This window comes from Lactuca saligna, chromosome 6 (genome assembly GCF_052625555.1).
Source record: "Lactuca saligna cultivar CGN05327 chromosome 6, ASM5262555v1, whole genome shotgun sequence".
Taxonomy (NCBI): Eukaryota; Viridiplantae; Streptophyta; class Magnoliopsida; order Asterales; family Asteraceae; genus Lactuca; species Lactuca saligna.
In genome coordinates this window covers 178,023,386-178,095,474 of record NC_136422.1, presented here as the reverse complement: position 1 = coordinate 178,095,474, position 72,089 = coordinate 178,023,386, and the positions used below count along the sequence as shown (strand labels likewise).

The 72,089-nt window shown below is 35.5% G+C and overlaps 3 protein-coding genes across 5 annotated transcripts; 1 reads left to right on the top strand and 2 right to left on the bottom strand.

Moving 5' to 3' along the window:
- Positions 1-35,469: 35,469 nt before the first annotated feature.
- On the bottom strand, positions 35,470-38,508 carry LOC145001425 (putative protein phosphatase 2C 12). 2 transcript variants are annotated; one of them, XM_078960800.1, is made up of 10 exons: positions 38,377-38,508; positions 37,858-38,135; positions 37,511-37,682; positions 37,200-37,353; positions 37,045-37,108; positions 36,783-36,890; positions 36,599-36,724; positions 36,270-36,508; positions 35,966-36,171; positions 35,470-35,898 (listed from the first exon to the last, which is right to left on the bottom strand). In XM_078960800.1, the coding sequence occupies exons 2-10, from the start codon at positions 38,050-38,052 to the stop codon at positions 35,891-35,893; spliced, it is 1,272 nt and encodes a 423-aa protein (XP_078816926.1). In that variant the 5' UTR covers positions 38,053-38,135; positions 38,377-38,508; the 3' UTR covers positions 35,470-35,890. The 2 variants fall into 2 exon arrangements, with proteins under 2 accessions (XP_078816926.1, XP_078816927.1); XM_078960801.1 differs by having other exon boundaries at positions 38,263-38,475.
- Positions 38,509-46,935: 8,427 nt separating this feature from the next.
- Positions 46,936-49,419, top strand: LOC145003223 (uncharacterized). Of its 2 annotated transcripts, none has more exons than XM_078962350.1 (7): positions 46,936-47,265; positions 47,607-47,695; positions 47,796-47,931; positions 48,356-48,448; positions 48,529-48,651; positions 48,736-48,998; positions 49,108-49,419. In XM_078962350.1, the coding sequence occupies exons 1-7, from the start codon at positions 47,088-47,090 to the stop codon at positions 49,216-49,218; spliced, it is 993 nt and encodes a 330-aa protein (XP_078818476.1). In that variant the 5' UTR covers positions 46,936-47,087; the 3' UTR covers positions 49,219-49,419. The 2 variants fall into 2 exon arrangements, with proteins under 2 accessions (XP_078818476.1, XP_078818475.1); XM_078962349.1 differs by having other exon boundaries at positions 48,353-48,448.
- A 9,590-nt stretch (positions 49,420-59,009) lies between these two features.
- On the bottom strand, positions 59,010-62,404 carry LOC145003147 (patatin-like protein 2). The gene is made up of 7 exons (XM_078962285.1): positions 62,276-62,404; positions 61,938-62,119; positions 61,642-61,828; positions 61,320-61,484; positions 60,923-61,225; positions 60,634-60,809; positions 59,010-59,121 (listed from the first exon to the last, which is right to left on the bottom strand). Exons 1-7 carry the CDS (start codon positions 62,402-62,404, stop codon positions 59,010-59,012), a joined length of 1,254 nt encoding a protein of 417 aa, XP_078818411.1.
- Between the last annotated feature and the right edge of the window lie 9,685 nt (positions 62,405-72,089).

Below are 72,089 nucleotides of genomic sequence, written 5' to 3'. Positions count from 1 at the left end.
ACTAAGTCCAATTAGTCTCTTACTTCTTTCTCTTACTATCCTTATTCCCAAAATGTAAGAAGCCTCTCCGAGGTCCTTCATAGCGAAGCACTTCCCGAGCCAGGACTTAACCTCCTGCAGAGTCGGGATGTCATTTCCTATGAGTAATATGTCATCGACATATAGAACGAGAAAGCTTACTATACTACCACTGGCTTTGACATATACACAAGATTCGTCTTCGCTTCGTACAAATCCAAACTCTTTGACTTTCTCATCGAAGCAAAGATTCCATCTGCGAGACGCTTGCTTAAGTCCATAAATGGACTTCTCAAGCTTACACACTCTATTCGGATGCTTCGGATCCACAAACCCCTCTGGCTGAGCCATATAAACATCCTCAGCCAACTTTCCGTTAAGGAAAGCAGTCTTGACATCCATTTGCCAAATCTCATAATCATGAAATGCGGCAATTGCTAGCATCACTCTAATAGATTTTATCTTCGCAACTGGTGAGAAGGTCTCATCATAGTCAACTCCGGGAGTTTGAGTAAAGCCCTTCGCGACCAATCGCGCTTTATATGTGTGTACGTTCCCATCCACGTCGGTCTTCTTTTTGAAGATCCATTTGCACCCAACGGTCTTACGTTCGGGCACATAATCAACCAAATTCCAAACTTGGTTATCGTACATGGATTGGATCTCGCTATCCATTGCCTCTTTCCATTTCGCACACTCCGGGCCTGCCATGGCTTCCTTATAGCTATTAGGTTCATCAAGATTTACTAGTGTACCATCACTAATATACGTGTCCCCTTTGGTAGTAATATGAAAACCATAAAACTGGGGTTGAACTCTAACTCTATCGGAACATCTAAGAGGTAAGGATTCGTCAATCGGTTCAACCGGAGTTTCCTCCTCGGGTTGAATGCCAGCGGTAGAGGTTCCTTCATCTATCGACTCTTGAATCTCTTCAAGTTCGATTTGCCTCCCACTGTCTCCTTGGCTTATGAGTTCTCGCTCTTGGAAAACTCCTCTCCTCGCAACAAAGACAACATTGTCTTTCGGTCTATAGAAGAGATATCCAAAGGATGTCTGCGGGTAGCCGATGAAAATACATCGCTCACTTCGAGGTTCAAGCTTGTTGTGAGTATCTCGTCTTACGAAAGCCTCGCAACCCCAAACCTTGATATGTGCCAACGAGGGAGCTTTCCCCGTCCACATCTCGTGAGGTGTTTTGGCAACCTTCTTAGTAGGGACTCGGTTAAGGATATGGGCGGCAGTCTTTAAGGCATACCCCCAAAAGAAGATAGGTAGTGAAGCACGACTCATCATAGAGCGAACCATATCCAATAAGGTTCGATTACGCCTTTCTACCACACCATTCAACTGCGGTGTCCTAGGAGGCGTCAATTGCGAAACTATTCCACACTCCTTGAGATAATCGTGGAATTCAAGACTTAGGTACTCTCCTCCTCGATCGGATCGAAGCATCTTGATTTTCCTGCCCAATTGATTCTCCACTTCATTCTTTAACTCTTTGAACTTTTTAAAGGTTTCTGACTTTTGCTTGATTAAATAGATATACCCATATCTACTATAATCATCGGTAAAAGTCACATAGAAGCGGTTCCCATCCTTCGTGGTTGATCTAAAGGGTCCACATACATCGGTATGTATTAGGTCCAATAGCCCCTCACCCCTTTCACAAGTACTCGTGAAGGGTGACTTAGTCATCTTTCCAAATAAACAAGACTCGCATATGTCATCTTCCCTAAGGTCGAATGACTCCAACACTCCATCCTTTTGGAGTTGGGCTATGCGTTTCTTGTTGACATGTCCAAGACGACAATGCCACAAGGATGCTTTATCCATACTAGTGGAAGAATCAATATTCAAAACATCATTTCCTAAGTTATCAACAATCATAACAGTTTCATATATTCCATTACATGGTATAGCTTCAAAGTAAAAGACACCATTTAGATAAGCCAAAATAGAACCATTCTCCTTATTAAAAGAAAATCTAAATCCTTGTCTATATAAACCATGAAATGAAATGATGTTTCTAGCAAATTCTGGCGAATAGCAACAATTGTTCAAATCTAAACACAAATTATTCCTAAGCACTAAAGAATACACTCCAATCTTGGTCACAGGCGACGATCTTCTATTCCCCATGATTAGATTGATCCTTCCTTGCTCCACGTCCCTACTTCTTCTTAGTCCCTGCAAATTAGAACAAATGTGATAACCACAACCGGTATCAAGGAACCAAGAAATAGCATGATTAGAATCGTTAGATTTGATTGTGTATATACCTGCGAAAGATGGCTTGATCTTTCCTTCCTTGATGGCTTGCAGGTAATCCGGGCAGCTTCTCTTCCAATGTCCTATCTTGTGGCAGTGGTGGCACTCTGGCTCCTTCGGGTTAGAGCAGGGCTTAGAGGGATCAAATTTGGTCCCACTAGAAGAGGAACCATCTCGGGCTTTCACCTTGCGATAGTTGTTCGAAGAAGCTTTCCTCTTCTTTCCCGTCCCTTGACCAATAGCCAAGACAGGAGCAGCGGATGGATTGGGAGTTGGTGCAACAGACTTGTCCTTGAAGTTGCTCTCAGCAACCCTCAAGAGACCTTGGAGTTTGCTTAGGGTGACCTCCTCTTTGTTCATGTGGTAGGTCATCCTAAATTGATTGTACATCAGAGGCAAAGAGTGAAGCACCATGTCGATCGCCAAGTCTTCACCAAAGTCAACATTTAACTTGCGAAGGCGGTCGACATACCTTTGCATCTTTTGCAGGTGCACGGTAAGAGATTCTCCATGACCCATTTTAGCGGAGATCATGTTAGTGAAAATCTCGTAACGCTCTTGTCTCGCGTTTTGGTGGTACCTCTCCAACAAGTCTTGATGCATCTCGTATGGATACATGTCCTCGTAGAACTTTTGGAATTCGTAGTTCATGGTGGTGATCATGATGCAATGTACCTTCGTTGCATCTCGCTCATGAGTTTCAAAGGCGGTGATTTCGGCGGGAGTAGCAACTTCGGGGTTGATTTTCTCGAGCTTCTCATCGAGGACATACTCTTTATCCTCATAGCGAGCAATGGTGCGAATGTATCTTATCCATTCGCTAAAGTTTGTTCCATCGAAGGTGTCCTTTTGGCAAAGGCTCATCAACGTGAAAGAACTAGTAGCAGCGTTGTTTGCTTTTGACATCTATAGAAAGGACAAAGATAGATTAGAACAAGAATCCCTAATTATCACCCAATAAGAAAAATTAGGGCTAGGATCCAACAATAACATTTACATACTAGAAAAGGGATGCCGTAATCTAACATGCAAATAAATTGAAGGTAAGTGAATGACGATTCACTAATTCTCCATTACAAAAACTTAAAATATTAGTCCTAAGTGTTTTTTTGAGAATTCCTAGGTTCGGATGAGATTCATTGAACTATTCAATGGCATGTTTAAATCTCGATATGCCCCTCTTGTTTGTGACTGGGATGCTGAGGATCACAAAGCGGGTGTGAATTACCATGCAAATTCACATGGTGCCTTCATTGTAATGATCACTTATTTGATGTGCCGGTAAACCACACACGCTCCATCAAACTATGATAAACAATGAATCACCCTTTGCCACCTTCGCTTAGAACCAATTAGTGTGCCGGTAAACCACACACGCTCCACTAACATCTTAGCAAGGTGCAAAGTGTAATTTCATGGGATTGCATCAATTCACTTTTCCTAAAGTAACTAAGATTGGGAAATTTTTAAAAACATTTAGTTACTTCGTATTTCTTATTATACTTTTAATGAGAAGATGAGGTTGCCCTATCCTACCCGTTCGGCTAACGACCCTCCACCAATCAAGCAAGCGGTGGGTGTGAGTGTACACCCATTAAGCACCATTTTATAGGCCGCAACCTTATACCCACCTTATAGATCGGCTTCGTGAATGAGGCCTACTAACGGTAAGACTAGCATTTAGTTATACATATATATATATATATATATATATATATATATATATATATATATATTATACTAGTAATATCATATTAGTATAGGGGTGTATTTTAAACTTTTCAAAATCTAGGGTTTGAAATTTAAGTTGTCTAAATTAAAACTTTTGATCACAAATATAAATTTCAAAACTTTAGGGTAGGTTTTAAACATTTAAAACATGAAGGATCAAATAACAAATAATTCCAATTAACAATTAATATCCTAATTATCTTTATTTGATTTATCTAAGATTTCTTTCAAGATAATTACCAAAATAATTAATCATTATCATATAAGGAAATTAAATATTTTATTAGATGATAAATATCTTTAATTAGATCAAGATAATAGTCATATTTATCAAAAAATCGGATTTAGATTGATCTAATATGATTAAGGTAAGTTTCCATAAGATAATTATGAAAAAATCCCGAATCTGGCCATTCCTGACGCCTGGACTCGCCGAGTGCACAAGGGGACTCGCCGAGTCAGGCCTACTCGCCGAGTCCACCTTGGAACTCGCCGAGTCAGTGACTCAAAAACCCAAAAAATCGAATTTTGCAGGTTTGTTTCAGTTAATCAAGCAACAATTTAAAGAAAACCAAGCTAGGCTCTAATACCACTGATGAGTTTTAGCCATAAGAACTTTCCTATGTGCGCATGCAAAACCCTAATGCTTGGATCTAGGCTTTCTAATTAAACATGCTTTGAATCCAAGACTTCTAATGGCTAATTAGGTTAAATAACAATATTGAAACAGATCTAGAATCATACCTTTGAGTTCCTTGTTGATCTTGTTGTCTTGGAGCTTCTAGAGTCACAAATGTCACTCCTCTAATGGTTTACAAACACCAATAGCAAGCAAGATGATTTAGGAGAGAGGAGAGGGGAGGAATTCGGCCAGAGGTTCCTTGCTTAAGGTTGTGTGTCGAATTCCCTCACCCCTAGGTTCTATTTATATTTGTAGACTCCTTAAGGGTTACAACCTAAACCCTAATTCGATAATCTTCTCTTAAGGCTATCCAAATCCATTCCATAGATAACCCTATGGACGATTTTAGCTATCCTAAAGCTCTTAGAATCCGTCCAAAGTATATCCAATTGGATTTACAGTCTAAAGTCTAACTATCAAACAATTGACAGTTTATACCCTCTTATTTAATTAATCTCTTTAAGTCACCAAATTAATACCAATTAATTTATGACTTGTATTAATCAAATAGCCATATATTATTCCTTATAATATTTAGTCTCTCTTAACAAATCATCCTTCAAGTTGCTATGGTGAAGGCAACCCAAAAGGACCATGCACAACCGAATATAGTTACAGCCTTAGACACTATTCCAACACTCCCAGTTACCAGTTGAAAGATACCGAAGGGGAGGTTGATTCCTAGTTACCGGTTGCAAGATACCAAAGATTATGCATTATTTGGTATGGGTATGATGGGGGAACTCACTAAGCTTTGTGCTTACAGTTTCCGTTTTGGTTTCAGGTACCTCTTCGTATAAGGGGAATGGGCCGGCGGTGTAGCAGCGCATAGCACACATACACATATGGATTCCGCGTGGAGATTTCTGGGATTGTACTTTGATTTTTATTACTTTTGATGATATGGTTTTTCAGACACATCGTTATGATTTTTATAAATTGGTATGACAATGGAAATGTTTGGAAAACTATGTTATGAATCTCGTAATTAAAAATGAAAATTTTGGTCTTGAAGATTGGGATGTTACAGAAATGGGCCCTCTTGTTCAATCGATCCATGGTGACCCAAACCGAATCGACTCCCTTGTGGTCTTGGGAAGCTTCTTGATAAAATCCATAGTAATATTGTCCCACTTCCACACAGGGATATCCAATGGTTGCATCTTTCCTTGAGGTCTTTGATGCTAGGCCTTGACCTTCTTGTACGTCAAGCACCGCTCCATGTACCAAGCTATGTTCTGCTTCATGCAGGGCCACCAATCATCAGGGCAAAGATCCTGATGCATCTTCGTCACTCCAGGATGGATGGAGAACCTCAACTTGTGGGCCTGATCCATCATAGCCTAGCACACCCCTCCCCAATATGAAACCCACACCCTCCTATGTAGGGTCAGCAGCCCATGATTGTCATGATCAAATGAGGCCATCTGGCGTATGATCCTCTCACACTTCCGACGCTCCTCCTTCATACCCTTGATCTGCGCCTCACCGACCCGCGCTAAAAGCGGAGTCAGTACTGTCATCCGCAAGCAGATGTCTCTGATTGAGCTGCCTTACTGCTAAGTGCATCGGCCACATCATTGGCCTTCCCTAGGTGTTAAAGGATCTCACGGTCATAATCCTTCACCACATCTAACCACCGACGCTGCCTCATGTTCATATTCGTCTGATCCATGAGGTACTTCAAGCTCTTATGGTCCGTGTAAATGGTACAATGAACCCTATAGAGGTAATTCCACCAAGTCTTGAGGGCAAAAAGAACCGCCCCCAACTCCAAATCATGCGTTGGCTAGTTCACCTCGTGAGGCTTCAGCTGCCTCAAGGTGTAGGTAATGACGTTCCCTCTTTGCATCAACACTACGCCAAAACCCGAGATGGAAGCATCACCATATACTATATAATCCTCAATGCCCTCTGGCAGGGATAATATCGGTGCCTCGTATAACCTCTGTCTCAAAGTCTCGAATGTTTCCTTCTTCTCAGGCCCCCATCGAAAGACAACAACCTTCTTTGTTAGCTAGGTTAGGGGTATCACTATCTTGGAGAAATCCTGAATGAATATCCGATAATAGCCTGCTAGCCTGAGGAAACTCTAAATCTCAGATGGAGACTTCAAAACTTCCGATCTCATCATGACCTCCACCTTGGTTGAATCGACTAGAATGCCGTTCAGGTTGACAAGGTGCCCAAAGAGATGCAACTCACGTAACCAGAACTCACACTTGGAGAACTTGACGTACAAGCTCTCCCTCCTCAGGGTATCTAACACCTCTCGTAGGTGCTCCTCGTGCTGGTCCTTCATCTTGGAGTAAACCAAGATGTCATCAATGAAGACTATCACAGACCAATACAATATTAGTCTGCATACATAGTTCATGAGGTCCATAAACGCGGCAGGAGCATTGGTGAGCCCAAACATAATCACCATGAACTCGTAATGGCCATAGCAAGTTCGAAAAGTAGTCTTCTGTACATTGCCCTCTCTGACTCTCATCTAGTGGTAGTCTAAACATAAAGCAATCTTGGAAAACCAAGATGCACCATATAGCTGGTCGAAGAGGTTATCAAACCTTGGGAGTGGGTATCAAAATGCACCATATAGCTGACCGTTACCTTATTCAACTCTCGGTAGTCTATACACATCTGGTGTGATCCGTCCTTCTTCTTCACAAATAGAACCGGGGCTCCCCAGGGTGAATTGCTCAGTCTAATGAATCCCTTATCTAATAGCTCCTTAGATGTATAAGTAACTCCTGCATCTCGGGATGAGCCAACTGATATGGGGCCTTGGCTATAGGAGTTGCACCCGAAGTCAGGTCAATCTTGAACTCCACTTGTCTCTCTAGAGGTATCCCAAGCAAATCCTCCAGGAAAACATCCGGATACTCCTGCACTACTGGAACATCATCAAAATTCGCCTTACCATTCTCTTGGGTATCCATAACGTAGGCGACATAACCTACACATCCCTACTGTAGGTAGCGCCTCGCCCTCGCTGTTGAGCACACAGTTGGCCGACGTTGCGGTCTCTCTCCCTGAATCACCAGCTCTCCCCCACTTGGGGTCCTAACACGAACCAACTGCTGCTCACACTCAATCACTACCCCATTCGAGCTCAGCCAATCCATGCATATAATGACCCTGTTTCCGCACAAAGGAATGGGAACCAAATCCTTGAGATAATGCTCATCATGCATCCTCAAGAAAAAATCTATGTAAACCTCTGATGCTCGGAAGGACCGGTCGTTAGTAATCTTGACCTCTAAAGAACAGTCTAACATGCCCGAAGAATCAGCAAACCTCTTGCTAAGTGCAAGAGATATGAATGATCGGGTAGCCCACGAATCAAATAATACCTCAACTGGGATACCGTTCACATAGAACAATCCTAAACAAAACACATAAACATAAATATCATAACTGAAATGTAATAAGAGTTAGGGAGAAGAAAACATACCCGTCATCACATCCACTGCGACACACACCTCCTCAGCGGTCAGCTAGAAGGCTCGACTCCTCACCACTGGAGCATCTGTCTTGTCCTATCGGCCATCCATGATCAGCATGGTCATTGGTGTTGGTGCCACCACTTGCAATGCTTGTACCAATCTCAGGGAGATGGCCTTTTTATGGCCCTGATGATTGCAATAAAAGAAAATCAGGTCTAATGTCTGAAAGGTAGGGGTAAGGACAGTACAATCCCTTCTAAAGTGCCCAAGATTGCCGCACTTATAGTAACCCGATCCCCCTAATCTACAAGAAGTTCATAGTTTCTTGTGTATCACAGGGTATTACCAGAGATTCATTAAATATTTTTCACATATAGTGTACCTATCGCAAGTCTTACATGAAAGGAAGCAAAGCTCGAATTGGGTGAAGCCCAAGAAAAAGTTTTCTCAACTTTAAAAGATCTTTTGACTCATGCTCTGATCTTATCACTACCAAATGGTGATAATGGATTTTTCGTGTACAGCGATGCTTCAAGGTTGAGACTCAGTTGCGTATTGATGCAATGTGGTAGAGTAATAGCCTATTCCTCAAGACAACTAAAAGATTATGAAAAGAATTATCCCACTCATGACCTCGAACACGTTGCAGTAGTACTTACCCTAAAACTTTAGAGGCATTATCTTTTTGATACAAAATGCCAATTGTTTACCGACCACAAAAGTCTCAAGTATATATTCGGTGAGAAAACTTTAAATATGAGACAACAACGAGCCATGGAGCTGAGCAAAGACTATGACTATGAAATCTTGTATCATCCTGGAAAGGCTAGATGAACTTAGTAGAAAGGTTTATCATAATAGTGTGTGTTATGTTATTACTCAAACTACAATAAAGTTCACTATTCTTAATGAGCTAGAAAAATAGCAAGTAGAGGCCTTAAAGCCAGAAAATGTGAAGAAGGAAGGGATGATACATTATGTTAATATTTTACTTAATGATCCATTTGGATTGAAGTATTTAAGAATCGGCTATAGATTCCAAATATTGGTGGATTAAGACAGAATAATTTAGATGAAGCCCATAAGTCTAAACTATCAATACATCCAGGTACTAGTAAAATATACTATGATGTACGTGCTAATTATTAGTGGCCAAGATTAAAGAGAGACATTGGAAGATATGTACAGGAATGTTTGGTATGCTTACAAGTCAAACCGGAACACCAAAATCCAGATTAGTGGCCAAGATTAGTATCCCCATGTGGAAATGAGAAGAGCTATCCATGGATTTTATTACCAAATTGCCAAAGATTGCAAGACAGAATGTTATCATTTTGGTAATTGTTGACTGACTGACTAAGAGTGCAAATTTTCTTGCCATGCATGAAATAGCTCCAATGGAGAAACATGCACAAGTATACTTGGACGAAATTGTTGCAAGATATGGTGTGCCACTAAAGATTATTTCCGATCATAATACTCGCTTCACTTCTCATTTCTGATCATAATACTCGCTTCACTTCTCATTTTTTGGACGAGTATGCCATGGTGTGGCACTAAAGATTATTTCTTAGGCCTAAAGGTGTTCAGTCCATAAATCATGAGACTTTTAGATCACACAAGGTGATTCTTTTAGCCTTGCATTATTCTAATGTTTTAAACTAGCTTTAAATAAAATATCATTGTATTCATTAGAATATCGTTTCACCTATTATATAATCAGATATACATTTAAATTATCCAAGACTTCCTAGAAGTCACGAATAACTATTCCTAGTTTGATGTTAGAAACATATCAAGCATTACGATGATGCATTTACTAGGTATCATGGTCAGGCTTAATTTCTCAAAGCAAATAGTTTAGGACTAGGACCCTTAAGTGTATACAATTTCATATCTCCTACGAGATTGTCTCTTAAGATATGAGCCCATTCATTGAAGTTGTATCTATTTAATGTTATTGTTTCATTGAGTTATTAAAGAAAACGACAATTCATGATAATGAGAATGGATTATTTAACTATAAAATTTTAACAAAATTCATTTAGTATTTTCAATATTTAATCTGTAATAATTAATACCCTTTTAGTTTCCAAAAACATTAATTATCAAAGTCTAGGATCCAAGTTGAAAAACAAATAAATGGTTAAGTATCATTTATCCCATCCATTTGAATTCAACTCGGTAGATATCGATTATCAATTATATATTGCTATATAATTCATAGATCTAAGGGATCGTTAATAACAAATTTAATTAGACATGTTTGATCTCATCTATGCCTCAGAACTTTCTTGCTTAAGTATCCTTTATCACAAAAGATTTTCGATCAAATCGTCCAATTTGAAAATTTTGGGTAATCGGCCTATAACTTGGTTATATAAATCGCAAATACACCTCAGCCATCAAAAAATAACAATAAGCGGTTAGGAATCCTTTATCCCACTAGTGCATACAAGAGACGTGCGGGTGTTTTTCAAAAGGATTGCATGGATTTGAGGTATGTAAAAAGGGTCTTTATATGTTTTATAAATCTAGTTTAAAAAACACATGATATCATGGTTATTACATGCATATAATAAACCATGGTATCAAATTTCAAAAGAAAATCACTTTTAAAGGTTTTATATAAAAAGCTAGTCTTTTTTTATATATAATTAGACGCAATTCTATTTTAATAACCGATATTAAGTATGAATGCATTTGAACCTTTTATATCTTTAGTAAAACTTCCTTTTATTACTTATATATTTGGAGTTTGCATAAGTTATAAATATAACCATTTTAAAATTTATAATGGAGTATTTCAAAATTTGTCGTTATTAACGATTTTATAAAACTGACTTTTATTTTAAAATAATAACTTGTTACAATTTGTGTACAATTTTGAAAACCCAAAATCCATGTTATATTTATTTTGTCCAAAATTATTTTTTAGCATGTAAAAAACTAATTTATCAACTATACAAAATAATTGCATAAAATAAACACAAAATATGCATAAAAAGATATATGCATAAACATAATCATCTAATGATATTTTTGTGAGCCAACAGAAAACACCAAGTCCATTCCTAAAGGGACATTTAAGGGGGCCAAAAACTTCTTGTAATGTTGTTGTAGAAGCTCCCACTTGAGTAAACACCTATTGCTTATAAAATATTGGAAAATCTTCTTGAAGACTAAAATTCAACAACTGTCGCTAAAAGGCAACATCCCTTTATGAACATCATTAGTGACAGTTTTCAGAAAATGTCAGAAAATCATACACACATTTTAGACTTGAAAATTGCTCTTTTGTCTTCAAAAAAATGGTTCCAACTTTCTTGTTACATTTTTGTACAAATACATTAATTCTAAAAACTAATCTATTACTTTACAAAGTAACCAAGAAAAGCTAATATATTTGATTATTACATACCATGTGAATAAATAAATTATTACAACCATTTTATAACAAAACATAACCAACACAACAACATAATAACACATTGGTCATTGGCTAGTTTATGCACATCATGTACATCAATATATACATCAAACAACATTTGTTTTTCAAAGACAATTTAAATGACAAAAGGTGCATGAAGCTTTTGACGCATAACAAAAAACAAGTTGCCATAAAAAATATGTATGAACTTATTTTTATACAAAAACAAGTTATCCATAATCTCCAAAAACTAAGATTTCCAAAAATCAAAAATCTAACCAACTTGCAAGATGTCTTTGATACTAATTGTTGGGTTTTAGCTCAAAAAATAGTTTCATAAACATGAAAATATGGCAACGGAAGACTTTAATTTTTGAAATAACATAAAGATTTTATACCCATAAAGGATCTTCTTGCAATTTATAGAAATATTAAACACACCAACCATAGAAAGGATGAAGAATTAACAACATTTGTAGTTCTTTGGGTCCTCATGGGAGCCTTGGAAGTTGATGAAGAATTTTAACCTTTGAGACACCAACAATGACTCAACTTGATGTAGATGCTAATCCAAAACTCTTAAACCTTTAAGCTCTAAGTTAATAACCTATATGAACTTAAAGAGGGCATGTGAAAGCAAGTAATCTCCAAGTCTTCAAAGAAAAACTAGAGAGAATAAGAGGGAAGAAACTAGTTTCTGCCAATAGTAGGGAAGAAAGAATGGTGCCCTAATTCAAGAGTACAAGCCTCTTATTTATATGCAAAAAGTGATGGTATAAACCATTAGTCCTTAGCACTTTAAGAAAACTTGTCCCCATTGTCATAAACATGTCTCCCATGCCTTTAAAGCATGATTAAACAAGTCATACAATTCTTATTTTTATGCAAATCTCGAAAATTGCATAAAGAAGAAGAGTTTGTTTATATTTTATAAACTCAAAGTTTATAAGGTATAAACTTTGTCTTTTCCTAAAAGACAAAACGCTTAACTAGTCCAAAATGTTGTACATGACTTAATAAATCATATCATATGATATATTATGTTACTTGCTAATGAAAATTATTATTTCCACGAAATAAATAATTTCCAATTTTATTATAAGAGTTTTATTAAATATTTATTAAAATCAATTTCTAATAAATAATCAATTGTATCAGGTTGTTGTTAGTGTGACCCATTAGTATCATTAATTATTTAGTAATATCACTTTAGTATGACTCTTGAGAATACTAGATATTTAACAAATAAGTAAGATGATATCCGAGGTAGGTCTTTTTGGAATGAGTATATTATTTGGAAATCTCACTTTAAACATCTCACTAAATCCAGCCTACAGATCATCCCTATACGTAGATCAATAAGTATAAAGACTATGAATCACTTATAAATCTTATTTATTGATTCATAATAATGACTATGAATATAAATATAAATTATACTGAAAAACAATGTGAGTGTAGCTTAACTTACAAAGATTTTCCTGAAAAAAGTCTAGAAATTTCACTAGCAAAACTCTGACCTGATAGCTACTAGATGTCGGGCACTTATGGACTTCAGGGCTTCACCAAAATCTTAAAAACTAAGGGAAAGTTTGGCTAGAATAGGAAAGAACTCGAAAGAGTGGTTGGGATTTGATTTTGTGAGGAGCATATACGGAGGACAACTCGTATATATATATATATATATATATATATATATATATATATATATATATATATATATATATATATATATATATATATATATAATTTGGAAAAAGTGTGTCGCGCCTGGTGACATGGCCCATTCTACTTGCGACACGTGGCGGAAATTGGTTGGACCTAAATGGTCCCTTCTAGAAGACCATGTGTGGTGTGCACTTTGCGCGTGCGTACTTTTTCAAATTTCCAAATTTCGTATTTCGTTAATACGAAATCAATTTTTGACGTTCTTTATATCACGTGTAGTAATTGACGAGATCTACGAATTTCATTTAGACTATATTGGCTAATTCTCAATTTATATATTTTTTTAGTATACTACCAGTCTTAGACTACTAATCTTTGTTTAAAATCCATATCTTTGTAATACGATATCCGTTCTCGACTTTCATTATGTCGTTGAGCTCCTATTAATGAGATCTTCAACTCTCATTTAGATTGTTTAGGAAAATAACCAACCACTCTACAATTCGATTTCTATGGTTGCACTGTTGCACTTAAACTTTGAAAATCATAACTTCCTCTTATGAAGTCAAATTTAGACGTTGTATACATGCATGCTCTAAGTTTTAATATTTCTACCAATTTCATTTAGATCAATTAGGCTAAAATTCACTTAAACTTTAAGAGTCTTTTCTTTCTCAACTACAGAGGTCTTCAGATGACGCTGAGTTGTGAGCACTTGGGAAATGGCATCTTCATGAATTTTTTTTGGCAAGGGTGCATCAAAGATAAGTTGTTTCAACCTCCTTATCTCAATCAACAACAAAACTTATGTAGGTGTCACTTCAAATCTGATGAAAATTTTCCATTATCTTTGATTCATGCTTTGGGAGACATAGGGGTGTTCGGAGTTTGTTTAAAAGGTGGAGTACTAATAAAAAGTGGAAGGTAGAGTGATCTTTGGTTCTGGGCGGGTCAAAATCTTAGACATAATGAACAATTCATCGTCCTAAAATAGAAATGTATTGTAAATGAGATGAAGTGAATATGGATGGAATATATTCTCAACTTTTGTATCCGAGTTGTCAACACACGTGTCAATAGTTTCTTCTCATTTGTAAAAGAAGGTTCAACTTCTACAAAAACTAAGTCATGTACCCATGTTGTATATTTGAACTCATTTAGGAGCTCGAACACCATCATAAAGATTGTGGTTACTTGTTTATTGAGCTGTTTGTGTGTGGCTTTGGGATGGAGTCTACGTACTCAGGTGGGTGTTGGACAGTGACAAGTATGCCATCAAGTTTCTCACTAGGAAGGTGGATCTGAGCAACTATGATTACCTTCGTAAGAAGAACATATAAAATGATATTCATATTTCTATTTGTGTATGATTTGACAGGTTGATATATATAAATAGTAATATAGTTAAAATACTTGTTTCTTACATAAAAATCCAACAACCCATTGGATGGAAAAATAAACTGAAAGGATAAGTGACAAACGTACGAGATAGATGGTATACCATATCTTAGAGTATATATTTAAAGTTTATGGAAATTCTAAGAACCTTACAATATATTTATAAGAACAAATTTGTGCATGTAGACAAGGTAAATGCTTTGTTTTGCTTTATGACAACATGATAATGACACATAAATACTTATGGTTGTCGAACTACCATGATTTGGTTGTGTCTTAGTTCTCTATATAATGTTACCAAGTTACGTATTAAGACATGTTGCATCATATACCTGTTGGATTAGTGTCTAAGTCCATTACTATATTTGGTATGTAGTTGACCCGGTTCTAGCATGGTCCTTTTGGGTTGCCTTCACCAAAGCAACTTTGTAGGATAATTTATGGAGAGAGAGGATATTATGGTTATTAATATATTATATGAATAATATACTAAAAGAGAAATCATATTTGTTAATTAATATTGATCAATAATTAATTAAGAAATTGATTTTGTGATCAAAAGAGATTAATTAAACTAAGGGGATTGGTATTGACAATTATAAGATAATTAGATTTGGGCTACAGATCCTTGTGGATATGAGGGGTGACAAAATTAGAGTGGAAGCCCACTTAGATTTCATCTATATCCTTATTCCAGAAGGTTCTTTGGACTGCTTAAGGCCTAAGTAATCCAATTAGGGTTTTGGCTGAAACCCTAAAAGCACCACTATATAAGGATCCCCTAGGGCTTTAGAAATTGGCCACTTGAAACCTTGACACTCCTCAGAGCCGATTTTATACCTCCATTCCCTCTCTTTAAAGTTCATCTTCTTGCCTTTTTGTTTGTAAGCCATTAGAGGTATTACACTTTTGATACTAAGCTCTTGAAGTTGATGACTCTTGCTACTATCAAACGATATTCATCTAAACTTTTTGTAGTTGTAGATTTTGATTTTTTTAGTATGCTAGATTAGGGTTTACAAGCTTTGGATTAATTTGCATGTACAATAGAGAAACCTAGATCTAAAGCTTTAGGGTTTTGCATGTGCACATAGGAATGTTCTTTTGCTCAAAACTCATCAGCGGTATCAGAGCCTTGCTTGGTTCATTGTATTTGATGCATTACGTGTTAATTCATTGCTTGAAATTGTTTTTTTTGCCTTCTTCCTGATAGACTCGTCGAGTCCCAAGTTGAACTTGACAAGTCAGATGAACTCGGCGAGTTCTTCAAGGGACTCGGGGAGTCTAGGTGTCAGACAGATGGATTTTCGGGATTTTGGCTTATTTTGACTTGGGATAATTACCAAAAATGTATTTAATTAATAAAATCTGATTTTTATTGATTCCATGTGATTATCCTTGTCAAAATAAAAGATAGTTATCAACTAATTAGATAATTATCACCTTATATGATAAACCTTAATTATTTAAATTATTTGATCAATTTTCTTGCATGAAATTGGATTAGGTCAAAATTAGATAATCATCAATTAATTGTTTAATTATATTATTTGAATTTTGATCTAGATAGTTTTGAAATGTTTCAAAACTTTCCCTCAATTTTTGGAATTTAAATTTTTGATTAGAAGTTTAATTTTGAAATAATTAAATTCCAAACCCTCGAATTTTACAAGTTTAAAATTGAACCCTATACTATTATAATATTATAAGAATAGTTATTATATATGTATAAGATAAATGCTAGTCTTTCCTTTATTAGGCCTCATTCATGAAGCCTATCTATAAGCGGGTATAAGGTTGATGCCTATAAAACGACAGTTTAATTGGTGTCCACTCCCACCCACCGCTTCCTTGATTACTGGAGGGTCGTTAGCCGAATAAGTAGGATAAGACAACTAATTCCTCATTAAAAGTATAATGATTAATAAAGTAACTAAATATTTTATAAAATTCTCAATCTTAGTTACTTTTAGGAAAATGTGAAAATGATGTTATTCAATGAAATTACACTTTGTACCCTTGCCAAGATGTTATTGGAGTGTGTGTGGTTAAACGACACACTAATTTGGGTCTAGAAAAGGTGGCAAATGGTGACTAGATGTTTGTCATAGATCAATGGAGCGTGTGTGGGTAACTAACACATTGATTAGGTGACTATAACATCGAGGGCACCAAGTACATTTGCATGGTCATTCATACCTTGTTTATAACATTGAGGGCACCAGTCACAAACTTAAAGGGCATATTTAGATTTAGACATGCCATTGAAAAGTTCAATGAATCTCAAAAGATTTAGGAATTTCAAAAACATTTAAAGCTTAACTGCTTTTCACGGTTGAAATTTGTGAATCATCATTAACTTACCTTTAAAGTATTTTCTATTTATATTACGACATCCCTCTTCTAAATTATGAATAATGTTGTTAGATCCTATCCCTAATTTCTCATTTGGGTGTTTAATTGGGGATTCTTATCTAATCAAACTTTATCTATTTTCTTTTCCGATGTCTAACCTGAACAACAATGATACCGGCTCAAACTCTTCCGGCTCATTCTCACTCATAAGTTTATGTGGGAGGATGATCTTCGAAGGAAACAATTTTAATGATTCGATCCGCAACACACGGATGGTCACCCGCTGTGAGGACAAGGAGTATGTCCTCGACAAGGATCTGAAAGAGTTGGATGTCAACACTTATACTCCTAAGGAGATCGCTGCCTTTGAGGCTCATGAGCGTGATGCCACGAAAGTACATTGTATCATGCTAATGACCATGACTGCTGAACTCCAAAAGTCCTATGAAGACTTCTATCCCTATGAAACGCATCAGGATTTACTAGACAGGTACCAACAAAGTGCCAAGAAGGAGAGGTACGAGATCATCACTTCGATGATCACGACCAAGATGAGGGACGGAGAGTTTGTCACTGCTTATCTGTAGAAAATGCAGAGATATGTTGACCGTCTGTAGAAATTAAATGTTAACTTTGATGAGGAGTTGGTGATTGATATTATTCTTCACTCTTTGCCTCCTTTCTACAACCAGTTCTATATGACCTACCACATGAACAAAGAGGAGGTTATGTTAAGCAAGCTTCAAGGCCTATTGAGGAATGCTGAGAGCAACCTCAAGGATAAATTTGTTACACCAACTCCTACTACTACTGCTGCCCCAGTCTTGCCTATTAGGCAAGGGAAGGGTAAGAAGAGGAAGGCCCCTTCAAAGACCCACCATAAGGGAAACTCCCATGATGGCACCTCTTCTAGTGGAACCAAAGCTGGTCCCGCTGCACCCACCTCGAACACGAAGGATGCAGAGTGCTACCACTGCCATGACAAAGGGCATTAGAAATGAAGCTGTCCGAAATATCTGTAAGATATCAAGGATGGAAAGATCAATTTGTCCTTCGCAGGTATTTATTCTATTCAATCTAATAATTCATCGTATGCTATTTCTTGGGTTCTCGATACAGGGTGTGGTTTTCACATTTGTTCTGATTTGCAGGGACTAAGAAGAAATATGGATGTGGAGCATGGGAAGATAAACTTGATCATGGGGAACAGAAGAGCGTCACGTGTTACCAAGATTGAAGTTTACTCTTTAGTGCCTAGCAATGGATTAGGGCTAGATTTGAATAACTATTACTATTCGCCTGAAATGGTAAGAAACATCATTTATGTTCATGGTTTATATAAATAAGGATTTAGATTTTCATTTGATAATGAAAAAGGTTCTATTAATGCTTTCTTTAATGATGTTTTCTGTTTTGAAGCATTGCCTTGTAATGGAATATATGATGTTGTGATGGTTGTAGAAAATTTAGGAAATGATGTGTTGTGTATCGATTCTTCTAACAGTTTGGATAAAGCATGCTTGTAGCATTGTTGTCTTGGACATGTTAACAAGAAGCACATAGCCCCACTCCAAAAGGATGCAGTGTTGGACTCATTCGACCTTAGGGACAATGACCTGTGCGAGTCTTGTTTACTTGGAAAGATTACCAAGTCACCCTTCACTGGTTCTTGTGAAAGGGATGAGGGTTTATTGGATCTCATACATACTGATGTGTGTGGGCCCTTTAGATCCACCACAAGGGATGCGAGCCACTTCTATGTGACTTTCACCGATGATTGTATTAGATATGGGTATATCTACTTAATCAAGAACAAGTCAGAAACCTTTGATTCAATGAGTTCAAGCAGGAAGTGGAGAATCAGTTGGGTAGGAAAATCAAGATGCTTCAATCCGATCGAGGTGGAGAGTACCATAGTCTTGAGTTCCACGACTACCTCAAGGAATGTGGAATTGTTTCACAATTGATGCCGCCTAGGACACCACAGTTGAATGGTATGGCTGAGAGGCGTAATGGAACCTTTCTAGACATGGTTCGTTGCATGATGAGTCGTGCTTCGTTACCTATCTCATTTTGGGGGTATGCCTTAGAGACTGCCGCCCATATCCATAACTTAGTTCCTACAAAGAAGGTTGCCAAAACACCTCACGAGATGTGGACGGGGAAAGCTCCCTCGTTGGTACATATCAAGGTTTGGGGTTGCAAGGCTTTCGTAAGACGAGAGACTCACAACAAGCTCGAACCTCGTTGTGAGCGGTGTATTTTCATTGATTATCCACAGAAGTCCTTTGGATATCTCTTCTATAGACCGAGTAACAATGTTGTCATCGTTGCGAGGCTAGGAGTTTTCTGAGAGCGAGAACTCATAAGCCAAGGAGACAGTGGGAGGCAAATCGATCTTGAAGAGCTTCAAGAATCAAACGATGAAGTAACCTCAAATGTTGGCGCTCAACTTGACGATGAAACTCCTGTTGAACCGGTTGACAACTCCTTACCTCTGAGATGTTCCATTAGAGTTAGTGTTCCGCATGTGTTATATGGTTTTCATATAGCAAGTGAGGGTGATAAGTTTATTAGTGATAGTACACTAGTAAATTTGGATGAACCTAATAGCTACAAGGAAGCCATGGCAGGCCCGAAGTTTGCGAAATGGAAAGAGTCCATGAACAGCTAGATTTAGTCCATGTACGACAACCAAGTTTGGAATTTGACTGAAAATGTGACAGGTCGTAAGACAATTGAGTGCAAGTGAATCTTCAAGAAGAAGGCCGGTATGGATGGGAAAGTACACACTTATAAGGCGCGATTGGTTGCGAAGGGCTTTACTCAAACTCCTAGAGTTGACTATAATGAGACATTCTCACCGGTTGCAAAGATAAAGTCAATTAGGGTGATGCTAATCATAGCTATGTTTCATGATTATGATATATGGCTGACAGACGTCAAAACCGCTTTCCTAAATGGGAAGTTGGTTGAGGATGTTTACATGAGTCAACCAGAGGATTTTGTTGATGCAAAGCATCCTAATAGAGTATGTAAGCTTGAGAAATCCATTTATGGATTGAAACAAGCATCTCGCAGATGGAATCTTTGTTTCAACGAGAAAGTCAAAGAGTTTGACTTCCTGCGAAGCGAGGATGAGTCTTGTGTATACGTCAAAGCCATTGAGTGTATATTTAGCTTCCTCGTACTGTATGTCGATGACATACTACTCATAGGAAACGACATCTCGACCTTGCAGGAGGTTAATTCCTAGCTAGGGAAGTGTTTTGTTATGAAGGACCTCGGAGAGACTGTCTATATTCTGAGAAAAATGATAGTGAGAAACATGAGTAAAAGATTAATAGGACTTAGTTAAAATACTTACTTGGACAAGGTACTAAAGCATTTTAGTATGGAGAATTCCAAGAAAGTGGAGCTACCAATCCAAAGCAATACCAAGTTGAGTAAGACTCAAAGTCCGAGTATCGAGGCCGAGATAGCAGAAATGAATCGAGTACCTTAGGCTTCCGCAGTTGGCTCGATCATGTATGCTATGACCCGTACTCGTCCTAATGTGGCCTTTACTTTGAGCATGGTCGGCAAATATGAAGGGAACCCTGGTAGAGCACATTGGACCGAAGTCAAGAATATTCTTAACTACCTTCGGAGGACCTAGGAATGTTTTCTAGTCCTCGGTGGGAGTGATGACTTATGGGTGTGAGGGTATAGTGATCCCAGCTTTCAGACAGACCGAGATATTTATCGATCTCAGGAAGGCTGGTTCTTTACCCTAAATGGAGGAACAGTGAATTGGAAAAGTTCCAAGCAAGAGAACGTAGCTGATTCAACATGTGAATTAGAGTATATAGCGGCGAGCAAAGCATCAAAGGATGTGATATGGTTGAAGAACTTCATCGGAGACCTTGGAGTTGTGCCAGCCATAAAGGACCCTATGGAGATTTTCTGTGATAATGAAGGAGCGGTTGCCTTGACCAAGGAACTGAGGGATCATGGCAGATCCCAACATATCGACAGGAAATATCACTTTATTAGACATCGCGTAGAAGAGGAACTCTTTGTAATGAATAGGGTATCGTCGGAGGATAACCTAGCAGTCCCCTTTTGAAGGGACTGATTCTGGTTAAGTACTTGTAGCATGCTAGGAGCATTGGGCTAAAGGATGATATTAGTTTAGATTAGATATTTTTGAAATATGTAATAGATAAATTATAATTAACATTTGATGATTAAATAAAGGAGTATTTTTTATGAGTAAAGTTACTATCTTGTGTTAATTATTTACCTATTGTTTCACTTTGTATGTTTTGACTTCTTGAATAATAAGATTATTCGAACAGTCTATAGTCATTCATATGTTAAAAGTAGGTATAAATGAAGACTGTCATGAGTAGGTTTCTAGACTATCTAAAAGTGTATTAGGCATAGCAAAAGTTTGTTGGAACATTCATGAGTGCTTATAAAATATGATTTGAGCATTAGATTAAATTCACGCTTGCTGGCATCACTTCATGGAATTTCTCAGGAGTGGTCGCAAGATAATAATATCATATAGTCTTTAAACCTAGATATATGATTTACTGTTTGCAAATTGGTTGTGCATTGATAATGCGTAAACGCATCAGTAACTTGATGTTATAAAATGCATTGTTGTGCATGATTTTATGAGTAATAGTAAATGCATATAAGTCGTAGTTTATCTGTTCTTTTATCCTAAGAGGGTAAAAGTGATATATTGGGCCCCTCGATGATTTGGTTTGACTTATGTGACGGGCCCAGTCAAGACTGAATTGAGGTGTTCAATTAAGTTATATGTCAGACTAATCAAAGATCGAGAAACAAACTACTGGAAAATAAGTATGACTATGTTCCATGTAATTGTCCGCACGATATCTTGAGAACGGACGACTATACAATCCCTTATATAAGGGACGGGTTACTGATAAGATCAGAGTTCGACAGCGGCTTTTGAGAGCTACGATTGCTAATCGGATCCTAAAGTCGTACTTGCAAATTTAGTTATTAGATTTATCCAAGTGGAAGACTGTTGGATTAGTGTTTAAGTCCATAACTATATTTGGTATGTACTTGACCCGGTTCTAGCATGGTCTTTTTGTGTTACCTTCACCAAAGCAACTTGACAGGATGATTTATGGAGAGAGAGGATATTATGGTTATTAATATATTCTATGAATAATATATTAAAATAGAAATCATATTAGTTAATTAATATTGATCAAGAATTAATTAAGAAATTGATTTTGTGATTAAAAGAGATTAATGGAACTAAGGGGACTAGTATTGCTAATTATAAGATAATTGAATTTAGGCTGCAGATCCTTGTGGATATTAGGGGGGACGAAATTAGAGTGGAAGCCCACTTAGATTTTGTCTATAGCTTTATTCCAGAAGGTTCTTTGGACTGTTTAAAGCCTAAGTCATCCATTTAGGGTTTTGGCTGAAACCCTAGCAGCAGCACTATATAAGGAACACCTAGGGCATCAGAAATCGCCCACTTGAAACCCCGAGACTCCTCAAAACCGATTTTGTGCTTCCATTCCCTCTCTTCAAATACCATCTTCTTGTCTTGGTATTTGTAAGCCATTAGAGGTATTACACTTGTGATACTAAGCTCTTGAAGTTGAAGACTCTTGCTACTATCAAAAGGTAATCATCTAAACTTGTTGTAGTTGTAAATTTTAATTTTCTTAGTTTGCTAGATTAGAGTTTACAAGCTTTCGATTAATTTTCATGTACAATAGAGAAATATAGATCCAAAGCTTTAGGGTGTTGCATGTGCACTAGGAATGTTCTTTTTCTCAAAACCAATCAATACCTACTCTCTCTCTCTCTCTCTCTCTCTCTATATATATATATATATATATATATATATATATATATATATATATATATATATATATATGTGTGTGTGTGTGTGTGTATGTGTGAATAGTTTGACGATACACAACCACACACCCTCCAAAAAAAGGCCACAAAAATACACAATGCATCTGGTGTCAAACGAAAGGACATATTGTCATTAACTTTCCATCTTATTTACTAGTAGATTCCAAAATATTTGGAGCCTCAAGTACGAGTACATCTTCTCATAAACGTGAACGAAGTTAGATTTATAATCATATATCTTATTTGCATGAATGAAGGCATCACAAATTTATTCATTAATCAAATAGTTGCTTCGATCCGACAATATGCCATGTCATTGGAAGTAAATAAATAATATATTTATTTGTGAAGATGAACTTACACATGTCATAAGTAGGAATATTCCCTAAACATTTAATCATTTACAACTTTGTCTTTAGATCTAGGAATGGATTTCCACATCCTTGGGCGATATAGAATCGTGTGAAATGATAGCCTTTAAAACACTTACATCTGAGTTGATATCAAACCGATGAGTAAATACCTATTCATCGACGTTTGGAATGAATGGGCCATTCTACAACCATATCCTGCTTCATTTTGGGGACTTTCATATTCCGTCGTTCTATTGCCATATTTTGTATTTTCGAAGGCAAGTCGTCTCTAACTTCAACTCTCATTGCTTTCATGTCACTTTTTATGGATTTTTAACGCCAGACATCTTTAATTGTCCACAAATATACACAAGTTATAGGAAAATTCCATCTTATGTTGTGTGTACTCGATACCACCCATTACCGAACACATACAAATTGCAACTCATCATTTCTTTGGTGTTCATTTTCTTGGTTAGATGGTAACTCAAGCACTAACAAGTAAGAACATGAATTTTTTTATTAGTATTATTTTGAACATGACATTGAAAAATATAACAAGTTCAATAAATTATTTTGTTGCACCCTTTCTCTCGACCCATCAAATGTTAGTGAATTGTTTCACTAATTTTATTTAAGTGTAATGGATTGAATTGTTGGCCAAAATCAATGTTGATAAATATTAAATATAAATAAACATCTCTTTTATCATGCTATAATTAATAGTTGTGTGATTATTGTACATTTGTTATGTTGTTATCATCTTATCTCTCTCCCGTCGGACCTATGGTTAGAAACAACTTGCAAATAAGAAATAGACGTTATATTCAAATGGGTCCAAACAACATAACAATTTAGGATAGAAACGATGGCTTAGCACTTATCCTAGTGATGTGAAACCATCATTAGGACGATGATTTGCCGGCCGACGACTTACCACTTATCTCGACCATGACACTTGCCCATGGATGTTGATTTGTACAGATGGTGTTGTAGCGTACAACTGAATCATTATCAGGACGGATCATTGTTCAAGCGAACCTTCATACGTCGTGTGTACAATAATATTTGGTTAGTTTACTAGCTCTGTTGTAGGAGACAACATACACTTAACCTACAGAAATGTATATATATAAAAAAAGAAAAAGATCACTCAATTATTGAAATTCTCTAACAAAAAAACCAAAATCAAAATTGATAGCATTATGAAATGATAAATAATCTTTATTAAAATCGAATGGGGGATGTACACGGCCATGATGATGACAATTGACAAGAGTGAGTGGAAAGGGTATGGTCAAAGAAAATTGTGATGACCATCCATACCATGTTGGTGTATGAAAATCGAGTGGTTACAAATCAAACAATAAAAGCAAAAAGGTTTCTTCCCTCGTGGATGATCACCATATCTTTGTTTTATACAATGTATTATTCTTTTCTTCTCGAGACCCCAACACCTCTTCCCCTTCTACTTTTGGTTTATACAATTGGATTGATACAAAATTAGAACAACGTGGTGGAATGTGGATGATGATTTAAATTTTAAAATATTAAAATGTGTTAAGAACAACGGCAAGAGTTCTCCCATAGATCTTCTCCATCAAGTTTATTTTCCTCTTTTCCCAATGAAATACAAACATATTCAATGTTGTTATAAGATAATAGTCTTTGATTTCTTTTATTAACAAAAATCATTTTTGAATAATTATTACAAGATGTAATAAGAGTAGGTATTAAATAAGAAAATTTTGATTAGATTTAACTAATATAATTTATATAATTTTAAAAAGGGTTTAAAGTGAAATTTGATTAGACATAACTAATATAATCTATATAATTTTATAAGGGTTTAAAGTGAAATTTGCCGTTCAACTATTCATTATATACTCACTAATTTCGTTTCCAAAACTCAAAATTATTTAATTATTAAACTGAGGTTTTCAATAAAATGACTATATAAAGCGGTAGTACGTCACCGCAAAACCACTACTTCCGCACTTTAAGAAAATGATCACAACTTTCACAAATATCTACTAGCAAACTCATGGGAATATGGTTTCTAAGATAAAGTACCAGATAAACATTCGCGAGTACAATTCATGCTTCACAACAACTATTTATCAAACATTTAACTGTTTCTGTCATATAAAACTCGCAAAGGATTCACGAGTCATATTTTTTCTATCAACTAGTAACGTTTTGTTTATTTTTAATGCACGTTCAACCATCCACTAAGAATTTATCAATGCTAAAAACCAGGGTTAATGATAAATTCTTGTACATTGTCACATGACGATTCACTTTGCATTTGTTTATCAATGCTAAAAACAAGGGTTAGTGATAGATCATATGATGTAATGGATATAAATTTGAAGATGTTATTCATTAAAATAACCATGACAAGAGGTATCAAATATAAAGTGAATCTAATTTTGCCTTCTACCAAAAAAAACAAAATTAGCACTAACCTTGAGATTACAAGCCAACAAAAACGTGAGGATCATTTCCCAAGAAAATACACTCACTCACCGTTCAGGATATATCCAAATTGGTAGAATAGTCAAACCTTAAATTATACTTGCGAATTCATGATCTATGTAAAATTTTACACTATTTATCAAATATGTTTGCAGTATAATTTGTCTTTACGAACTCAACTTTCGCAAATTCTTTTTTAAATATTCTTTTCAATAAATCGATTCATTCCTATGAGTCGGTTTGCCTCAAATTTTTGTTTCACATTTCATTTGTATGTTAAAACCATGGTTGACGGTTCACTACTACAATATAGCCTCTTATTGACACGCACTGTCATAAATATGACGTGAAAAGCGTGTGGCCTAAAAATAATATAATATCTCCTAAAATTTAAAGGATTTAGGACTCACGTTTTTGCGTGTCCTAAATTGTCGTCATTTTATAATCTTTTAAGAAGCACACGTTCTCCCTTTTAACTTCTAGTGGAAAACAAAATGCCTTAAAATTTTGAAGTAACCCGCCTTCCTCTACCTCCAAACTCTCTCTTCTAGATCTCCACTTGTGGATGAACTTCATTCTCTCCCTTCTCTCTGCAAACCCTAAGCCACCACCACTACCATTGAATCCTAAAAATTGAATCCACACTTCACTCTTCTCCAATTATTGTTTTTTAATATTATAGTGTGAATAAGATTAAGCATAGTCCAATCTATGGGTTGAACGTTAGGCCATATACAAATAAGTATCGAAGGCTTAAACTCGAACCACAGAGGGGTTACATCAGACTATCAAATACGACCCGAAAGCCAACAAAGAGGAGAAAGGAGAGATAGCGGAAGGGTCCCATTCTGACATACAATTCATAGCCATCAAAGGAGGAGAAGCTCTCGCGATGTACTCTGATAGAGCCAAATTCGAGATTGGCAATCTCCTAAGAATTAAGAAAGAATGAAACACTTTGGAACAATTTTCTGCTTTAATTCCTAAACACAAAAAGATGATTACATGGAAATAAATGAGCTTCTAAACTGTATGCAGCAACTAAGCAACTAAATAGGAGAAATTGATGGAATCGTGGCCTACATCACTAGTGGAAACAAAATGCTAACTAATAATAAAAAAGAACAATGAAGATAATTTTGCTTAATACTCGGTCTTCATGCAGGTGGACAAAAGAACGTGATATCACTATGTAAACATATTCGTATCAATACTCCACCCCTCAAAAATAGCCTTTTCCTCAAGGCCAAGATCATGGTGGCCGATGGAAGTCCATGATGGGTCCGAATCTAATTGAAGAAGGAGATATTTTGGCGGGTTGCATTGGTGACCTGATTGGTATTTCGCAGAGCAATTGTAACAAAGACCTTCGGCACGTCGTTTTTGCATTTCGGTGGGGATTAACTGCTTGATCGGAAGTGGTGAAGAAGATGGTAACGGGGTGCGCAATAAGGGTGGTTTTGTTGGCGACGGTTCATGAGAACCATCAAATGACAGGACTTGAGCTTGGAGTTTTTCTTCAATAAGATTTGCAAGGCCGTAGGCTTGATGAAGGGTGGTGGGTTTGTGGAGTACGATTTCGTTTTGAATGTCATCTCGAAGGCCGGATAAGAAACAATTAAGCAATGATTCTTGGGTGAGGCCAGCGACACAATTTCTATTCTTTTCAAAATCGGCTTGGTAGGCAGAAATGGTAGAAGTTTGAGTAAGCTTGAAGAGTGTGGCTTGATGATTGAAATAAGTGGATGGGTCGAAACGCAACTCCAATGCTCGCAAAAATTCTATCCAATTTCCAAGTAGTTGGTTATTGGACAAATGTTTGTACCAACTTAATGCTTCCCCTGTGAAATAGAAGAAGGAAAGTGATAAACGTTGTGCCAGCGGGATTGCGTAATATTCGAAGTAATTGGTGGCTTGAAAGACTAGTCAAGTGGTTTGGAGCCATCGAAGGTAGGGACTAGGGAGGAAGATTTTGGGTGGCCTTGGTTGTTGTTTTGGCTGTGGCGGTGGTGGCAGCGGTGGCCGGTTGATCTGTTGGTTGGTGAGGAGGTTGACAAGAGTCGCCATGTCTATGGTGAGTTTGTCCAGTTGGGTGTTGGTGGCCGTGGTAAGGTGGATGAGAGCTTGACGTTGGTCTTGCTTGGAGAGTGGTTCATCGGGTTTGTTTTCTTGTTTTGGAGGCATGGTAAGAGAGATGAAAGCACCAAATGATAGATCCAAATTTGAGATTGGCAATCTCCTAAGAATTAAGAAAATAACGAAAAACTTTGGAACAATTTTCTGCTTTAATTCCTAAACTTAAAAAGATGATTACATGGAAATAAATAAGCTTCTAAACTGCATGCAACAACTAAGAAACTAAACAGGAGAAATTGATTGAATCGTGGCCTACATCACTAGTGGAAACAAAATGCTAACTAATAATAAAAAATAACAAAGAAGATAATTTTGCTTAATACTCGATCTTCATGCAGGTGGACAAAAGAATGTGATATCACTATGTAAACATATTCGTATCATACTCATCGTCCCCGACAACCATTAAGAAGAAGATACCTCTTATTTTCACCCATGTTGATTGGGAACGTTCTGAAGTTTGCGATTTTCACCAATGCAGACATGTATGTACTAATTTCCTAATCTCGCTCTTCCTCTATGTAATCATCTTCACAACTCGTTTGTTTATTTATTTTTTATTTAAAAAATAGTATGATATTTTGTAGTATGATGATATGAAACTAGATATTGTATTACCTTTTGATTAATCATGTTGTATTACTTGCCCCTACACTTAAGGAAGAGTGGAAAAAACAATATAAGAAGAATAAAACCCTAATTTTATCGGCTTTTCAAGATTTTTTTCTTCTTAATACATTATATCTTCAATATTAAGGGCCAAATAACGTACTTGTTTTAGTTTATTCTATAAAAGAAAACTTGCATATTTGCTCTAAGAATCTATTTCTAGCGCTCTAATTTAGACATATGAACAATTATTTTGGCTTAAAAATAAAATCATCGTATACTTTTTAGGGTCGTTAATGTTTTAGCTTATTATGTGATATATTTCTAAGTGACTTGTATTTTTCCTAATTCTCTATTTTTTGTTCATAATTTACTACTTTTTAGGGGTTACATTACGGATTACGCATCACTTGTGACACATCCACAAAATATAGTTTAAAAACATCTTTTTAAATCATAAATAAACCATAGTAATCCAAATCATCTCATAAAAACATAAATAGAAATATTTCAAAACATCTTATCAATCACTGTATCAAAATTATTTATCAAAATATTAGAGTAAATCATCCCATGCTAAAAGCTATGGTGTGTGTAACACAGTTATCCTGAGCTCTTCCCCTGGATAGCTAAAGTACCTGAAACCAAACCTGAAAATTATATGCATAAAGCTTAGTGAGTCTCCCCAAACTACCACATACCATACACATAATCACATACTTCAAGCATTGGTCCTAGCCCGCTACATCGGGCCCTGCCTGATATCGGACGAATCCGGCATCAGGCCCCGCCTGGCATCGAGCACCGATCGATATACAGACCTATTTCTACTAGGCCCTGCCTGTCTCTGGGTACCATCCGCTATACACATACAACATATAATCATAATCAAGCTAGTACATAACAAGCAAACACAATACAATAACTGCTAATCTCAAGGCCCCGCCTATCTTGGGCCCCATCCCAAATGTACTACTAATGAGATATGGAACCCCATCCACACTCAGCTAGTGATGAGTTACGGGCCCCTACCCACACTCATCTCTCTACCATGCACATACAAGTATCACAAAGATAACAAGTATAACAAAACATGCATTCCTTCCTCAAATACCACCCGACATCGAATCGTAGTTCTGAAACATACATATAAACCATCCCCCCCCCCCCCCGACATCGGACCGTAATCTAGAAACATATAAACTACATCGGGCTAACCCCGACATCAGATCTAAATCCGGTACACACTAACATATATAAATGGGATGACATTGGTGCCTTCGGCCCGTTCTTATTGGAGAAAACTCACGTCACAAGCTGACGTCCTACTGATACTTCTCTGACTGCTAAATTGAAATTCTATGAACTGCTGCTCCTTCAGATCCTGAGCTATCAGTACCAAAATGACACTTAGTCCTAAAATGCCCTTAAAAGTCAAGCTAGGTCAACCTTGGTTAAAGTCACAGTTAACGATCAAAGTGAACACTCTGGGTTGACTCAACTAGCCGAGTTGCTCCTTCAACTCGCAGAGTTTCATAAATCAGAATCTTGAAATCGCGGTCCAACTCATCGAGTCAATCCTTGACTCGTTGAGTTCCCTGGCTACTCATGGTCGTGTTTTATCGGATCAACTCGTCGAGTCACTCCTCAGACTCGTCGAGTTCTAGCATGAACTGAAACGAGACAACTCACTCTGACTCGTCGAGTCTCTCCCTGGACTCACCGAGTCCCTAAGTTTTCTTGGGCCATCTTAACAAATTAAGCCCCTATACTTCATATCTAAACCCCAAATTTTGTCTACATGTTGGAAATGACCTCTTAAGGGTAAAGTTTCCAACTTTACCCTCTCCTAGTCCTTCTTAGTGGTTTTAGCTCAATCCTTAGCTCCTTAAGACTTAAATCCTTGTCCAAGAATCCTTATTACTCCAATCCAAACCAGGAGAACCAAGATCTAGGCCCTAGTTGTAACGCCCGTAGATTCGAGCTAGTCAATTTAGAGATAATAAGGGTCAAAAACAACTTTTCGACAAAAGATTATTTAGAGTAAATAATCTTAACCAAGGTGTAGAATATATCTCAAGGGTTCCGTACATATAAAGAGCGCAGAAATGCGAGTTATAACGAAGAAGTTATGACCCGTCAAAGTTTCGCGACGGAACCGACACGACACTGGGAAGATGTAAATGGTGAGTTGATGATAGAGCGAATTTTAGCCTTAGTAATCTAAATGAAAGTCGTAGAACATTTTAACCTAAGAGCATCCAAAAAAAGAACGTCCAAATCTGACTTCGTATGAGGAAGTTATGATTTTCGAAGTTTCGGCTTAGTAGTGTACAACCTGAAGTTCAAATATTAGAACAAGCGGTATTTAGCCGACACGAACAAAATGAGAATCCAAGATCTCAATAATAGTAGCGTAACGATACAAAGATAGGCGAAAACGGATGTTGGATGAAGAAGTTATGGATTTTTAACAGACCAATCTTGTCCTGGCCTGTTAAAACTATAAGATTAAAAATAAAGTCAAAATTAGCCAACAGAGTCTAAACAAAAGTTGTAAAGTACGTTCCCGTTTACCCGTGGATATAAAGAACGTCGAAAACGGAGCTCGTATGTGAAAGATACGAATTTTTGAAGTTGGTACTCGAATTTGTGAAGTCTGTGGCAAGAGTGATAATGTGGCGCGATCCCAACCCTATGTTGATGATCAGGGTACTCGCTTCGGATTCGGACACCTGGCTCTCGGACGCCCAGCATACGAGTACGCCTCGCATATGCAGATTAGACACCTCGCGTTCTCGGGAGCTCCACGTCGCCCCACCGAAGACGCGCCATCTGTCGACCTGATCCGAGCTACACCCCACGTAGAGCTGCTGAACGCGCAACGTTCGTCCGAGGCCGAGGCCTATATAAAGGGATGAATTTTCTCGGATTTCTCACACTTGTCTTCATTCTCTCTCTAGTTTCTTTCTCTCTCTAGGGTTTCTAAACCCCCCCCCCCCCTCCCCCTAAAGCCCAAGTGAACCCCTAGCACCCGAAGGAAGCCCCGAGGTTCTCGGAGTCTTGAGAAAAAGGGTCTTTCGGTTTCGAAAAGCTGCTCCAAGCAAAGTTCGGTTTTCTTTAAAACCCGTTGTAAGTGAGCTACGCCTACGCAAATTTTAATATAGCTTTTAAATAATTATAGTAATGTTATTAGGACCTTAGAATAAGTACTTGGGCTATTATTATGGGTTATATAAGTATTGTTTAATGCTTATATAATAGTAATTATAGCTAGACTATTAATTAGTCTCGGTGAATGATAGACTAAACCCTAGTTGTAATGATACTAGGTTTTGAGGAAGGAAATTGCTTCAAGAGTAACGAAGCGTTGTCTGAGTTTGAAATCACCACTTTATCAGGTGAGTGCATAGTTACTTTCATCTTACACATAGATATGAAGTATTCTATACAAACTACGTGCTATGTATGCATATTACATGAATACTTTCTGTTTATGCTGAATCAACGATTTTATATATAATTTAAATGATTTAAACTGTATACGTATTTTATATCTACAAAATGTGTTGGGTAGAACATGGGTAGATTAAAGATGAGATAGATGATGAGCGATGAGAGAGGAGATGAATGATGAGCGATGATATATAAGTGGTAAAATATGGTGAGAAGCGATGAGCAAAACGATGAGTTAAGCGATTCCCCAAGCGATGGCCCCGTCGTCTAAAAGAGTATGGATGACAACTATGGACTATTCTAGATAGTCCAGTGGAACACTAGCAGGCTTGCAACCTATAGGTGTTGTGAACGATGTATTTACCGGTGTACTCTAAAAACCCATTGACATGTATTGCGAGTGGATTCTCGGAAACAATATTGTCTATAAACGAGATAACCCTGGTAGCTATGGATTTAGTGCCTGTTGAGAAAACCCTAGCAACGATGGATTTTATACCTATTCCTTAGGATAATCCTTAGGAAAGAATGAACGAGGAATAGCTAATTATTAGGGTAAATCCTTAAGAGTAAAGAAGATAATGAAGATGGGTAATTGGGTTAATTGTTTGATGATTAAACATAATAATTATATTATTGTGGGTTGAAGACCCTATGTACTTACCAGTTTTCCCAACCTAAGACATTCAGTTTATTTATATCACAGGTGTTGATATGATGTCACATTACACTAAGAGATTAAGGAGATATAAATCACTAGTGATAATGAATGTAAGTTCTGTTTATGCTTATGTTTCTATATTGACGATGACATCCCAAATCTTTTAAAATGAATAAAATACTTTTCTTCGGAAATGCATTGATAACGTATTTATCATGTTTTACTAAGAACAAATTCCGCAACATTTTTATTAAAAGAGGTACTCTGATTTTTATAAAGCATAAACAAATCGGTCTTTTCTGACCGTTAAAATGGGGATGTAACAAAAAGTAACTATGCACTCACTTGTTAAAGTGATGACTTGAAATTCGGACAGCGCTTCGCTTCTAGCAATTGTATTTTCCTTTAACGTAACCTAGTATCATTATCACTAAATCTTAGTCTAATATTTATTGTGGCTAATTATTAGTCTAGATTCATCATTAATTCAAAGTCTACAAATCTATAACTGATAAGGGACAACCAAGTAATATCATATCGGATGTAGGGTCCATTCGGCATACATAGTATACCATTTGGAAAACTCACTTTAAACTCCTCACTAAATTTAGCATTCTCATCATCCCCGTAAGTAGATCAATCATTACAACGACTTGTAATCACTGATAAATCTTGTTTATAGGTTCATAATAACAATAATGAACTTAAACATAAGCTACACAACTCAAGTTACATGGTTTCTAACAAAAACTTAGAACTCCATGGTCAGAACTTCGTCGTTGAATATTTCTTCTACAAAGTTTCTTGTAGCACTTTAGCACTCACCTTATTATACTAAAAGTACAAAAAGAGAAGTCAAATCACGAGGGACCGAAAGGTTCGAGGATAAGAAGAGAAATAGATCTCACACAAATGATCGATAACACTAGCAATTAAAAATTATTTTTAAACCGTTCCCCGACAATAGCGTCAAAAACTTGATGTGTGTTAAATGCACTAGTTTTAATCCCACTTTTTAAATATAATTTAGACACACAAAAGACAGTGTACTGTTAATTGGTGGTATAGTTAAGCAAGTAAGGTATCGAACACACGGAACGGTAATTAAACTAACTACTAGAATTATCTAAAAAAACAAATAATAAAAGAAAAGAGGTTTTCTTTAGTTTTGCAAGATTAGAAACTTAAACACTTAACTAACACTCAAACAAAACAATTAGCAGCTAAAATAAATAAAAATCAACTAAATTCAATAATAAAGGAGACTTCTGTTCGGGTTCAACTTACTTATTCCTATGGTTGATTTTATGGCAAGTGTAATGGATTATTTTTTCATTGGCTACCGATTAACGTGATTAGGTTCATATTCACTATTACTAATCCTTAGAAAACAAATCAATTCAAACAGTGGCAAATTGGTTAAATTAATGAGTTTCCTAGTTTATTGATTCGTGTTAAGTAAGACTCGTAGTTAGCTAATTAAATTACTAATTCAATTCACTTCTTGTATGGTTGTTCGTCACACAAGCTGACACATTGATTTACCTATTTTCTAGTTAACCCCTAATTTCATGTTCACTATTCCTAGGCATATAACATTGTTTTCACATAAATTAAATGAGACAAGCAATCAAGAGATGTTTATGCAACTTAATATACTTGATAATTAACAGAAAATAGTTATTGGCAACACATGAGGGTCTTTAACAAGTTTAACAAAACAAAATTCACCAAATTAAACAATCCAAGCCATAAAATTCAAACCATAGTTATACGTTTGTCTACCCTAAACAGAAGAAACGAGTTTTTAGCTCATATTCATAGCAGAAAACGTATCATAAACTAAACCTAATGATTCAAACATGATGTAAACACTAGATTAAGGAAAGAGAATATAATCGTGTCTTCCGACTCGCCGAGTCCCTCACTTATAATCCGTACACGGTAAGGTACTCATAGGTTCGTGAAGGTTCGTGCCTACTCGATGAGTAGGTGTCTGACTCGCCGAGTACATCCGGTTTTTGACTCTTTTTCTTCGTTCTTCAATTCCCAAACTTCCGATTGCATTTCCCGCTTCCTTTTGCTTTCAAGCATGTCTTTTAGGTTGAAAATATAATTTACACATAATTAAGTACATTTTGTTTATTAATTGAAATAAAATAGCCAAAAAGTATTAAGATTCTACACAAAATATATAACTAAATATGCACATATCAATTACCGAAATATAAGAGTTTTTAAAAATAAAAAAGAAAGTTAAGAAATTTTCGAAAAATAAAATCATCAACTACCGGAAAATTAATGCCAACTTGCTAAAATGACCAGAACAAAAAGAATTGAAAATTTGTGAGGGTTATTTTTAAAATATAAATTCTTATAATATTAACCCTATAACTTATAGAAAACTTTAAATATTGTATTCACTTTTGTACATGTGTGTGTGACGTTATAGATTGAAAATGTTGATTGTGAAATTATATTCATCCTCACAACTTTACATCTAGGATTTTTTTTTTTTTTTTTTTTGAACCGGCAACTTAAATTATATAATCTAGGATAAATGTTTTTACAAAATGAATGTTTCATAATAAATATTATAAAGACGATCGATCATCAATGAGACTACATCTCTCATTTTGGTATTTTTTTTATTAAGCCTTATTTTATTTATAGTAATCATTATTTATCCACAAAATAAAGTAAATTAAAATGGTACGAACGAGTACCCCCCTTGATCAAAACATGATTGAGGGGCAATCATTCAAGCCTTTCATCCTAAACCCTAACTTTAAAAAACTTTCTTTTGTTGGTCCCTCATACTTGCATTCACAATAATTAAAAACAATAAATAAGATATCCAATTGAAGTTTAAATAATATTTTCTCTATTTTGGGTATTATTATCCAGCTCATCATCAACATGCCAATTGACAATTGTAACCACTCTCAAGTCACAAGAGCATAAATAGTCTTTTACTTTAAATACAACCATCTTAATTTCGTAGTACAATGTTACGAGTAAATAACCTAAGAGTATAACATTAACAACTACAATCTTTATAAAATATAGTACAAACAATGTTAGCTCTATGCATTGTTAGAGAAGTCGGAGAAAGATTATATCTCTCTACTAATAAGTAATTTTTTTTTTTTTTTTCAAATGTTATAAGTCAATAACTGAATAATTCCCCTTGAGATAGAAAAAAAGAACTCATCTCAACAATCTTTTTCGTCTTCACATCTATCCTTCACTCCGAAACAATCGTAAAGGGTACAACCGTAATTCTAATCACCTTCCTGTAAAAAAAGTATATCAGCTACCAGCTAGCTTTTCAGTTAGTCAGTCAAACAAACACAATCTTACTTTTTGATGATATTTTCCCTTCCATGGCATCTTTTTTGTATTGGCAGTTCACACAGAGAAAAGGTCCATCCCATGGTTTTGACTTTCCGCTCATATTAGCCGATCCATGGTGTATTGAAATTCCTTCTCCAGGCTTCATTTCAATTTGACACACAGCACAGATAAATAATCTGAAAATGTTACAAAGCGGATATTTCGTGTCTAACCTGTGAAAACCATGTACAAAACAAACGAGTGAGTAAATGACCATTTTACCCTTACATGTATAGAAAATGTTAAAGATGTTGTTGGAGTGTATACAAACCGTTGAGAAAGCATGGCGGATCCTTCCTCCACAAGCTCCTCCACTAAATCCGGTTCATAATATTCCTCTTCATCAACATGAGGTGGAGCCTCACTGCTCTTTTTCCTAAACATGGCCTTTAAAACTCTTTTTCCGGTCATCTTTGGCGGTGGCAAGGGCGGATTTGTCTTTTCCGGCGGTAGTACATCCACCACTATGCAGGTTGTATCGTCTCGTAGCCCTTTGGCTTGTACTGCTTCCTGCACATTAAAAACCAAAGATTGTTGGAAACAAAAACTGAATATTAATATTTAATTAAAATTTTGACATTTTTTTTTCTGTTTCCGTACTTTGACAATATGAGCTGCTGCTGATTCCGGAGCCAATCCGCGACTGCATTCCAGAGCTGATTCGGCGGAAAGAGCATCCCAGACTCCATCACTTGAGATTACAAGCCGCCCTCCAGCAGAAGATAGCTGAAGATCACAAAATAAATAAAAAGAAAAAGAAATTGAGTTTAATTACAAAACTAACCTTCACTTGTTTAACATGAGGAACTGGAACAATGAACTCCCCAACATCTCTATCTCCAATAGATCTTGAAAGGCACAACCCACCTGGCCAACATCTTAAAGGACCAATCTGTCATAAATATAAAAACATTCGTAAGTTAAGTAAGATCCTAAAATATATATATATATATATATATATATATATATATATATATATATATATATATATATATATATATATATATATATATATATATATATATATATATAAGATTTTAAGATACCTCTGTGCCACCACCGGTATTTAGGCGACCAACTTCACCACCACTAGCAGTGACACGTTCCCGCCTATAAAGAAAGTAAATTGTAATGTATTTGGAATAAAATTTAATCCAAAAAGAAAGAAAGGGGATGGATTAAGTGAGATTTGTGAACTTACTCTTCTTCATTGGTGTCAAGTCTGTGATCTGCTGAGAGAAAATATACAGAGCCATCAGCGGATTCAAGTATGCAGCGGGAATCCCCAACTGATGCTACTGTTACTATTAATCCTTCAACAATTACAAATGTGACAGTTGTCCCTGACATTTGAGCTGCAATTGTAACAATATTAAAAGTCAAAATAAGTACTTACATATTTCAACATGATTATGATTGTGCTTACTGAATTTGCATACAGATGCATCTTAAGTATTACTATCTAGTCTCAAGACATAATGGTAGTTGAAATTTTTGAAGGAATGTATGTACCTTTTTCTTGGAAATCTTTATCTGTTTTCACAAAACCAGCAACCATAGCCCTAGGCAAGGCTGCCACCCATTCATCACGATTCAGATTGGGAGGAATAGCACAAAGAACATTGTTCAAAAGGTTCTCCTTAGTATATATAGCTGCTGCAGACCCATTATGACCATCAAATATCTGCAAAAGAGAAGTTAGGTGGGAGCATTACAAGAAATCCATCAACTACTGCAATGAGATGAAACAGATGTGAATTGAGGAGAAGAGAAAAAAGAGTAATTGCAATCTGATCAACCTCATCAGAGACACAAGTCATTAAAGTTTTATCAAAGGGGGAGAAAGGTTGACAACATACCCCAAAGACAGAATAAGTGGTAACACCATCTCCCAACACGCGTTGGCATTCAGTTTTGATCAATGCGAAGTCTTCCCCTTTCTTAGATTCGTTAGCCTGACCACAAGCAATCTCCGGCCTATCAGCCTTTTGATTCGCCGATTCACGCTTCAACAACACCGACAATGGAACATGCTCACTCTTATTGCAGGACATTTCCTTGATCGCTTGCAGTATCCAGATTTATAAAGTCAAGCTTCCAGCTTCTCCTATTCCAGCATGATATAGTCGATAAAATCCTATAAGATCAAAAACAAAATCATCAGCAATCAAACCTTCTGAAACGATTGCCTTACATCTAACGAAAATCGAGTAAAATAAGCATCAGATTCAAAAGAATGACACACAAATACTAATTTTTCATACGTCGTAATAACGATAGGTGCAATGAAAACCTTAATCAAAGAGCAATGCAGATAAAAAAAGAGAAAAATCAACAATAAATGGAATGAAGAATCAAAGAAAGAGAAGATGAGTTACAAAGATTCGAGTATGAAGTTGGATTGATCGATTCGTGGGAGCAGAGGGAAAAAAGTCGGGATTCGATTCGCTACAAAAATTTCCGCGCGAGAGAGGGGGCGTGATAGCTGTGATTTTTATTTTTATTTTTATTTTCGTGATGTTCGAGCGTGTGCTGACATGTCCACACACTCAAAGCGCGTGTGTTATGAGTTGTCTTTTTGTTTTTTTGTTTTTTTTTTTTTTTTTTTTTATGGATGAAATATTATTTTAGAATATTTAAGGAAAAAAAAAAGTCTATACTCATAGTACATACATTCTTACGACAAAATACAAAAGAGAAAAAAATAAAAACCAAAATGTGTTTTATTTGATATCAAAACTTGATAATTTGGAAAAAATAATATCTTTAAACAATTTAAAAGAATAACGATTTAAACTTTTACTTAAAAATAATCAAGTGTTAAAATCGATAACACAATAAAAATACTTTATGATTTTATGAAATTTATTTTTAGAAATTTCAAGCAAGAGATTGATTTTATTATACTGTTGAAACGGAAACATGAATTTGTGATATGAACGAATCCATTAATAAAATAGAAAAAAAAAAATAGATTAATTTTTGTAGGTTTCTATAATTTTATTTCTGATTCATATGACCTAATTTCTTTTATTATATATTTTTACTTAAAAATAAAAAAATTATAATAAAGATAATGATTCTTTTTTTCTTGTTTGTCTTGGATCTTTAAAAATATTTAAGTTTTCGGTCCGGATAGAGAAACATTAAAGAAATCGAAATTTCTAAAAAAGAAATACTATTTTTCAGATGTAAAGTATATTCGGTTTTTTACATTTGTAGAAAAAAAATATATGCACCGTAAGTTTTTTCCAAATCATATTTGATGTTAATTTTTGTTTATAAGGGTGTCAAAAACCTCTTTGGGACACCAACCCTACAGGACTTCGTTTTCATACGGAGATATTTAAACCATGTTTTCAGGTACGGATTAGGTTGGGCGTGGAGACCCATTCCGTATACCTCATGGGAGTCTAGAAATAATTACTCTATATTTAGCTATTATTATTTATAAAAAAGAAAAAAAATAAACTTAGAGTAACCATCGTATAATATATGTTTTATATTTAAATAATTAATGCAATATGTAAGTTTAAACGGAATAAACCGAGTGAAAATAAGGTAAATAATATTAAACAAGAGATTATGGGTCAAACGGGGTTAACGAAGGATTCATGAGAAAACAGGGGTAGAAATTGGAGCGGTGGGTAATCTTGAAATTTGGAAGCAGAATTAGGGGCTGGAAAATGAGTGAATTCGTGTGTGCGGTGGGATGTGGATTGGGGGGGGGGGGGGGGGGGGTAATTTTGGCCGAATTTGGACCTATTGACAAGGTTATCCCTATTTGTTTCCAAAATATTTGTAGTCTTTTTGAAGAGGTAAATATCCATTCAATCAAGAACAATGTCATGATTGAAAAAATCTTCCACACAAGACGCATTGATTGAAGCTACTTCAAACACATGCTAACTATACAACTAATAGAATATTTCAACTAAAATTTCATGTAAGAAATATAAAAATTTTGAATTTTGCATTGAAAAGAGAACTATGGTTTATATATGCATTAATACGCAAGAAATATTGAATCAAAATGTCGAATCATCCATCAGGTGGAGGAGAGAGAAGTTAGAGTACCTGATGGAGGGAGACATAGAGGTAGAGGCAGTGGAAACAACCAACAGATAAGACAGAAGTGAAGTTGGCTAAGGTGAAGATGGAGGTGATGGTGTGGTGGTGAAGGGTGATGGATGTTTTCTATGGTAAGGAGAGAGTGATTGGCACTAGGGAGACATGAAATATAAACATTAGATTAGGCTTATAACTTATAAGATGTTTTCCAAATGATAACCTACATTTTTTTCTTCTGGTGAGAGGTGTCAAAAAGACATATTTATGTCTTTTGTCTTCAAAAAAAATGTTTTCATACTTGCTGACATAAAATGAGAACAATAGTTTAAAAATGAAAAAACAAAACCCCACATTATGCATCACCTAATAAATTCAGGTTTTACATATTAAGCATATGGATTATTTTTAAGCAATATATTATATTCTCAACATTGGCTTACAAACTATGTTTCTACCAAACTTCCAACATAACTGTGTCTGTAAGATTAACTCTAAAACTCCTTACCGTGATTAAAATCAAAATTTTGACAAAAAGCGTCCCATTCCAAAACTTTTTGAGTCAAAATTTAGCGCGCGGAGCTTTAGAACTTCTTAAATTATCATCGACCTCCCATACGCGCTTTGTTGTATTTCCTGTATGTAACTAAAAAGGAAAAATATTTCGTTATAGAGCAACTGCTATGTATGTAACTAAAATGAAAAATAATGGTGACATCCTCCCCTAATTGAAAGCCAACTAATTTTATATAATAATAAAAGTCGAAATTGAAGACAAATATGAAACCATCCTATTGTGCTTTAATTGGCCCCATAAAAAATTGTAGCCAACTATATTTATTACATCTGGTAATTGACTGTGATGATGAGATAAATGTTCCCAATGAATATTATTGAAAGATGATTAACGTGTGTGTGTGTATATATATATATATATATATATATATATATATATATATATATATATATATATACAAATTACAACATGAATGTATACGATATACAAGGTAAAAAATAATATAATACAGGTAACTAAATAAAACTAATTATATACGGAATTTATCTCCATTACCCCCCTCAAGCGAACTGGTGGTGGACAAACGTGTAATTGATCACGAAACTCTTCAAAAAGTGGTTTAGGTAAAGGTTTTGTGAAAATGACAGTCACTTAAAGGTTGGTAGGACCAAACTTGGTATGGAGTTTACCAAATAGAACAAGCTCTCAAATAAAATGATGATCGATGTCAATATGTTTAGTTCTCTTGTGTGCTATCAGGTTATGAATTAAGAAAATTGCACTTAAATTGTCACACAGCAAGGTGGGGCATTTAGAGGGCAATACATTTATGTCAGCAAGAGATGAGTAATCCAGATAAGTTCTGCATCGGTGTTTGCCATATCCCAATATTCAGATTGACAACTGGATCTAGAAACTGTAGGTTGCTTCTTAGCACTCCAAGATACAAGGTTGCCTCCAAAAAATATGGAGATTTTTTACCATAAGTACTCAAATGTGGATAGGAGCTTGCATAATGGCCATCAGTTCAACATAGTTGACAGTTTGGTGGTCGATGACCACGAACATGAGAAGAAGAATTTCCCCGAAAATTTGAACGACCAGACCTCCCTCTCCTACGGGCCACGAGAAGGAGCAGCAGTGAAAGCAACTAGAGAGCGAGTTGATTCATGTAAAGATGAAATAAATAATTCGTTGCCTTCCACCTTAGCAACAAGAGCACGAAAAGAAGGTCTTGTGGGCAAAGCTCGATCAGCAGTAAAGAAAGTTTCAAAGGTTGGTCTCAAGCCACACAAGAACCAGTGGCTCTTGTTATCATCAGAGACCGATTGTCTAATTGCCTGGAGTTGATCACAAATAGATTTAAATTGCTTAGCATATTCAGAGACAGAGAGGGTACCCTTTTTTAGTTGGCGTAAAGAATCTTTGAGGTTCTGAGATCGCTTATGATAATCATGACTATAGGCTGACTCCAAAGCCACACATACTTCACGAGAGGAAGAGAGAACCAAGACTTCGGACATGGACTCTTCAGATATAGAGGATTGAAGAATTAAAATAACCTTGTGATCAAGTTTGACCCAAGCATCATGGGATGGGTTGGGAGTTTCTTTGTCGTCGATTAGGGTTATGGATGGCGGGGCGGTAGAAGAACCATCGATATGACTCATCCAATTCTGATGAAGAAGAAGTGAGGTAATTTTATTTCACCAGAGGAGGTGATTAGATGAGGCTAATTTAATGGTGAGCATATGGATAAGTGTGTTTGAGGAGAAAGAATTCTCAAATGAAGAAGATGAGAGGCAGAAAGAAAGAGAAAGTGACGAGGAGGGTTAGGGTTGTTTCAGTGATCGATATATAGGTTGATACAATGTGATGATAGGATAAATGTTCCTAATGAATATTACCGAAAGATGATTTAAAGTATATACAACATGAATGTAGATGATATATAAGGTAAAAAATAATCTAATACAAGTAACTAAATAAAACTAATTATATACCATATTTATCTCCAATATTGACCATATGAACTCATTTAATACTTGTTGACCAGATGAACTCATTTAATACTTATTGAGGACATAATCATACATCAATTTTCTAATAGGGGAGTTGATTCGTATACAACAATTTTTCTCCATACACAACAACTGATGCTTTGAAATGTTGTATTTTACAACTATATAATGCATGAATTGTTGTGTATGGCAAAAAACTACGGTGTACGAATCACTTCCTAAGAAATTGAAAATCTATTTGTAGTCTACATCTATTTATTCAATTTCTTGCATGAGAACTAAAATCTAACGAAATAATTGCCATATGTTGTAAATAAAAACTTTAGCGCACCATGAAAACTGATTTCTTGCATGAAAACTAGTCCTCCGAAGATGATCATACGATATGGCAGGATAATGACCCATGGGTCCACTTTAAGGATTACAACCAAATGGTTTTAAGGATTACAACATCCTCTTCAAATTCCAAGTTTTGACATTTCAAAGCAATCAAATGGCTAGGCATGTAACCCTATGACTAGATGTTGAAATCTCCCGTGCATGTGTCATTATGTCTAACCCTCTCAACTAGAACAATGTACTTTTCTTAGTTTAATGTCAATTTAATCCCTACATATCCTGCATATTTTTGGAGCATACTCACCTTATGGAGAAAATATTGATGGACCATATACATGCACACATTATGTTTTACTTATTACACCACCTCTTATTTACCAAGTTAAAGATTGTCAAGATGTTTTAAAGTATTTTATACGTGTCTCACATGCTAGGAAGTGTTTTAAAGTAACAAATGAGTAAAGAATTCACGGTTATTTTATATAACTAGGAAGTGTTTTAAAGTAACAAATGAGTAAAGAATTCACGGTTATTTTATATAACTATTCGAAAAACTCATTATACTTCGAAAAAAGAATTCAATTTAGTAAAGCTACAACCGAAAATCCTAATAAATTTAAGCAATTTCTAAAACTTCAAAAATATTTATCAACATCGAGGGATCATCATACCGTAATATAATCCAATGACTCTAAAAGTATTAATCCCAAAAATTATATTTCAAACACTTTGTGTCTCTAATAACAAAGGTGACTAATCCGTGATACTCAAGACACACATCAAAATTATACTTAAGATTAAGGAGCTTAACGAAACACATATGGATTATTATTCCATATTATTATATTACAAAATACATGAACTTCAACAAGTGTATAAATCATTATGAAATAACTCATCTTGCTTTTATGAAACCCATTTAGACCTCAATGCACTATCAATGAAAACCTTACATATCTGTTATAGCTCTAGCTATCTCAAACTCAACAAGTAACCATATGACATCAGAGTTACCTCTGTGCATATACGTTGATGAGGGAGTAACAACAACGAAAACAAAACACAAAACTGCACATATGACGAAGCTTTACCTATTGGTGGCTACATCACAAGTGTATATTAATAACTCATCTAAAATGGTCAAAGGTTGCCACCATACTTCTTAGAACTCGGGAGAAAAATAGAATCAATTCGATAATCAAATTGTTCCTATAATGTCCGTTTTTCTTAATTAATAATTCGACTATATGTATGGGTCAACACAAATTTTAAAGTTTGATAATCTACAATTAATATGCACTTTTGATTTTAGGCACGAAAAAGAATGCAACTATATTGTAGTCATTGTTCCAATTACCAAGAGTTCAAAAAATAACATGTTATGAGTATTTCGTTACAAGTTTCTTATAACAATATTTTTTTGTGCTTTTCTCTTATTTTAGAACATCATTAAAAAAATCAATAAATATTACTATTTCATTGGATATTTATATAAAGATATGATATTATGCTTTTTTTTATTCAATTTTCCCGTTGTTAAACTTTCTTTCTCCAATATTTCCTACATACAACATAGGGTAAATGACATAAAAAAAAAAAAAACATTTTTTTTACATAGAAATTCGATTTTGATACCGTGTTTTTTTTTTTTTTTTTTTTTTTTTTGTCAATTTTGACACTGTATTTTTCAATTTGTTACAATTCTGATTACTTGACCGGTTAGCCGGGTTACATGCTGACGTGGCATGATGACGTGTCAGTTTTGATGATGTGGCATGCTAACATGATATACTGACGTGCCAAAATTGATTTTTTTTTCCCACAAAAACACTAAGTTTTCACTTTTTTTTTTTTCAATTTTGACACTAAGTTTAATTTTTTATTTCAATTTTGACATATGTTTTTTTTTGTTCCAATCGAACATCATTTATCAAATTTTGTTCAATTTTGTCTATTTTCCATTTGATACCGTATAAATATATTTTTTTCTATTACATTTGAAATCGTATAAACATATTTTTTTCTTTTAAAAACCAAATTTTTATTAAAATAGAAGGTGTTATTTTCTTACATTCAAAGCATTAGTTATATCATGAGAATCAAACTAACCATAAGCTTCTAATAAAATGTAAAATTTGATGGGTTGCAAACTTGATATCCGAGTTTTGATTGACTACACACCTCCAAACCTCCAAACACATTTTAAAGTTGCATATTTAATATAAAATACAATTTTTATATAACTAATATATATTTATACATAAAAATATGGTTTGAGTGTAAGAAAATGTGTTTATACACAACTCTAGTTTTTAAATGAGAAAAAAAACATATTTATACGGTTTCAAATAGAAAATTGTCAACATTGAACAAAATTGGAAAAAATAATGTTCGATTTGGAACAAAAAAACATAGTGTCAAAGTTGAAAGAAAAAATTAAACTTAGTGTCAAAATCGGAAAAAAAAAATGAAAAGTTAGTGTTTTTTGTGAGAAAAAAAATTCAATTTTGATACGTCAGCATATCATGTCAACATGCCACGTCATCAAAACTGACACGTCAACATGCAACCTGGTTAACCAGTCAAGTGGTCAGAATTATAACAAATTGGAAAACACAGTGTTAAAATTGATACAAAAAAAACACGGTGTCAAAAGCAAATTTCTGTGTAAAAAAAGTGTTTTTTGTGCCATTTACCCTACAAGATATGGTAATTAAATCGTTAGATTTTAGTTTTCATGCAAGTACTTCAATAGACGATGAATTTCTACTAGAAAGTTGGTGTATGATTATGTCCTCAATAAGTATTATAAGAGCTCATATGGTCAATTATTAGATGTAATAAATATAGTTGCCTACCAATTTTTATGGGGCCAATTAAAACACAATGGGATGGATTCACATTTGCCTTTAGTTTCTACTTTTTATATACAATTATTTGGCTTTCAATTAGGGGAGGATATCACCATTATTTTCCTTTTTAGTCACATATATAGTAGTTGCTCTATATCATGTATATATTTCTTTATATGAATATGATGTGGAGCCTTGAAGTACCTTCAATTAACTTTCCGTTAATTCGAGAGGCATGAAATCTTACCCTTTGATCTCATCCACTTATTAGATGGTTGTGGAAACATAGAGAGGGACAAGTATAATTGGACAAACTACCCTACAAGTGTGTACATTCAATTATGAACAGGTTATTAAAACATCTTCTATTTTGTCGGGCTTTCATTTGTAGAAGCAAAAAACAATATAACAACTCGTAAAATACTCGAAGATGTAAAATATAAAACATTCAAAGATGTGAATATATAAAAGAGTTTTAAGGAAAAAGAATTATACTATAATTTAAAGCGGTTAAGACACCTTATTTTACATCCAATTTCCTTAAGTCAATCATCATAGAAATAGTCTCACAATGCGGTTTATCGATGCAACATATAAAATATAAGTAATATATTGGGTTTGATTCTGTCAAATTCAAATTGTTTGATACAATAATTAAAAGTCTTCGATTCTATCCTATTGCCTGAGATATGTTTTTTACTGGATTTGATAAGATGTTCGATATGACTCAGTGAACAACTATCAAACGACTCATTCCTTCCGTATCACTCTTATTAACATAATTTTGTCAAAAGAACACTTAGTAAAATAATATAACAACTCACAATATACACAATGTAATTTATAGATGCAAAATATAAAAGATAAGCAGTATAGTTTTTTTTATGACAGACAGAACTTTTAACAGAAAAGAGATGGAGGAACATGTAACTTCATCTAAACAACAGGGACCATTTCAGTAATTTTCTCAAATTAAAAACTTATGATTCCATTTGTAAAACCAAATCAAACCCCGAGAAACGCACAACCAAAAATCCCCTCGATTTTATTCACTGTTGTTCTTTTGGGACATCGCACTCGCCAGTTCCCTGATTCAGAAACCCATTCAGTTTCAATAAATTTAGGGATTGATCCGTCTACTACACAACCCTGAATAGAAAGAACAAGAAAATTCAGACATTTATAGAAGGAGAAATAAAGCCGTTTAAATATACAGAAGGAGGAGGGACGGAGGCTGGAGGGAGATGATGGGATGAAGACGAAGTTGAAAAATAAGAAGAGAAAGTGGGCAGATGGCAAGAGCCGAGTTAAGTTATAATTATTCAAATGGAAGAGGAGGAGCACCAAAATGGTGTTATTATAAGAGAACTACAGTCATCATTTGTTCATTCAACATTGCGATTGCTCTTTACGTTTTCCACAATCTCTACAGCTCCATCTATTCTTACCCTTATCAAGATTTACACAACGGTAAAGTTCGTTTCGTTTTTTTTTTTTTTTTTTTTTTCCTATGGCTGTTTTATTTGTTCATATGTGTAAAACCCAAAACCCAAAACCCAATTGCGATTTTTGCCCTTTTCTTTTTCCAGATTCAAGTGCGGTTTTTGCTTGTTCAGTCAAAACCCTAACGTAAATACAATGCTTTTGGTAGTTTCATTTCTCGCTAGCACAAATCTGATGGTTTTGTGGAAACCCAGTTGTCAAATTTTCAAATTGATTAGTAATCTTTCTACACAGATAAAGCGTAATCGTGAAGTTCTCTTATAAAATCGTCTTTTTTGGTTGAATTTGACGTGTGATTGTTTTTAAAGGTGTTAGCTACACTCCAGATCAAATAAGAAATATGGAAGAATCAGTTCGTATTCGGATAGACTCTAAACCTGTAAAGCTCATGGAAATGGTAAGATTCACACTTGATTTTGATTGTTTAATCGTTCATAGATTCATCATTTGATCGTATAATTTGATTAAGTGAGTTCTCCAATTTGTATTCTTAAAAGGTAAAAAAGATCAAAAAACACTTTAATAAAGAAGAAGCAATTAAATTACCACAGCCATTGAAACAGAAGCTAACCAATGAGCTCCTAGAAGTTTTGAGAGTCGTGAATGCCAGTTCTAACACAACTTTACAGCATGGTATGTTTATCTTTAGTAATTTATCTTTTGCAAACTTGATTATTCTTTGTATCTTGCTTGTTTCTTAAGTATTCTATTAAATAATATTTTATTGGAATCATTTTGGATCTTTGCTTAAAGAATAATCAAATATATATATATATATATATATATATATATATATATATATATATATATATATATATATATATATATATATATATATATATATTTCTTGCAAAAGTTTTTCTCATGTCTCATGGGGATCCTTCACCTAACATCTCGATTATCAAGATGGGACCAATGATTAATGCTTGTTAGGTCTAATTACTCATCAATATTTTGTAATGGCTGTTGATGGGTAAATATGTAAATTTTCAATTCAAAACAAAGCCCATTGCTCTCTACTTCTATCTTATTGAAATCTTTGTGATACACACAGAAGCAATTCAACAATGGAGGAAGCAAAAACTAGAGGAAGCCAAAAGATTAAAACATGGAAAGACCTCAAATTCAACTATCTTAATAGAGGAAGCAGGTGGTATTTCAATCTTCTATAAAGCCTTTATACCCCTTTTTGTTACACATGACATGAAAAAACCTATTTATATTTTATAGGAATACTTGCAAAGTTATTGGAGTTCAAATGGGGTGAGCTATTAGATCAAATTGGTCTCTGGATACCCATTAATGTCACCACCAATGAGCACAATGACAAACCCGAGGGTGAAGAAGATTTTGGTAACTAAAATAAATCCTTTTTTTAAAAAAAAAAAAAAAGATCATTTATGACAAGTAAAAAAAACATAATACCCATATTTCCAGATGACAAGATCCTAGCTGGCAGGCGGCTGCCGCCTGAATGTAATGTGGAACACCATACGGATTATGGTGGTCAAGCGGTCAAATGGGGGCTTACTCATCATAAAGAAAGTGCTTATGATTGTTGTCAAGCTTGTTTGGATCATGCTAAAAATGCTAAACCAGATCAAATTAAATGTAATATTTGGGTTTATTGCCCTGTTGAGGAAGGATGTCATTCTCCAGATATATATCAACATAAACTTCAAGAATGTTGGCTAAAATATGTAAGTTTTTCATTGTTTTTCTACGTTTTTTCAAATAATAATATTTAATTTCAAACTACAATGCTGTAATCTACAACTCATAGTTTCTTGTATTGTATGTGGCATGCAGGATGAAAAGCCAAAAGTAAACTTTAAAGACATGTATTCAGAAAGTTACAGAAGTCGGTATCCAGATGCACCGATTTTTGTCCCTTGGGTGTCTGGTGTTATCAGTTCTTAATTGGTTCAGACAAGTGGAGAAGAAGCTATATATTCAGACTAAATAGCATATTCATGTAAAATCGATCTTTTTGAGTGTTCCTCAAGTTCATTTGTGGTTTTGTTTTTAACTGGAGCCAAAAGGCTTGTTGTTTCTTTGATGTCGTTTGTTTTTTGTTCTTTTTTGAGTTAAATGCAGGAAATAGAAACATGCATTCATTTATTTGTTTATTATAGCATCTTAATTTCATTTGTTGCTATTACAACAATGTACTTTAAAAATACATCCAATCTAGGAGTAGCAGCGTAATTTTTAATGTTACATAAAGATGTTACCTTTTACCAACAAAACGTAACATTATTGCTACTAGGATTTTAATCTTCTGGTAGTATTGATAAAAAAAATTCGGTCTTAGAAAAAAATAATTTCAACACTTAAACCCATAACATAAGAATTTTGGTTGTGTATGTTATTATCGAAGAAAACCTATATATATAATTTTGAGATCTTGTTTGTATACAACAAAATTGCAAAAATGGTCTTTATGTTTAGCCAAAAATTGTCAGGTTTAAAAATTTTAGATTAGCACCATTACTCCAAAATAGACTTTTATTGTGGTTTTGTCCATTTAAAAAACAAAAATACTTAAATGGATTTACTTTTTTTATTTTTCTTTTATTACAATAAATAAAAAAGACAACACACAAACCCAACCCAATGTCTAACCCTCCACCTTCTCTTCCCTGCTACTAGACTCGCCTCCTGTATTATTCACATATTTGCCCTCCGGTAAACACTACCATTACCGGTTAATACCAACACCACCACCACCACCTACCCTAACACCATTCTTGCTGGAAACCACCTTCATTACCCGAAACCATCGACAACATATGGAACCATTACGGAGATCTTCATCATGATGTGAACAGACAAAGAAACAACAAGTCGGTAACCTTAGCGTTTTCGTTACCACCATCATCTTCATTAGAAACGCTAGTGTCGCCATCATTTGTTGTCAGGTGCTCCAAGTCGACGATGGTAATCGACAACCGTCGTTGTAACTCAAAAAGTTTAACATTATCTAGTGTTGTAACTCGACGAACACGACATAACCTTAGAATTATCCCGTGCCGACTTTATTGGTGCCGCCCATTTCGTTGTCACATTTACATATAAGAAAACCTAACTCACGACTTCACTAGTTTGCAGAATTGTTGTTCGTCGGGGGTTCTGTAACTCGTATCTCAAGGATGTTGTCGAAGAAAGAGCAAGACGAAGCTGATGTTTTAAGCCAACAACGCTAGAGTTAGAGTTTCTAGACGGTGGTGTTATCAAATGAGGAAAGAGACAAGGGAAAATCAATCGTTAGAGTAGTTGGTGTCATATCCATAAAAAAACTTCAAGTTGGTGTCATATCCATAAAAAATTCAAGTTTTTGGATTATCCGTACAAGTTTTGGATCAAATTCATTTTTTTTTTCAAACCATAAGGACCAGATTTGTGGTTTACTAAAAAAATATGATAAAGATCTTAGAGTGTCTTTTATATAAAAATGAAAAATTTTATAATCTAGTTTTTATTTTTTTTCATTACCTTATGATCTTACCATATTTTGTTATTGGATTAAATGTATTACTTTATTTTATTCTTGGTGTCTGAAATATGATTTTGTCTTAATATAATCTTATTGTATTCTTATGTTTGACGTATGATGTTATGTTACCATAATCATATTGTTTTTCCTATGACATAATATATTATTTTACTAATAATACTAAGGGGTGTTTAATATACCTGTTGCTAGACCAGTAAAGTGACCTCTAACTCAATCTAAATAAGAGTGTTTGATACGAATAGCATAACATTTTTGACGTCCTTCTTCATCATCAACGCAACTTGAAACTCCTCCCCCGTCAATTCTGATATCTTCATCATTAGCACTCTAATGCCGATGTCCCTTTATTTCCGAGCCTCTTTATCCAAAACAAGTTGTAAAAATATATCCATTCTATCTTTTATGACTTGCACATTTTCGCCCATTTCTTTCAAGTCATCCGAATCCGACGCTTTGCTCTTGCTTTTGCTTTTTGATTTGTCCATTCCCATCAGTTGGGATGGCGGTGAAACTTCAATGGTCTCATCATCGTTGAGGTCGAAATAAACACGAGCATCTGCTGTAGTTTGATCGGATTCAGAAGTTTTTGTCTATTTTGAGCCACTATCGATGTGCTCCTCGATTGTTTTTATTTTGCCATTTTTTGTTGTCTTTGAGTAGATTCCAAACTTCAAAAAACTTGTAAGGCTTCTTTTTCTCTTTGTGCTAAATGTTAAAAAGATTTCTCCAAAATCACATTGTCATTTTCGCCACTTCTCCATTGTCGTTTGATTTTGTTATATAAATCGTTAAACAACATAATTTCTTTGTTCATCTTTCCCCATTTTGAGTAGACTTGATGCTTAGTACGATATGGTTATACATTCATTCCTTTATGGAACCTAGCTCTAACGCTCATCCCAAACTGGTCAAGTTTTTGATCCGCTCCCGTCATCGGATCTTCTGAATTAAATGTCAATCCATGATTGTGCCAATGATAACACTTCATGGGGTTCCTACGGTTTAGAATCTGCATTCTCTTTTATTTTATTTTGTGGTCGAGCGGGTGAAGCGTGTTGAGTTTCTTGAAGAAATTCGGGTTCGGGATCGGAAATGGGTGTTTATGGTTGTGATTGTGTTTGTAGAACAAATTCCGATTGAGAAACAAAATCAAAAGGATTAAGTACCAGGTCAGGTTGTATTTGTGTTTGTGGAAGTGGTTGTGTAGGTCGTTGTGGTTATGAGATACGTTGTGGATAGTAGGGAAGCATTCCGCCATAGTGGTAAAAAGATGGCAAATAAATCGGCTGATTGAATGAAGGTGGTGAGATTGTGGTGTTTCTAGTGGGTGTAACAGACCCATTCAGTCATAGGACTGGAATGCCAACATGTAACAGACCCATTCAGTCATAGGACTGGAATACCCTTGGATCCACAACTAACAAATTGGATTATCCTTGAGTCTACATCATGAGTCTTGCTTGCCTTCTAACATGCAGTTCATGTTTGGCTTACTCCCGAGCCCATAACATAAGTCTGGCTTGCCTCTCGGGCCCACAGCTTATGTCTGGCTTGCTCCCAGGTTTGTTGGCTTCCGCAAAAGCAGCATCACCTCAACCCAGCCAAGCTATGTCGACCTATACATAACAAATAACATGTATCCAGTAACAGATAATCATATAACCAATCAACAGACTAATATGTAGATCTATAGAATATAACAAGACTCAGTTCTAACAGATCAATACAACATAACAACATTCTCTAAAGCAGGATTAAAAAAAACCTAGTGGGCCGACATTGGTGCGTTCGACCCACAAGTACAGAAAGAAAAACTAACCTCTCAGTCCGGAAAGATAGTTGTACAGGATATTGCTCTGAATATCAGCTCTTGGTGTAAAGGGATAAGAGCTTAATCCATTAAGTTTTTTCTTTTTAGTTTCCACGACACGGTGGCTGGTCTGGTTGTGGTTATTTTGTCGTAAAGCTGCCACGATGCAGCCAATGGATGGCCATGACGTGGAGCTCGTCTGGGGTGATTTTGATTGTTGACTTTGACCATTGACTTGGTTGACTTTTGGTCAAATGACAAGTTTAGAGTATGAGCCACCGCTTAACCTTGAATAATTCGATAGGTGGGTTGTAGCACCAGTTTCTTGTCAGTTCGAGTTTTGGTTGATCCGATTCAAGTGTGAGGTGAGTTTTCTCACTATACTATGTAGGGTGCTAGATTAGCTTTTTTACTCTTGCATGTACGTTGGGTGGGCCTGTTATGATGGCCGGAGCCTGTTATGTGGGTGAGGCCCGATATGTTGGGCAGGGCCTGTTAGTTGTATGGGTGGGCCCCGATGTTATGTATGATATGTAGTATTTTTGGGAGCTCATTAAGTTTTATGCTTACTGTTTTATGTTAAAAATATTTCAGGTACTTTTGGTTCAAAAGTGAAGGGCCCGACTTCATCGCACTACATCCCTCGAAGATTTATTCCACACTTTCTATTAATTTACTTTGATGTTTGAGAAACCTTTATACATTGATTAACTTTGAATAAATGATTTTATGGTTTTTGGTGGTTCAAAAATGAAATTTTTTTGTAACATCCTGAAAATTCAGAAGTAGAGTTGAAGGGCTAAAAGTGTAAATAAGAAGGTCGACTCGACGAGTCTATGGTTAGACTCGGCGAGTCGAGTCGTGTCTCAGGTCGCGTGATAGGTGACCAACTCGACGAGTCGCATGGGTGGACTTGGCGAGTTGGTGCTGTGTGGGGAAAACCCTAATTCCTGGGGTTGAGCCCTATATAAAGAACATAATACCCTCTCCCCAACCTCTTTACTCTCCCTTGAAGTCCATAAACCCTAATTTTCGGTTGTGAGAGAGTTGGAGAGCATTTGGAGCCTTTGTGGAGGGAATCTTGGGGAGAAATCGAAGAACAAGAAGGTTGGAGCAAGGGGCTTTGCAAGGATTTAGCTTTTTCATTAGTTGGAGCTTTCATTTGAGGTAGCAATCTGCTGTTTGAGCTTTTATGCATCTAGATCTATCATTTGTGGGGTTTTGTGGCATAAATGAGGTCCATCTCAAGTTTGGTGTAAGATCTGAGGTTGCTACCTCATATCTAGGTTGTTAATAATCCAGAAAGCCTTAAAGTCTATGCTCAAGAGTTGTTGGTGAAGTTCTTTTGTCCCAAACCCTAGCCCTAGAGTATATTATGCTTAGATCTCTTTGGATTCACGTAAAGTTTGCCACTTTACGTGATGGATGGCTTATAGAAGAGTAGATCTATGGATTTGAGACCCTGCATAGCTTGGAAAGCCTTTGTATGGGTTAAGAGCTAGTGGTACTTGGCGAGTCACATGAGTGTACTCGACGAGTTGTATGAAGATAGGTAGAAACTCGGCGAGTTGGTTGAAGATAGCCTTGGACTCGGTGAGTCTCTTCTTGGACTCGGCGAGTCTGGTCGTGAGGACCTAACCTTTCCTGGTTAAGCTGTGAATCGGTGAGTTAAGGGACGACTCGGTGAGTTGAGCAGGAAGTGACTTAGAGTTCGTGGGACTCGGCGAGTCTTGGGGCGACTTGGGTCGCTATATGGGAGTTTTCAGAGTTGAGGGACTCGACGAGTCAGCGGGCTGACTCGGCGAGTAGGGTTAGTCAGGAAGTTTGACTCTGACTGAGGACTTTGACTTTGACCAAGAGTTGACCACTTGACCTCCAGGGGTAATTTGGTAATTATTGGTATTTATTGGTTTCGGTGATTCAGTGGTGGAGTTCGTGATGGTGGTTGTAGCAGTGATCTTGTTCTTCAGTCGGTAGTAGCAGGTGAGTCTCCTCACTATACGTTACCTTGAGTGGTAGTTATGTGTGACCGGAGGGTCTTATGTGCTTACATTTAGTATTATGTTATATGTGATATGTTATGTATCATGTCTTTGTGATTTATGCTATGCGGAGTTTATAGACCGGACCGGAGGGTCCAACGATACAGACCGGATCAGAGGGTTCCGCTGAGATACACCGACCGGAGGGTCATATTGTAGCCTTGAGTGGCATATGTGTTGAATGTGGTATTTTGGGGAACTCACTAAGCTTCGTGCTTACCGTGTTATGTGTTATGTGTTTCAGGTTCTTCAGTATCGCGGGAAGGCGGTGGCTCGATTGTACACACATAAGAGAAAAGAGTGATGAATTCAGATCCTGGAATTCCATAATATTCTGAAAACCTTGTTGATGATTTTTGAATAAAACAAATAAAATGTTTATATGGAATAATGTGCATTTTTAATGAAATTAAAAATGAATAAAATAAATTTAAAATTTTTCGGTGTTACATTTTTACTTATTATTCTTGGGTCGTTAAATAAATGTGAATAACGTAAAAGTAAGATTTGCATGTAAACCCCCTCGAAAGCTTTAGAAAGTGAAAAAGGGCCATAGAACTCACCCTTGTTGCGTGTGGTACGTTCGTTTCGGTTTTCAGAACCTGACTAGGGTTTTTTCTTGTTTTTCACCCGATAATCTTTTTGAAAGAAACAAGGCTCGCGAATAGATCAACAACACACAAGGGACCTGGAAAATATGTTTTTAGGCTTAATGGAAATTTGGATAGGGTCACCAGAAGGTACACGTGACGCCAACCACGGTGGCGCGTGGCTAGCAGTTTGGCCCGTTTTTAGGTTATTTTGCGAAGAAAAGAAGAATGGAAAGAAGGACTAACTTTCATAGGGTCTTTTGAAGTTCAAGGGGGTGTTGAGAGGATCTTGGAACAACTAGAAATGATCACGAAAGGGGTGGTAGCCAGTTCTTTTCCGATTTTCTTTTTCCTCAGCAGAAAAGCCTGGGGCTATTTTTGGTTTGGTAAAGTAGCAACAGCAAAGCAAGACAGGTGGGGTGGGGGGGGGGGGGTGTTTGGGGTTGTAATCATCGAAGAAAGAAGTGGGGAGAAGGGATGGAAAGGGGTTGCAAAAGGGAGGGTGGAATCCTATTTGGCTCGCCGGTGCTTGATATCAAGAGAGAGAAAGAGAGAGGGAGACAAAACAAGAGAAAAGAGATATAGAAAGAAAGATGAACAAGATTAAAGAAAGAAATGGGTGAAAGATTGCTTAAGTGATCTTTGGTTGATCTAGTTGTACCATTTTGATCTTTCATGTACTAGTTAGATTTGAAGAAGATATTGCATGTGCATTAATAGGATTAGAGAGATAGGAGTGTGAGAGAGATATAGATCATGAATAAGTGATAGAGTGAATAAGAGAAAGACTTTTATGAACTTGGAATGAATTGTTTGTATAAGAATGAGATTGTTTGAGATTTGATTTGTAAAACAGAAATCTAGACATATATTCATGCATGTGAAAGAAAGTTTGTGAGTGATTTGTGAGGGGAGGAGATAGAAATAAAAAATGAGGGAGAAGAGGGAAGGAAATTGAGTTGACTATGATGATACACTTGATACATATGGAGATAAGATGCAAACTACTTGGATTATATACATGTCCAACCCTAACAGTAGGTAACTTGGGTGACGTTTTGGGCCTATGTCTCATAGGGGACCAAAATTTATTGGATATATATATATATATATATATATATATATATATATATATATAATATTTATACTTTACTAAGAAGTCCAAATTAATTCAATTTGAAATCAACAAAAAACATATATTTTATTTGACCAAAAAGTATTGGAACAATATTATTTGTATATGAACGAAAAACAAGAAAGCAACATGAATTAGGGCACTATCACACGGGAACACAATCGACTCTTCATAATTAATCCTTTTCAATTCTTCAACAAACATCAAAATTTTCATATCCAAAACCTTTTAAGATCAAATCGACATTATTCAACCAAAAATTCATATTGTTCTTTATCACTCAAATAAATCAAGAATTCATGATAAGAACCAATCGAACAATCAACACCGATCACCAAAGTATGATAAGTTGAAGAAATAAAACCAAACTGATTTTCGATTGAATGATGTCATAATATAGGAAGCCGACAAACCTGGTCATGTTGATCTTTTTATTGTTGTTGCTTCTTAGGATGTTTCCTTTTCTTCTCATATCTGATACCCTTCGACTTTCCCTGAAATTCATGAATCTTAATTGAAAACCGCCCCACTTCCGCTACAACTGTTGGGTCTGGTTCTCTCTATGGGTGAGTGACGTCGACGATTAACCCAATAGAAGTCACCACAATCGCAAATAGCAATCACCATAATTGTAAATTGGTCCAACTAATAGTGCCCTAATCTTATGTGGCAGCCATGTCATTTAATGAAATAGTGCCCTAATCTTATGTGGCAACCATGTCACTTAATGAAAAAGATTTTTTTTGTTAGTCGAGAACAAAAACCAGCTACAATGGGTCAAAATGACTAAATAAGTAGGTTAATATCAATTTTATGCCCTTAGAATGTAGGAAAAAACACCAGAGACCTTTTAAACCAAAACACGTAAATTGGTTGAGCTACAGTGCCAATAACCCTAGTAGATGTTAAATCTTGATTCTTAATTCTGCTTTTTAGTTTCTGTATTTTTTTGTTCTGTTTCTCATCCTTTGTATTTATTTGTTTTTTCTAATTTTTGTTTCTCAAATCTTTTAATTTCTCATTTTATGTTTGCTTTGGAATTAGATATTTGAAGCAATTTCAGACTGAAACATTAAAACTCAAATCTCCAAGTTTCATATTTTTCTTTGAATTAAGTAAATTACATTTGTAGATATTTGTATCATTATTTGGAAAACTCTTCTGATGTTTGTGATTGAGTTGATTTTTTAGAGTTTCATCTTCAACATCGTAGATTTCTCAGACTTGATAAGTTATTATGTGAATTAGAATTATTAGTTAACAGATTTTTATATTATTTTCTTTTACAAATTTATGACTTGTTAATGATTTTATTTTGTAGCTTCTTGTGATAATAGGCATCCAAAGAGGCACAAAATTTATACATGTTAGATTGAATTGATGGGGGGGGGGGGGGGGGGGGGGAGGGGGAGTTTTTTTATTTTTTATTATCTTCTTGTTTCTGTTCCAAAATATGTTTGGATCGGCCCTAATTAAATATGAAATAAAGAAGGTTCTCAAAGCTTTAGCATAAATCCAGATCTATCCACACAACAACATCCTTTAAGAAAGTATCATATATAAAGCTACTATTTAGATCCCAAAGACACTATCCTTTGACGAGGAGAATATGAATTTGATTGGTTTATGCTTATTTTTAAGTTACTATTTAAATCTCAAAGACACTGTCCTATGTGTTATGATACTTTTGCACTTAATGAAGTTGGTTAAATCTTATGTGTGTGTGTATATATATATATATATATATATATATATATATATATATATATATATATATATATATATATATATAGAGAGAGAGAGAGAGAGAAAGAAAGAGATAGAGAGAGAGTGTGAGAGAGAGGGATGTAGGGAGAGAGAGAGATAGAGATAGAGAGAGAGTGTGTGTGTGAGAGAGAGAGAGAGCTAACTTAAAATGTGGATGACATCTATTTTGCGGATTTGATTGGACAATTCTACTTCATGTGAATAACTAATATAATAAATTGTTTGATAATGTGAATACGTTCAACCCCACATAAATATCGTCATTATCATGCCTTCTTAATCATTTTTATTCATTTTATTTCTCACACATCGTTTTTAATCATTCTCATTCTCATTCTTATAGAATACGATTGTCAAGAACACATTTTGACATAATGAGAATCATAAAAAAGTTCATAATATGCTTATAGATGATTTAATAAGAAAAAAAATGCATGATAATGATAATAGTTATTTGATGTTGAACATGTTCACATTACCAAATAATAAATTCTCTTAGTCATTCTTACAAAATAACATTGTCCACATATTTGCATAATAGATATATGAACTTAACTCTCTTTCGTTCTCTCATTTTGTGTGTGTGTGTGTGTGTGTGTGTATATATATATATATGTGTGTGTGTGTGCACGCGTTTATGTATATCCAATTATAAGAATACAGGTAATATAACATAATTAATTAATAACAAATGTTTATTATACAAAAACTAAATTAAAAATACATAAAATTAAATAATTAATCATAAACCATACAATAATTTTTAGTGTCTGTTAATGAATAATATAACATCATATGTTGTGTTTAACTATTTATAGACATCATTTTTCGTGTTACAAATGATATTAGTTTAGTGAATTTGTGAACCAAGATCAGGACAATAAATAGGATTTGATGTTGGATTAGAGATGGCCTTGGTTGACTCTCGCAACTTCTTTTCCTCATAAAGCAATTTTGCAAATCTACAAGCACATGAGAATTGCATTAGGGAGGTTTGTAGTTGAAAACTAAAGGTGTCAAATATATTCCATAGAAAACCAATCCAATCAACCAAACTAACGTGTTACAAAATATTTTGTAGTTAACTTGTTTGCTTGGTAATATCGTATTAAATGAGTAATTTTGATATGATAATGGTTTTGAATTTTTAATAAAAGATAGTACCATGGTAACCAATTCATTATATATATATATATATATATATATATATATATATATATATATATATATATATATATATATATATATATATATATATATATATATATATATATATATATGGTTTAGGTTCTATGGAAACAAAACCCTAAAAATAAAAAATGCACAAAAAAAATACTTAGAGATCACAATTTTTTTGAGTTTATATTCTTAAAAATCACAGGTTTTATTATAAATTCGCTGAAAAGTTTTTTGAAAAAAAAAAAAAAAAAATCGATTTTTTAATTTTTTTTTCCAGCAAATTTATAATAAAACCTGCGAATTTTAAGAATATAAACTAAGAAAAACGGTTTCTGATCATTAAGTATTTTTTATGCATTTTTATGATTTTTTTACCATATAACCATTTTCCAAATGAGTTTTGCTTTAAAGTTTAAGGGTTTGGCTGATTGGTCACCATCATTTACGATTATTTAGTAGTCACAATTAGCCATGTAAATTGGATTGAAACCGAAAAAACCAAAAACTGAATAAGAACCTAAGAACTGAAAACCAGACCAAATACTATTATTTGGTTCCAAGTGGTTCGGTTCTTATTTCGATTTGGTTCTACTAAGAAATATGTTGTTTAAGAAGGTGTTTGGAATCAAACCGTACTGAATCGGACCGAAACCGAAAAGACCGAAAACCGAATAAGGCAAAACTAAAAACCAAATACGACTATTCGGTTCCAAACGGTTCGGTTCAAGTTCCGGTTCCGATTCTACTTTTTGGTTAACAAACTCATCCCTATTCGCGATCATTTGTGCATTTACCATGCTTAAATAAAAAATTAGAAGGTTAATTAATAATTTTAGAATAATAACAAATAAATTTTTTTGTATAAGACAAAATAACTTATGTTCTTGTTGTCAATGTTGAGATAAATATCTTCAACTATAGTTAATAAATTCAAAAAACTTTCAAACAACTAGTGATAATTAAATTTAAAAACTTTGGTAGCGATGCAAATTTTTTAAGCAACTCTAGTTGCATGGTACACTCTACGGTTTGAAGGAAGCATATTTGGTAGCATACCATCTTCATCATATTCAAAACTGACAAGGTAAAATAGTAGTAGTGCTTTTCGTGATTGACCCCCTACGCGAGGAGATTTGGTATAGGTTTAACATATGTCGTTTAGATGGTGCGGTTTTATGTGTGCATGTATGAAATAATAATAATAATAATAATAATAATAATAATAATAATAATAATAATAATAATAGAAAAAAGGATATATAGTTTTTTTTTTTTTTTTGCCTAAGTTTACTCACCGTTTGAGAGCTTTGGCATTCGTATCCCCATTTCCCATTGGCTCAGATATTCCGGTCTTTAGATTTACTCTTGAAGTTGGCTTGTTCAATAAATTTTCAGCAATTTCCACGAGTTTCACCATGTTCTCTTTGGTCGCAACATCCACCGACGCCTCATTGCCATCTAATGTATCTTCCTGATGTATTTAAGCATATATGTATGTAGTTAATTATATATATAGAATACTTTTAAAGGAGTAATTAGTTATATTAATGAATAGAACTCGAAAAGTTAATTAAGCTTAATTACTTGGATTCGAAAGTAATTTTCTTGGGAATGAACAGCTTGAAAGAACACAGAAAGATGACCATCAACCATATCTCCACTTGCTTGAGTGAATACGTCAATAATTGGGGTGGAACCACTATGAACCAACCAACTTAATACACCCCAATGGGATGCCATCTTTGCGTTGTATTGATTCGTTATCTTTGTTGCACCCGTTCCTATTGAGATCAAAAGAAAGCGACCATAATCCGTAGGTTTAACAGGGAAGAAATCAGGATGCTTGCTGAACACTTGTTTCGTCACTTGGCTTATTGCAACCAGTGCCTAGAAACAAAATTCCAAATCGTAAGCTTTTTAACATAAAATATCTCATTTATCTGTTACTAGTATTAGACAAATTATGTAATTATATATGTACCGGATTATTAGCAGCGACACCACCATCAACAAGATTAAATTCTTCACTATTTCGTCCATCTTCATTGTCGTTCTTAAAGTAATATGGAGGAAAATAGGTGGGAGCTGCGGATGTTGAAATGCATATATCGGATAACTGAGCATTGTAGCATGGATTAACTTTCGCCTGTTAACATAACAAAATTGGTTAGCTAATTAAGCCTCGAAAAAAGAGTTAATTTGCTGTGGATCATGCACATGACTGCTAGCAAATGGTCGATCTTTGAGTTTTGTTGCTAGAACATGCATGTTAAAATTAATGGTTTTAATAGGAAGATCGAAACCTCATAAGTTGAGAAAATGAGGGGTTGCAGACGTTGGATGTCAAATGTAGGAATGACTATATTGGTTAAGGTTTCGTTCAAACGAGTGTTTCCCAACTTCTCCTTTATGAGCTTCCGAATATAATTCCCATCGTACTTTGGTCCAATAAGCATTTTCGCACTCTTCATGATGGATCCCCATGCACCCCTATATTAATAGAATTTACTATTAAAAACTCAATTAATTTGGTCATATATATGTTGCACCAACGTTATGGAAATTAAGAGAAGATAAATATGACTCAAGGTTTACAGACCTTTGTTGAGGAAATATTTTAGGGCCATGTTCCATATAGAAAGGTACGATATCTTTGGCTGCATATAGAGGTCGGTTTGTTTGGTCTGGAGCTGTTAACATGGCTGACACAAGACCACCTGTGCTAGTTCCTGCAACTACATCGAAGTAATCTGCAAGTCTTGCATCTTTTCCATCCAATTCCTACACAATAATAACATAATCCATTAGCCATGCATGCATATGTGAGTGTAATCTAGTATCTGAAGTACTCTAGGAATATAAAACGAAAGAAACGAACTATGATTAAGATCGATCATGTTTTTCCATTTTTCAGTTTCCAGTAACCTCTATATTTACCTGTAGCTGTGATTCCAGGAAGGCAAGTATAGTGGCTGGAATGATCCCTCTTATACCACCTCCATCGATGCTAAGAATAGTGATAAGTTTTCCATTATTGGGTGATGCGTTTCTCAATCCCTTCTCCATTGATGTAACAAAAGGAGCTTGGTTTTGTGTGATAAAAGGTATCTGACGTAAAAAAGTTATAAAAAGTATGCGATTTCACTTGAACAATAAAAAGAGTGCGTTTTGAATGGTGTATTAATTCGTAGCAATTTATAGACGTCTAATTTGGATATTGAAGAGTCTGTGCTCATGCCACGTAAAGATTTGCATGGTAGTGTTTAGTTGTGTGAAAAGTCGTATTTTATCGTTTAGCATAACAGTTCAAAGTATTTGGCCCTTACTGACGTCAAAGCCAAGAGACACGCCAAGCACGTTTGGGTTTGGTTTATTTTAATAGCTTTAGTTAACTAGCATGATTACAACTTCTATTTAATTAATGTAGAAATATTTTTCGGAACGCTTATTTTAAATGTAGATGTTGAGCTGAAATTATAGAAAAAGTTTGAGCTTATGTAACATAAAGCCTAAAAGTGTTTTCATGCGTGAGAAGTTGTCCTTTATTTTATTTTTTATTTTTTAACACAATAACTAATTCCACGTTTATAGCCAAACATTGGCCAAGTACTTTAAAAACATTAGTGGTACATCGGCCATGTTTGGTCTATCTCATGCATATAATTCTTATCTTGGTTAGTAGTTGCTATTTAAAATTAATTAATACTTTTGATTTTCGTTGGCAAGATATATACAATATTTTGTTTGAGTTAAATATTAAGGGGTAATTTGCACATTTATATATCGTTGGTCATGCAGTTTGTATTAACTTTTCTACAAGTCAAGATGAAAAGTATAATGTTTAAATCAATCCAAAGTTTTATATTAGTATTTGACATGTGGTCAAATACCAAAATACTTATCGAAAAAACTTACTAGAATATTCTGGTATTGCACTGCAAGAAAGTTGGTTTCTAATGGAAGAATTCCTTAGGGACTATACCATGTCGTTGCTATGTATGACCCTACTATGGCGATATGATAGTTGCTAAAGGGTTTCAAAAACATATTGACATTTTTAAATTTCAATGATGACTTGTGATTGTTGGGTAAGTGGGTGGGGATTTTCTTTTACATCCGATCCGGTGGCCGGTAATATTAGAAGGGTTACATCGATGGTAAGTCGTTGCTAACATTTTACTTGAAGTATAGTATAAAATTGATTTTTTTTAATATAATTTTATTAATTTCGAACAAATTTTTTGTCTAGTAATCATGACCATGTTGTTTGGAGGCGGCTTACAGTGACAACATCTTCTAAATGTAAATATAGGTGATTACGTTTTATAAATGGGAGGTGATTCGAACACAATAATTTTATTTTTCCATTTAACAAACAGTCCTTTAAAATGTTGTATCGTACAATACTATAAATCACAAATTTTTATGTATGGAGAAAAATTATTATGTGTAAATCACTTCCCTTTATAAATAAATCACATAATTTTTTTCTTTTATTATATCGGACATATAATTGTCGTCTTATCCGTTTGTCATTTTCATCAATTATGGCGACTGTTTCTCTCGCAGCAGGAACCAACACCGGTGATCACTCATATCAACGATTTATTCTACCCACCCTTCTCTCATATTGAGAATTATAAGTTTCTCAAAACAATTAAGAGAAAACAATCATAAATGCAATAGCAACTTATAACGATTTAAAATTAGAATTCCCAAAACAGATCAGTTTTATCAACTAAATTAACCATGACCAACTATAGGAGATTAAGTTGATTACTTCTAAACTAATTGGTCATTCTTTGGTGTAGAAATTTGTGATAAAAAATTGATGTGCTGATAGGTGCATTTTATGCACCTATTTTGCATGATTATTTCCGTCTTTTTATAGCCTTCCACCTCATAATTCTTGCATTTAGTTGATTATTAGGGCAATTACATATTTCATTAAGAATGCCTGGTACTTCACTATTTTTGATTTATTTTGCAGGCATTATGGAGCATGGAACGTGGATGCATGGATGCTTGGATGCTTGGAGCGTAGAGCTTTGGAACATGAAGAGAAGATGAATCGGTCATTCCATGGCAGAAAACATGAAGATGGAGCCAACAGTGAAGACTCTTTGGAATTTTAGCAAAAAGCATGGGCCATGCCAAAAAACACATGGTCAAGACAAATGGACATGCCAAAAAAAAACACATGGGCAAAAGGCATGGCCATGCTAAAAACGCATGGCCTCATGGCATGTCACGTGAACTTTAATAAAAGAGCAGGAGACGTCATTTTGAAGAGAGGATGGTTTTTGGAGTAGTTTCTGGCAATCTAGGCCAATTTTGGGAGAATTCTTGGAGCTTTTGAGAAGACTTAATCATTGCAAACATTTGGATTTCACTTTTGTAAGGATTAAACATTCCAATTCCATCTTATTCTTGTTTGATTTGTTCTTAGCCATGTGTGGCTAAGAAACCCTAGTTCTAGTTCTTGTTCAAAACATGTTTATTGCTTGACTTGAAGCATATGATTTGATGTTTGATTTGTGATTATATTCTAGTGATTATGTTTTTGTTTAAACTAGAATCCTTGAATTTGATTTGTGTTTTATTGGTCACTTTCATGAATTGAATTTTTGTGAAGTTAATTAACTTTTAGGGCACCTAATCGTTCTATTGAATTAATAATTGGTAACAAACAATAAGTTTTCTTATTGTAAAACATATATCACATGTTTTCACACTTCTGAGCGTATGAGAAGAAATGAACATTGTTGGGAAGCTTGTACAAAACTTAATGCAGTTTTTCAATACAATCTAAGAGCGTGTTTAGGTTGAATTAGTAAAGCTAGGTCTAATCAAAGAGCGTGTTTTGGTTAGATAATTTGGCAAGCGAGAGTTATTAGAGCGTGTTAATATCTTTCAGTACCAACATAGAATAACAATCTTGAATTACATCAAGTCATAATCAAGTTGAACAACAACATTGAGAACTAGAATTAGAACTATTCAATCAATTTGTTTACAAATCTATTTCATTTTGTGCATGTTTTTTGTAACGCCCGCAGATCCGGGCTAGTTAATTTAGAGGCAATAGGGGTCAAAAATGACTTTTCGACAAAAGATTATTTAGAATGAATAGTCTTAACCAAGTTTTAGAATATGTCACAAGGTTTCCGTACATATAAAGAACGCCGAAATCCGAGTTATAACGAAGAAGTTATGGCCCGCCGAAGTTTTACGGCAAAACCGGCACGGCACCGGAAGACGTAAATAGTGAATTTACGATAGAAGACTTTTTAGCCTTAGCAATCTAAACAAAAGTCGTTGAATATGTTAAACTAAGAGCGTCGATAAAAAGAACGCCCAAATCTGACTTCGTATGAGGAAGTTATGATTTTTCTAAGATTCGGCTTAGCAGTGTACAGCCCGAAACTCGAATTTTAGTTCGAGCGGTTTTTGGCTTATGTGAAATAAATGAGAGTTGAATATCTCATTAATAGGAACTCAACGGTAAAAAGACAGACGAAAACGGAGTCCGTATGAAGGAGTTACGAATTCTTCGCGGTCATTTAACAATCTAAACGCCTCGTACTGTTAAATTTAAGATCGGTCAAGAATTAGCCGACGGAGTCAAAATGAAAGATGTAGATATTATTTTTACCTATGCGTGGATATAAAGAACGTCAAAAACGGAGGTCGTATGTGAAAGTTACGGATTTTAGAAGTCGGAAGTGTGTTGTGCGAAAATGGGTGATGTGGCACAATCTTGGTCATTGCTTTCTCTCCAAGTCTTGCCACTAGATGGTGACATGTGGCACCAAGTTCAGCCATTTTCACCCTATAAATACCACCTCTCCCACCCTCATTTTCTTCACACCTTTCCCATTCTTTCTTCTCTTTACTCTCTCTCTAGAACCTCTCTCTAGCCCCGAAATCCCCCGAAAAGCCTAGGGAACCTCCCTAGCACGAGGCGGAAGCCCCGGAGTGCTCGACGGCTCCGAGAAGAAGAGCTTTTCGGCTCGGAAATGCTGCTCCAAGCAAAGCCTGGTTTTCTATAAAACCCGCTGTAAGTGAGCTACGCCTACACTATTTTTAATATAGTTTTTATTTAATTATATTAACGTTATTAAGGACATATAATAAATACTTGGGCTATTATTATGGGTTATATAAGTATTTTTTTTAACGCTTATATAATAGTAATAATAGCTAGACTATTAATTAGTCTCGGCGAATAATAGACTAAAATCTATTGGTGATAATACTAGGTTTCGTCGAAGGAAATTATTTTAAAGTAAACGAAGCGCTGTCCGAGTACCGAGTCACCACCTTCTCAGGTGAGTGCATAGTCCCTTTCATGAACATGATTTTAATATAAGTATTGATTGAAGTATTAATTATATGTTTATGTGCGAGTTAATTGATGTTGCTTGAAATTCGTGTTAAAGAACATACCTGATTATATTTGATAATTTAGGATAAAGAGTAGACCTAAATTAAATATGAGGAATATTGGGTAGTATATTCTCACGAGTACAAGTGAGTTAAACTCAGAGAATAGAAGTTAGTATATGCCACTTATCCGGGAGTATGGATTAGACATAGTCATTGTCCCTAGTCCAAGAATATGGATTAGGCATAATCATTCGTTAATCCGAGAGTATGGATTAGTTATTGTCCCTAGTCCGAGAGTATGGATTAGGCATAATCATTCATCTTTAATCCGAGAGTATGGATTAGTCATTCGTCCCTAGTCCGAGAGTATGGATTTGGTAAATTCGTTCATTTCTGATTCCGAGAGTATGGAGTAGGTAAAACGACTAATCTTAGGTCCGAGAGTATGGATAGCCTCGTTGCGAGGATCGACGGGGTGGGATAAGAGTTGTTTATATATATGTATGGTGAAATTGTATATTTTGTGAATTTTAAACTATATATATGGTATAAAATTGTGGGATTGAAATCCCTATGTGCTCACCAGGTTTCCCAACCTGACCCACTCAGTTTATTTATATCACAGGTGTTGATATGAAGTGACATTACACTGAGAGATTTAAAGAGATGTAGACCACTAGTGTGAATAATTGTAAGTTCTGTTTATGCTTATGTTCCTGTATTAACGATGACATCCCAAACGTTTTAAAATGAAATAAATACGTTTCTTCGAAAATGTTTTAATAACGTATTTACCATGTTTTTCTGGGAACAAATTCCGCAACCTTTTTATAAAATGAAGTACTCTGATTTTTATAAAGCATAAACAAAATCGGTTTTTTCTGGCCGTGATTTTGGGGATGTCACATTTTTTAAAGTAGATTGTTATTTAGTTATTTACTTTTGCAAACAAACCCCCCCCCCCCCCCTTTGTGACCAAAGTACCTTGTGCAAAAAGGTATAGACTTTTGTCCCGTGTCTCTGTGGTTCGACCCTGCTTGCCTTGTACTACTTTTTAGTGCATTAAAGCAGTGTATTTGGAGTCTATTGTACCCCTTTATTTGTTGGGTCTGACACACCTAACAAATTGGCGCCGTTGCCGGGGGCACGGTGTTACTAATTGTTTATGCCTAGATCTTTTCGTACAGGTATACCACTGCCAATTGACTCGGAGATAGAGAAGACTGCAAAGAAGTTAAGGAAGCAAGCCAAGCTTCGTAAGAGGCAAACGGTTTCCGGTACTTCTTCATCATCCAATCCCGCGATCATTAACATTTGGGAGGATATTACCCTCTCAAGTGTGTCTGCATCCGAAACAGAAAGTCCATTACCTTCACCTCAACCATCCTCATCCAGAAATACCACCCCACCCTCTTCACCTACTCATCACAACCCAAACACTACACCCACAGAAACTTCAACCACTACTCATACCATGGGAGACAACCATGGAGGGAATCCGCCTCCAAATCCACCACCCGAACAAACCCTTCGCCAATGGGCGAGGCAAGAGGTTACTCAACAACCTCTTTGCATCACCTATCCGGCAGCCACAAACCTTGAATTAAAATCCGGTCTCATTCACTTACTCCCAACCTTTAGAGGCTTAGAAAATGAAGATCCCCACAAGTTCCTCACGGAGTTCCATGTTGTGTGTGTTGGCATGAAACCGCACAATGTCACTGAAGACCAAATCAAGCTTAGGGCATTCCCCTTTGTAGTGCAAGACTCAGCAAAAGATTGGCTTTATGACCTTCCACCGAGGATGGTCAACACATGGTTAGATCTTGCACGCCTCTTCTTAGACAAATACTTCCCAGAAATGAAAGCCTCAGCCCTAAGAAGAGAGATAATTGGGATCAAACAACACAAAAGAGAAGCCTTTCATACATATTGGGAGAGGTTCAAAAAGCTTTGTGCCCGTTGCCCAAAGCATGGTATTAATGAGTATCAAATCCTTCAATACTTCATTGAAGGCATGACTCCTTGGGAAAGAAGACTTCTTAATGCTTCAAGTGGAGGATCTTTGACTGACAAGACCCCAACGGAGATTCGGGATCTCATAAAAAACATGGCGGAGGATTCAAAGCATACTAGTCAAGATGAAGATTGGTACACAGATGCACCTCGAGGTGTAAAAGAGGTGCACACTCCTCAAATTGAAGCTCAACTATCCGAATTGACTAAGGTGGTAATGATGCTTACTAAGGACAAAGGTGTGCAATCCATACCCCGTCCCTGTGGCATTTGCACTCAAGTGGGACACCCGACTAATATGTGTCCTCAATTGCAAGAAGAAGAATATGAAGAAGCAAATGTTATAGGAGGCTATTCCGGGCATAATCAAAGAACTTATGATCAGCCCCGAGGCAATCAAGGATGGAACAACAACCAAAACATGGGTTATCAACAAAGACCCCCACCCCATTACCAAGTAAGGCCTCCATTCCCACAACAAAATTACCAACCGAGGCAACAACAACCTCCTCTTCCTCAACAAGCTGGATCCTCAAGTATGTCCTTAGAAGACATAGTCAAAAGCCTTGCCACCAGCACCCAAAGTTTTCAGCAAGAGACCAAGGCAAGCATCAAGAATCTTGAGCAACAAATGGCACAACTTGCTCAATCGGTGAGCAAAATGGAGAATCAAGGAAAGCTACCTCCTCAAACTGAAAAGAACCCAAAGCACAATGCTTGTGCAATTAGCTTGAGGAGTGGAAAGAAATATGACGGCCCGAAGATACCCGAAGAAGAAGAAGAGGAGTTGGTGATAGAAGAACCATCAAAGAAGGATGAAAAGAAAGAAGAAATGGTGGAGAAAAAGAAGCCGGAAGAGAAAGAAGCAAAGATCACACCACCACCTTTTCCATCAAGATTGAGCAGCAACAAAAAAGAGAGAGAAGATAGTGCAATCATGGAAATGTTCCGGAAAGTTGAAGTCAACATTCCTCTCTTAGATGCGATCAAACAGGTACCTAGGTATGCTAAGTTTCTTAAGGAACTTTGCACATCTAAAAAGAAACTGCAAGGTAATGAGACAGTGAAAGTAAGTGAAAACGTGTTTGCAGTTTTGCAGAAAAGGATGCCCCCAAAGTGCAAGGATCCAGGTGTTTTTACCGTTCCTTGCAAATTGGGAAACTTGTATGTCCCCCGTGCTATGCTAGATTTAGGAGCTTCAGTTAATGTTTTACCATATTCTATTTATAAATCTATTGGCATAGGCACTTTAACAAAAATAGGGGTAATCATCCAACTTGCAGATCGTTCTATAGTACACCCAAAAGGTGTATTAGAGGATGTTTTGGTTCAAGTTAATGAGCTTGTCTTTCCTGCAGATTTTTATGTGCTTGATATGGGAGATGATGACCATCCATCCTCGAGTTCCATACTTTTAGGTAGACCATTCTTGAAAACAGCAAGAACAAAAATTGATGTCTACAATGGTACATTGTCCATGGAATTCGATGGGGAGGTCATCAACTTCAATATCTATGAAGTAATGAGGTACCCAAGTGATGTTCATTGCATAAATTTTGTTGATATAATCCAACCTTTGACTGAAAAGTGTTTTGAGTTGACTAACCATGATTTGTTGGAGTTAGTTTTGAGCAGGAATTTTGATAGCAAGTCAGTCAAAGAGATTGCAGAAAATTTCAAGTTAGATGAAGAGTTGCTGGAAATTGTGGAGAGCATGGAAGAAAAGAAGAAAATAAGGTATGATAATAGCAATGTGAAATTGCCCATTTCTGACACAAAACTTCTTCCTTCCGTTGTACAGGCACCTAAGCTAGAATTGAAGACTCTTCCAGATCATTTGAAGTATGCGTACCTTGGGGAAGAGAAGACTTTGCCTGTCATTATCTCCAACAAGCTATCCATTGTGGAAGAAGATGAGTTGGTCACTTTGCTGAAAAAGTTTAAGAAAGCTATTGGGTGGACAATTGCTGACATAAAAGGGTTGAGCCCTTCCTTGTGCATGCATAAGATCCTCATGGAGGAGGACTTCAAACCAACTCGAGAGGCACAGAGAAGACTGAATCCACCCATGATGGAGGTGGTAAAGAAAGAAATCATGAAGCTTTTGGATGCAGATATGATTTATCCTATCTCAGATAGTAAATGGGTGAGCCCCGTTCAGGTAGTCCCGAAAAAAGCAGGGGTCACAGTTGTCAAGAATTCTGAGGGAGATTTGGTGCCAACCCGTGTGCAAAACGGGTGGAGGGTTTGTATTGACTATAGAAAGTTGAATGCCTCAACGAGAAAAGATCATTTTCCTTTGCCATTTATTGACCAAATGCTAGAGAGATTGGCGGGTAAATCTCATTACTGTTGCTTGGATGGTTTCTCGAGTTTTCATCAAATTCCGGTAGCCCCGGAAGACCAAGAGAAAACCACCTTCACTTGTCCCTTTGGCACATTTGCTTATAGGCGTATGCCTTTTGGTCTATGCAATGCACCTGCAACATTTCATAGATGCATGATGAGCATTTTTTCTGAATATGTTGAAAACATCATTGAAGTTTTCATGGATGATTTCACAGTCTATGGAAACTCCTTTGATGAATGTTTGAGCAATCTAACAAAAATTTTGCAAAGGTGCATTGACACAGATCTTGTGCTTAACTATGAAAAATGCCATTTCATGGTGGACAAAGGATTGATTCTAGGTCATATTGTGTCCCGAAAAGGCTTGGAAGTTGACAAAGCCAAGATAGATGTTATCAAAAGTCTTCCTTACCCGACAAATGTTCTGGAAGTTCGTTCGTTTCTTGGCCATGCAGGTTTCTATCGGCGGTTCATTAAAGATTTTTCAAAGATTACAGTGCCGATGTGTCAACTACTCCAAAAAGATGCTGAATTTGAGTTCACTCAGCCATGCAAGGATGCCTTCGATTGTTTGAAGGATTTACTCACCTCTGCTCTAATCATCCAACCACCTAATTGGGATCTCCCGTTTGAGATCATGTGTGACACGAGCAACACGGCTGTAGGGGCAGTATTGGGTCAAAAGGTGGGTCGAGCACACCATGTCATCTACTATGCATCAAAGACCCTTGATAGTGCACAATGCAACTACACCACAATAGAAAAAGAGTTGCTCGCTATTATTTTTGCACTAGAGAAGTTCCGGCAATACCTCCTTGGAACTAAAGTGATCATATACTCGGACCATGCAGCCATAAAGCACTTACTTACCAAGAAAGATTCGGAGCCGAGGTTAATACGGTGGATGATGCTTTTGCAAGAGTTCGATATTGAGATCAAAGATAAAAGCGGGAAAGAGAACCTAGTCGCCGACCATTTGAGCCGAATAGTTCAACCC

Bases quoted from the DNA above. Each gene is read 5' to 3' on its own strand.
- LOC145001425 (XM_078960800.1), bottom strand. From the start codon at position 38,052: ATGTCCTGCAATAAGAGTGAGCATGTTCCATTGTCGGTGTTGTTGAAG. The intron at 37,683-37,857 runs GTATGTTGTCAA...TCTCTTTTGCAG, and splicing joins CCACTTATTCTGTCTTTGGG to ATATTTGATGGTCATAATGG. The intron at 36,509-36,598 runs GTACGGAAACAG...TTTAATGTGCAG, and splicing joins CAGCAGCTCATATTGTCAAA to GAAGCAGTACAAGCCAAAGG.
- LOC145003223 (XM_078962349.1), top strand. From the start codon at position 47,088: ATGGCAAGAGCCGAGTTAAGTTATAATTATTCAAATGGAAGAGGAGGA. The intron at 47,696-47,795 runs GTAAGATTCACA...TATTCTTAAAAG, and splicing joins CTGTAAAGCTCATGGAAATG to GTAAAAAAGATCAAAAAACA. The intron at 47,932-48,352 runs GTATGTTTATCT...TGATACACACAG, and splicing joins TAACACAACTTTACAGCATG to AAGCAATTCAACAATGGAGG.
- LOC145003147 (XM_078962285.1), bottom strand. From the start codon at position 62,404: ATGGAGAAGGGATTGAGAAACGCATCACCCAATAATGGAAAACTTATC. The intron at 61,829-61,937 runs GTCTGTAAACCT...CTATTAATATAG, and splicing joins AAAATATTTCCTCAACAAAG to GGGTGCATGGGGATCCATCA. The intron at 61,226-61,319 runs GTACATATATAA...TTTTGTTTCTAG, and splicing joins GTGTCGCTGCTAATAATCCG to GCACTGGTTGCAATAAGCCA.